The sequence below is a fragment of the Nannobrachium achirus genome (genome assembly GCF_963921795.1).
Source record: "Nannobrachium achirus genome assembly, chromosome: 9".
In the NCBI taxonomy this organism is placed as follows: domain Eukaryota; kingdom Metazoa; phylum Chordata; class Actinopteri; order Myctophiformes; family Myctophidae; genus Nannobrachium; species Nannobrachium achirus.
Genome location: NC_137818.1, coordinates 62,875,358 through 62,947,446, shown reverse-complemented (window position 1 = coordinate 62,947,446; position 72,089 = coordinate 62,875,358). Strand labels below are relative to the sequence as shown.

The following is a 72,089-nucleotide window of genomic DNA, read 5'->3' as shown; positions in this document are numbered from 1 at the left end:
TGTATTTCGTTGTTGTCAGGTGGAAACCTTGTATGTCCAAAACCGTTTATTTTGTATTTATCATTTTAAAAATGATTTAAACTAGTGAAAACAGCCGATCCACAAGCACACAACGCCTCGCACCGCGAGGCGTTGTGTGCTTGTAGATCTGCTGTTTTCACTACTTTTGTGCGACGGCCTTGTATGATGAAGCAGGGCTTTGCTTTGCGAAAAAAATATATACATTTGAAACTTGGAGATACAAGGTTTCTGCCCGACAGCGACGATTTACTTTGTTGGCCGCCCAGCCCCCAAAATGGAACGAAGGCCGTCATTTTATTTATTTATTTTTCCTAATGGCCGGCCTGGATCGGCCGGGAATGAACCCGCCGTTCGGGAGTTGTCCCGCTTTTCCCAATGGCCAGTACGACGCAGGGACGTGCAGGGATCTGTAGGCGGATGGTGCCCTTCTCTTTGTTTCAGCCACTTCACATCACCAGTACCACGCTCCTTCCACTCTGGAGGGTCATTCTCACAGGGTTCCCATGGTCCTCAAATTCCTGGAAATATTTTGAAATTAGAAAAATATTTTTCCAGTACTGGAAAAGTTTGGGAATTTATTAAGGGTCCTGGAAGGTCCTGGAAAAAAAGCTATGCATTGTCTTTGGTTATTGATTTTGTTAATACCTCTGAAATGACAAATTAAACATGGGCCAAACTGTCAAGGCAGAAATTGTGAAAATAGCCGATTTACAACGCGAGGCGTTGTGTTTTTGCTTTTGTATTTCTGGCTTGTTGGATACTTTTCGCCAGCCTCTGGCGACCTCTGCCCAGGAAGGGGGACCAGCAGCAGGCGTGGGAGCTGGTTTATTCTTTCAGCGGCGGCCCTTGGTGACTGTCTCCCAGGGTGGGGAGCCGGTGGCAGTCGGCGGACCAGTGTCGGGGACCGCAGCACCCGAAGCAGCGGAGGTGCTCGGAGTGCTTTCCTTGGCATCCTCGTTGGCAATGCAGGCACACACTGCTGCCTTCCTCTGGAGGAGTTCTTCGATGCTTCGCTCTATCGCCCGGAGCTCCTCTTGTAGCTCCGATTGTGGCGCCATTTGAGCTTCTGTTTGAGACGTTGTTCGTCTCCTGGGACGTCTAGCTGCAGCTGCGGTGGCGGGGGCGGTCTGGGGTTCCTGCTCCACCATAGCTGGGCTCCCACCCACACGCCGTCTGCTTCTCAGATTGTGACGTCTTGGCCTTCCATCTGAACAGCGTCGGTTTGCTCACAGAGAAAGACGCACAGCGACAATCGACAGACATCAACACACATCCTTCCTTGGTAGCCGTTTCTCAGGCCCCCTCTCCGAAATTGAACCCTGATTCCCCGTTACCCGTGGTCACCATGGTAAGCAGCACATAGCGTACCATCGAAAGTTGATAGGGCACTGATCGATCAAGCAGAATCCACAAACACTGTCAAATAATAGGCCTACTAAACTGTTGACAAACTGTTGTCCAGCAAACAAACACGGTTTTGAAGTGTTGTTGTGAAAGCGTGGAACAGCCCAACACGTCCCACCAAAAGACCAAGGGCGCCTGGTCCCCAGTCAAGGCTCTCAATCGGTATCCCACCTACAGTATGCCAACAAACCATGTAGTAGCCAATATTCCGCGCACCCTCTTCAAAGAGAACCCAACAAGGGTTTGCAAGTTCTGTTCCCGCTCGGGGCGCAAAAGGAGTGAAACAGTGTTTATGTGCACTGTGTGTTTAGTGCCATTACACAAGAAATGTTTTGCACGGTACCACACAGAGGTGGATTATGAAAAAGACACACACACACACACACACACACACACACACACACACACACACACACACACACACACACACACACACACACACACACACACACACACACACTCTTCTACTTTCTATTCTTCTCTTTCTCTTATTTGTTTTGAAAAGTATTGACTACTACTGAAAGTTTTGAAGAAAAATACTGTAAATACATCATAGAAGTCATTGAAGTCAAATAAAAAGATCAAGTAAGTTTTCAGCTTGATACAGTATCATTTACAAAACAGAGTTTTTCTCAGATTATTTCCTCAGAGGGCATATTTTGGTCAAAACATACTTTTCTATAAAGAACTGAACATGCCAAAAACATAATTTTGAAAACTAGACATTCTCTTCTTTCATTAAAGCTATTGTGTGATATTGTCGTCATAATACAGAATATTATGTGGGTTTTGAAAGATTGGTCAAAATGGCTAAAAAGCTTGGCAGGAAAGTAGCATAGCCAGAAATAAGTCGGGCAGTAAACTTGTTAAAAATGTACAGAAGACTTAAAGCACCAAAGTAAAAATACTATAGTCCCATTTTTCTGGTTGTATTTAGATTCATTGCAGGCCATGGTAGATCTTCTCCTTCAATGCCATCTGGTGTAGTGGTGGATACGTGTGGGTTTAGAACAGTGGTTCTCAACCTGTGGGTTGGGGGTCCCCAGACGATTACCTTAATGTGCAACATTGTTTTCTAACTTAACAATAAACAAACCAGCATAATGTTTAAGTGTATATAGGGTATCTGAACATTTCTAAGGTGACAATTTGAGGACTTTTTTATACCTCTAAAATGACAAATTGAATATTGGTCAAATATTAGAGGCAGAAATTGTGAAAATAGCCGATCTACATGCTCGTAGATCGGCTATTTTCACAATTGAATCATGCTATACAAAGCGTAATGCCTCAACTCCCAGTTAAAATATGATTATTTTGGGGGTCGCAGCCTCCCATTCCTGCTTCCAGGATGCAACCAGCCATTTATTTACATCCTGCTAACATTATTACACATAGTCTTCCCTGTACAAAGGCTCAATCCCATTATTCTCTCAGCTACGATGACATGCCTACATACACAGAAGTAAGCAGACACCGTATTTTTCTGCATATACTTCTCATAGAGGTATGGTTCTGGGGAGCTTGGTGGTTATGTGCTATGCATGAGCAACACGAGAGTATTTTATCCAAGGCATTTGCGCCCCAGATCCACCAGGTGGCCTCATAACACGTACAAAAACTATAGCCCTTCCTAGCCAGATACAATTGTATATCAACAGAGCCAAAGTAAGAGTCATTGCACCTAATCCACCTGATCTTAAAGTTTAGGTAAGATATCTGTGATGCATTGCATCATGTGATGTTTCATTTGAAAAAGGGTTATTGTCAGTAAACACCCAATCTGGGAACCCATCGTCAAAGAAGAAAGGGCGACACCTATCGGTCTGTCTCTTAGCATTCTCTGTAGCGTTCTCTGAGGCTGTCTCGAGAGATTAGTAAACACCAGACATCCTGTGGCCACTATTATGTATGAAAGGCACTTGCATCCACTGTTTCTCATCAAATGTCAGCCCTGTAACCCAGCTCTTCCATACTTTTGAATGACTGTTGGACTTCAAAAATGTAAAAAGAAAATAGCAGATCTGTAAGCTCATAGACTGTCACCTTGTGAGCTTTTATTGCTGCTACTTCTGTTTTTAGATATTTTTTCAATATTAAGAGGCACCAGGAAACCACTTCTGCTGCGACGCTCTATATTATAGTACCTCAGCTCTTAGTGATCTGGACCATGAGGTTCCATTTGGTTATGCAATATGTTGATGTTCACTCTGAGTTATGAATGGCTAAATTAATACTGTGGATGTAACAGTGTTGCACTGCACATAGCTCAATGGTGGAAATCTATTTATCATAGGCTACACTTTGTTTGTTTCGATCATTATTTTTCTTCTTTTCTATAGGCTAGTTGAGGTCACGAAGCAGATGATAGTTGATGAAAGCCCGGATCATAGTTGGGTCCGCGGTGGATAGCCTTCCACTGTAGTCTTTTTGAGTCTTGAAACTACAACGTTACATCATTCCTCGCGGTGGAGAGCTTTCCACCGTGAGTCCCAACACATCTCTCTGTTTTTACTATCAGACAGACAGGCTCTACACCCCGTTCACTGATTGGTCGACCTGAACCGGTCTAGACGGGGTAAAGGACTTCACCGTGGGCCGTGACTATGATGGCCTGCACTTATTTTCTGACTTGAGCACCTCAAATTTGCGGTGGATAGCTCTCCACCGTAGACTCTGATCCGGGCTTAAGAAGACTACGACTTGTGCACCGATATGATTGGTACACCTGAAGCTTGTCCAGTGAGAAGGGTTCTATGGTGCAAAAACTAAGCGTGATTAAGAAGCTTAATTTTTTTTATCACTTTAATTTTCTGTAATTATAATTAATTAATTAATAAAAAAATCAATCAGTTAAAGTCCCAGCCCTATTTATTGTTGCCTCAACTATTCAGCATAATAAACGCCATGGCAATGATGGCATCATTGGCATGGTGTATTATTCTTATTCTATTATGTATTTTGTACTGTATTTTGTTACTACTATGTACTAAACTGTACAATAGGCTTAGCACACACATTGCAGAGGCTCCTTGCTGCTAACAGAGGGTATTTAGAACATTGCATTTTTATTTTGTCTTCAGATCTCACTCTGCATACTAATACAATGTTAGAACTGAAATTGACAATATACTTTTTGTTATAGTAGCCTATGTAAGTACTAAAGTTAACAATTACGTCCTATTTATATAGGCTCTTTGAAAATAGCATATAGAGTACAATCTCATAACATGTCACATTATGTGCTATTAAAAAGATCTTGATATTCCTTTAGAATACTCAGATTGTGTTTACATTGAAGTTGAGTTTTGATTACAACCAATGTTATTCACACTGCTTAGGTTAGGAATGAACCATTAATACAAACCAATGAGCCTATAAAAATAAATTCCTATCCATTATACACAACATATGATATGACTAAATATGATATTGTGCAAATTGCAATAGAATAGGCTCTTCATTGCGTTGATAGGGTCGATTGAACACAGAATATGAATTGGATTACTGATTGCGACCGTAGGTCGCATTTACTATCAAACCCTGCACAAAGTGTAAGTCCGTCAGTCAGTCAGTCAGTCAGTCAGTCAGTCTGTCTGTCACACCTCACACGTCACACTCTTGCCCTGCTCATATCTCCGCAACCGTTGCCCCGATCCATGCCAAATTTTGCACACACGTTCCTTACCTGCCAAACTACAACCTCCAAGGACCCCCTGAGCTCCAGGGACCCCCAGGTCCCTGGGGGACCCCCAGATGTAAAAAATGACCAAATGTGCTAAACTGACCAAATGACCACCCCAACGGGGCTGCTCACGGGGAATTCCCGGGGACCACCCACTCCTGGTGCTCCAGAACGGATGCAAAAGTGGTGGCGCCCCCAGTGGAGGACCCCCTACACTGCAGCTCACATAAAATGCCGTAACTCCGGCTAGGAGCGACCGGGACAGCCGGGGCCGGTACCTATTCGTCCGCCTTGCCGGCGCGGAGACCCCACCCCTCATTTCTCACATGGCCCTCTTCTAGCGCCACCATGAGGCCGATTCTTGCAAAACACATTTTTGGACACTGCTCCTACAATTTTTGCCCTAAAATCACGCAAATCGGTACACAGTATGTCTACACTCATCCCATCAACATGAATCTCTCCCATATAGCGCCACCTCCAGGCCGATTTTTAAAAACACATTTTTGGACACTGCTCCTACAGATTTTGCCCTAAATCACGAAAATCACTACACAGTATGTCTACACTCATGTCATCAACATGGATCAGGAAGATTTTGGCAAAACACATTTTTGCCCTATTTGTGGAGATAAGTGACCTACGGTCGCTTATCTCCCGATTAGGGAGTCTTACTGGTAATACAGAATGAACACAGCACAATACAGAATGTTTATTATGGAGACTGCTGTGGGTGCCGTAGGACCTTTGCAGGAGCTAGTGTCTGTATTAGAGGTGGCTAGGTTTCATTACATGTTGATTTGACAATACAGAGATATTCAGAACATCTCTACAGCCCGCCAAGAATTTCCAGGAGCATGTATGCAAAATAAAAAGGTGCAGTACAGTATGTATCGCTCCTAAAGTAACAGAACACAGCTGCGGCTTGTGGTTTCCACATCTTTTGCCTCCACCCACACATTGGACATTGGTCCTCATTTATCAACGTGGTGCATATCAAATTTTTGGCGTACGCCGAAATGTAGGCAATTGTCAGCATTCACCATCGCATAGTGTCTTTGACGTTGGCCTTAGTAGGGTAGGATGAGATCTTACGCCAAGTTCTGAAGTGGTGCACCACTTTGTTCCATTGTAAACGTGCGGAGCAGCATTTTCTAACTCTCTGACAGGTAATGGACACATGTATCCACATGATTTCCCCACAGAATCAAATGTGTTATAGCCATGATTCAACAGGAGCCTGAATGGCTTCATTATAGGCTTATAATTATGTAAATATTTTTTTGGAAATGTCTATGGGAAAAATGCATGGGCTCTGGATCGGTGGAACCACAAAATGGCCTTGAAATGAAATGGAATTTAAGGAACGTTTTTAAAGATTTTCCACCTGTAATGAAGAAGAGTAGATAAGGCACCACTATTCCTCAGAGTTACTACAGGGGGTCCTCCAAATCTTTATGGTAGAAGCTTTGTTCCTCCTTTTTTATATTAATCACTTGAATTATTGAATTATTCCATATTCGGAGAACTTTAGCCAAAAATAGCAGATCGGCTATTTTTGGCAAAGAGCTTTGGTGTAGAGGGGAAAAAGAGCAGACTAAGTACAGAGTGAAAGGTCAAGTTTATTAAGTATAGACGGTTCAAGTGGTTAAATATCAGAAAACACAAATTGACATGAATCCAAAATACACTGACGATTGTGCTGTCAAACAATGAAACTATATGGAATCTATGAACAGGTTGTGGGGGTCCCTGCTTCATCTCTCTCTCAACTAAGGCGTCCTTGGCCTGAAAACGTTGAAGACCCCTGCTATAGAGACATTCAAGGACTTAACCTGAGAAGATGCATGACATTCAGGACCTTGATTGATATAATTGGTCTGTCTTAAATTTTCAAGGAATTACAAGAAACATTGTTATTGATGGATTGAATTCATTTGTGTAGCATCAGGGAGTGTATGCCTTCGAAAATGCACACATCTTGTTGTTTGTTTATTCGGTGCACTTGTTCGTTGCGTTGTCGTTCAAAAATCCAGTGCGCTGCGCCCGGGGTGTGCTCAGTGCGAGCACTGACCGACTCTACTCAGAAGTTGGGGTTTGACAGTGTGTGGTGTGTCAATGCGGTGTTTTGAACAATGGCGTAGGACATTTTAACAAAATGCACCATTTGCGGTTTGTTTTATTGTTACACACGCATCAACATGTAAACTAACAGCAGGCCAATGTTATGAATTAAATTACCTTTCAATAGCAGTGTTACAACGTCACGGCCAATGCACTCACTAAACTGAGCACACACACGGTGTGTGTGCTGTTCCTACTAAAGTGTTCTCTAACTTCAGCTCAACAGCGAGCTAAACTCCAATTTCCCATAGAAAGAACGACAGAATCGTGGAGTAAGATGAGTCCTTTTACTTTGGATTCTTCATCATTATACAGGTCATGGAGTAAAAACTGAAAATAAACAATACACAAAATACAACATCAGATGTTGTCCGGTTCGCTTTACAGTATCTTGTAAATACAATCATTTTAATACCAAATAACCATGAATTACCTTTTTAACATTAACTTATTCTCTTAATTATGCATACATGAATTATAAATGAAACATGAAATTATAGTGTCCACACTCCACATGAATTATAACTCACGGCATTGCCTCCTGGTGAGGGTATGTAGAAGGTAAGATGGAAAGCATCAACTGGACACAGAGGAGAAGAGATGCACTCTCTGTGCTGCTTCTGACAAGAATGCTGTTTGTGAGCCTACACAGCTGATTCCTGACTAGTGCAATCAACAAAACTCACACACCTGCCTTGCTAGTCACAGTGACCTTCACTCAATTAAGAGGGCCTTTCATCTATATAGGTACTTCTGTCTTTCAAAGTAAAGCCATATTAAGCAACATAACAGCATGCAAAATAAATCACATTTCAAGACAAGACACTCCCCGCCTGACCTTTATGAGGTCACCATCTATTTTTACAATGCAGGTTCTGAATACGAGTCCAAGACTAGTCTACAAAAAGTCTTTGCACAACCTTGGTCCATAGTCTTCATTTCCACATTGCACTACTTTTCCCTTTTCCCAGGGAAGGTAGCGATGATTGCTGCCATTGGCCTGTTGTTCTGAACAGCTTGATTGTCCTTTGGCAGGACAAGATCTCCTTGTTGAAGGTTTCTTTTGGACCCTGTCCACTTTTGACTGCATTGAGGTGATGGTAGGTATTCCCGTTACCAAAGGCTGTTGGCTAGGGCCTGAACATGCTTCCGCAGTATTCATGTAGACATCCTTCTCTGAGAAGTCTCCTTGAGGGGGTGAGAGTACAGCCTTCTTGCTGGACCTGAGGGGACTGTCCTGTGACTCCCCGCCATGGCAGGGTTTCTCTTTAACGTGCATGACACTTGTGCGTGGTTGGAGGATTGATGGGCAACCCGTTTCTTGCACATCAGTCTTGAATGCTGTGACTGTTGGCTTGTCGGTTTTGTCCAAACATACGTCTCCTACCAGCACCCAGCCCAAGTCAAGGCGTTGGGCGAAGGGGGTACCGTACGGCCCGAAGACATCATACGGCCCGGTGACCTGTTGCCTCACTTGGTGTAGCAGTGTGACATCTCTGCCAAGCAACAGTAGAATCTCTGCTTGCGGGTCTAGCTCTGGGATGTATTCCGCTATTTTCCTTAAGTGTGGGTGGTGCAGGGCTGCACTTGGTGTCGGGATCTCAGACCTGTTGTTGACAATGTCATTGCATTCGAGAAGTGGTGGTAGCGGAATGCCGAGGCTGCCATCCATCGACTCGATCCGAAACCCTTCAGCTTTCCTGCCTGATTTCTGAACCACTCCGGAACACGTTTTCAGGTTGTATGAAGATGGTTCAGCCTTTATGTTAAACCGATCAAAGAAAGCAGATCTTGCTAACGAGCGGTTGCTCTGGTCGTCTAATATCACGTAAGCGTTGATAGCTTCGTCCCTTGAGCCTTCTGGATATAGCTTTGCTAAGCAGATCTTAGAGCACGATCGACCTACTTGGCCCAGATCGCATACCTCTGTACAGCTGGAGCTGACGACGTCCTCGCTGGCGTGGTCTTCTTCCTCCTCCCCGCCATTCTCTGCTGAGGGTGAAGAGGCCCTGGGTGTTTGTGATGCAGGCTCAGGATGCATGGCTGTTTCATGAAAGCTGCTGTGGCACTCCTCACACTTTACTGCATTTTTGCAGTCCTTTGCCAGGTGAGAGGTCGAGCATACACATTTGAAACATATTCCTTTCTCCTTGAGAAAGGCCTTCCTGTCCGAGAGTGGTTTGTTTCTGAATGTCCTGCACTTCCTCAGTGGGTGAGGAAGGTTGTGAATTGGGCACATTTTACGTGGATCGTTGTCGCTTTTCACAAGGTTGTCTGCATCGGGTTCTGCTGGGGAGACATCCGTCTTGTGAACCGTGATTGGATAGCTGGAGCCTTGACCTTTGAAGGTAGGTCTGTCTGTTTTTGCAGGTGCGGTGCCACTGCTGGTAAGAAGAAAGCTTGGGTCGTTACGCCTTCGTGCTTCAAGGCAGACAAACGAAGCAAAATACTCGAATGGTGGGTAACGGCCGCCATTGTCCATCTTCCATTTGTGGCCGGTGGACATCCATTTTTCTTGGAGCCCGTAAGGTAGCTTCTCGACAATGGGGTTAATGCCCCGTGGAGTGTCCAAATAAGACAGCCCCGTGAGGTAGCCGTCCTCCTTTGCGCCCTGGAGTTCCATGAGCAGATCTCCAAGGTCCTGTAGCTTTTTGTGGTCTTTCGCCGTCACTCGTGGGAAGTCATCCAGACGCTTGAATAGAGAGTTCTCTAATATTTCTGGAGCTGCATAAGTTTCACAGAGTCTTTCCCATGCCTTCTGAAGAGCTGCTGCTGGATTATTTACATGCACGGAGCGCATGCGCTTGACATGTTCGCTGGATTCCTTGCCAAGCCACCTTGTCATTAAATCCAATTCCTCTGTTGCTGTGAGGCCTAACCCTCTGGTAGCGGTTGTGAAGGATGAGTACCAAGCACGGTAGTTTTCAGGTCTGTCATCGAACTGATATAGGCTGGAGCTCACCAAGTCTCGCCGAGCCAGGAGGGTTACAAGTGTATCAGTAGTAGGCGCATTGGCACTAGTTGCTGGTGTACCTTGGGGGGTGTACGGCGTACCTTGGGGGGTGTACGGTAGAGCTGAAGTATTCAACTTGGAGTAATCCCTGCTTGAATGTCCTTGATCATCATGATCTCCTTTATGAGACTTGTATTCCTTTTTAACAGGACGTGGTGTGCTTGTATCCCTGATTTGGTCTTTGACTGACACTTTTTTGTTGACCGGTTTAGCATGTTGAGGTGAGCTATCCCTCGCTGGGCTGCTGCTGTGCTGCTGCTGTGTCGGTGGAGAAACAACAGCTGTGGCTGGCCGCATTGGTGGAGAAACGATAGTTGTGCTTGGCTGTGTGGGATTGTTGTCGTCAACACAGTCTTGCGATGAAGAGGCGACATGTGGGGTTTGCTGATCGCCAGCAGAGTTGAATATTTGTTGAGAATTTACGAACTCACTTGTCCGCTCCATTTTATCCTCTTCTGAGATGGCGTCCAAGACTTGAAGGTTATGGAAGACTTCGGCTGTTTCCAAAACTATTGCTTCTGCGACAGCTGCATCTGCTTCACGCTTGAAAGTGAGCACTTCCATTTCAGTTTCGAGTTTAGCTGTAGCGTATTGTAACTTTGCTTCCATAGCAGCCTTTTCTTTCTGCATGTCTGCTTCCATAGCAGCCTTTTGTGCCTCCATAGCAGCTTTTTGCTGGTGCATATCTGCTTCCATAGCAGCCTTTTCCATTTTGAGTTGAGCTTCTTGGGCAGCATATTCTGCCCTTACTTTGGCAGCCTCTGCTCTTCCTCGGGCACGAGTAGCTGCGGTGGCTGATGAGCATGATGTCCGTGAGCTCTTCCCACTTTTTCCGCTTTTAAATGAAGTTGCATCGCTGTCCTTTGATGCCATCTTCCTCCCAAGCAGAACACCAGTTGAAGTATGCCTTTTTACTGTGCTGTTCCTACTAAAGTGTTCTCTAACTTCAGCTCAACAGCGAGCTAAACTCCAATTTCCCATAGAAAGAACGACAGAATCGTGGAGTAAGATGAGTCCTTTTACTTTGGATTCTTCATCATTATACAGGTCATGGAGTAAAAACTGAAAATAAACAATACACAAAATACAACATCAGATGTTGTCCGGTTCGCTTTACAGTATCTTGTAAATACAATCATTTTAATACCAAATAACCATGAATTACCTTTTTAACATTAACTTATTCTCTTAATTATGCATACATGAATTATAAATGAAACATGAAATTATAGTGTCCACACTCCACATGAATTATAACTCACGGCATTGCCTCCTGGTGAGGGTATGTAGAAGGTAAGATGGAAAGCATCAACTGGACACAGAGGAGAAGAGATGCACTCTCTGTGCTGCTTCTGACAAGAATGCTGTTTGTGAGCCTACACAGCTGATTCCTGACTAGTGCAATCAACAAAACTCACACACCTGCCTTGCTAGTCACAGTGACCTTCACTCAATTAAGAGGGCCTTTCATCTATATAGGTACTTCTGTCTTTCAAAGTAAAGCCATATTAAGCAACATAACAGCATGCAAAATAAATCACATTTCAAGACAAGACAGTGTGCATTTCCGAACTCACCCTATGTCTCTACATCAGTGTTTCTCAACCTTTTTTCTGCATGGGCACACTTTTCATGTCCCAAGAATCCATGGGCACACCAACATAATACAGGGGTGTAAATATCGTCACTGTCGGGAAGAAACCTTGTATCTCCAAGTTTTAAATTTGTACACTTCTTCGCAATGTAAATCCCTGCTTCATCATACAAGACTGTCGCACAACAGTAGTGAAAACAGCAGATCTACAAGCACACAACGCCTCGCACCGTGCTTGTAGATCGGCTGTTTTCACTATTTTAAATCATTTTTAAAATGATAAATACAATACTGGCTTTCAAGCAGTTTCAAGGGGCACACTTCTTTTTTTTTTTATATAATTGTATTTTATTGATTTTCATTGAACAATTAAGACCAGTTCATAGTGTATTATAGCAAGAATCCATTGCTGTTCACACTGAACAGAGACTAAAATCGGTCTATAATGACAAACACAGAACAAATCACACATCGGAATAAAACCAAACAAACAAAACAGATCAAAACAAACAAAACAAGATTATACAGAACAAAACTAAGCACAAAACAAAACAAAACGACACAAAAACAGAGCACACCAAGAACTGTAAGATGTCTCATGAGTCTTTACCTCGAGTCTCACTGTCTCAGACAGTTCTCACATATAGACATTGACACAGAAGTCCGATCCTGTAGGGCGCATACTTAGGGAGCGCCCAGGCCCAGAACTGGAGTACAATTTTTCTTTTTTTGTAAAAGCAGAGCCGTGGTCTCAATCCACGCTGACCTCAGCGGCCAGTATGTCGCCCACATCACTGTTCTCTATAGTTTATAAAAGGACCCCAAACCTCTTTAAAGGTACCATATTTACCCCTAACAGTGTAAGTAATCCTTTCCATTGATAGTGATAAAGACATTTCTCTCAGCCATTGGGCTATATTCGGTCTGATAGTGTTTTTCCAGTTAAGAGCTATCTGACGCTTTGCCTGTAATAAACACATGTCTATAAGTGGTTTGGCTTTGTTGTCTATATGGAGATTTGGTGGATATAAGCCCAGGATGAATATTTTTGGATGGAGTGGTAGTTGTACAGATACCATCTTAAATATCATATGGGATACTTCCTTCCAAAAATCATGAATTTTTCCACAGGCCCATAGACAGTGAAACAAAGTACCTTTTTCCTGGTTGCATTTATAACACATATCTGAATTATCACTATTAAATCGATTTAATTTAACGGGTGTTATATAGGTTCTCATTAGCCAATTGTATTGTAATAGTTTAAGCCGAGTATTCACTGTTTGGGTCTGGGCCTTATCACTCCATTCATCCAAAGAGATATCCTCCTGAATATCTTCCCTCCAGGAATTCAGTTTGTGCTCTGAGGATTCCTTTGAGCCACTCACCAGCAGATCATACAAAGCTGAGATTCTACCTTTTTTGGGGCACACTTGACCCTACTCAGGCACTCCAAAGGTCCCCAGTCACAGTGGTTGAGAAACACTGCTCTACATTGTGAGTTAAACTATGGCATAGTTTGAGGTGGGACTGTATGGAAGCTTTTCTCAATAGGTTCATGGTTTGTCCTGTTTAGTTGCACCGATGAGACTTATAGCAGCATTATTTTCCTCAAAGTACATAAAGGTATCAGCTCTGTTTCATACTGTATGTGCAGTAGGTCTAGATGTCAATCCATGGTTTGTATTCCTTAGGGTGGTTGTGTTTCTAGCCTACTTTTGTCGCAACAGTTCACAAATCTTGCTGCTGTGTTCGCGCATTGTTGTATTTCTCCCAGTAGGTATGGGAGTTTTTCATCATTGGTCGAGTTTTCAAAATCACTTCGGGTGTGTGTAATCTGTGGGAAGTATGCGTCTCTGATGTCTTGGTATAGTGGGCAGGTGGTTAGAAAGTGTAGCTCTGTTTCTACCACATTTTGTGTGCAGTGGGTACATAGCCTATCTTCCCTTGGGAGTGGGGTCTGTACAGGGGTGTAAATATCGTCACTGTCGGGGAGAAACCTTGTATCTCCAAGTTTCAAATTTCTACGCTTCTTCGCAATGTAAAGCCCTGCTTCATCATACAAGACTGTCGCACAACAGTAGTGAAAACAGCAGATCTACAAGCACACAAACCGCAAGGCGTTGTGTGCTTGTAGATCGGCTGTTTTCACTAGTTTAAATCATTTTTAAAATGATAAATACAATGCTGGCTTTCAAGCAGTTTCAAGGGGCACACTTGACCCTTCTCAGGGGCCCACCAAAGGTCCCCAGGCACAGTGGTTGAGAAACACTGCTCTACGTTGTGATAAAGTTACACTATGGCATAGTTTGAGGTGGGACTGCATGGAAGCCTTTCTCAATAGGTTCATGGTTTGTCCTGTTTAGTTGCACCGATGAGTCTTAACATTTTGTTTCCATCTAAACGTTTTTCCACATTGTTTGCATTCAAAAGGTTTCTCTCCAGTATGGTTACGCTGATGAAGATTTAATTCTGAACGAGTTCCAAAACTCTTTCCACACAGACAACCAAACGGCTTTGCTCCAGTGTGAGTTCGGCGGTGATGGTACAAGGAAGCATAAACAGTGAAACATTTTCCACATTGGTCACAGACGAAGGGCTTTTCTCCAGTGTGAATTCGCTTGTGATTCTCTAAGCTCCCAGCAGTTCTGAAACACTTCCCACATTGGTCACAGTTGTAGGGTTTCTCTCCTGTGTGAATTAGTAGGTGTGACTTCAAACCGCCTATTTGACAGAACCTTTTACCACATTCATCACACTGGTGGAGTCCCTCTGTATGAAGTTTCTGGTGGCATTTGAGATAAGAGTCTGTGACAAATCTTTTCCCACACTGGTCACATTGGTATGGCCTCCCCAATGTATGAATTCGCATCTTGTGTTTTTTTAGATTATCCTTTGTTCTGAACATTTTCCCACACTGGTCACAGTTGTAGGGTTTTTCTCCTGTATGAATCATCAGGTGATATTTGAGGTTATAGTTGCAACTGAATCTTTTTCCACACAGGTCACAACAGAAGGCATCTGTAATCGAGAATGAGGGGAAATTAAAAACAAAATGAGTTCATGAAAAATTATTTGTTTTGAAATAATATGCAAGCTAGGTTCCATAGGATGAACTCTGAACTCATATGGTTCATACGACCATAGCTGAATGGGTGGTGAGTCTTCTTCTGGGGACAGGCCCAGGATTGATCAACTACGTGCCACATACTGTCCAACTTAAAATACTTTTCTCTTGGAGTCTGTTTCATCCACCAGTTAAGGTTAGTCCATACTCTCAGAAACTTTCCGCTGTGCAGCTTTCTGAACTATAACTCAGGGTAATGCTATTCAGAAGTTCCGAGTGACGTCATTTTGTAGTTGAACCAGACCTTTTAGAAGGAAAGTTCAGAGAGAGTATGGACAGGCCTTTAGACGGTGTATATATATATTGTTATACATGGCATCAATAACAACTGCCAGGTCCAGTTTGGCCATCGATTCACTTTGTGATGATTACAATTCTCAAATAGCATTTTAGGGAATATTGCAGATGCTCTTATCCAGAGCATGAGAGCAGAGAGACGTTCAAGATCAGCATAAATGGCATGTCTACAGTAAATAGTAGGACTGCCCCCTGAAATTTGATGATTCAAATTAAGCCAGGTTGATCCAAGCCTTTTCTCTTTTGAGTTGAAAGTCAGGGCTAGAAATAAAAATACATTTATTTTATGAACAAATGCAAATGCAAATTTTTTGACAGTTATTTTCCAAAGAATAGTTTAGCTTTCTTTACAACAGCGCGTCACGTTGCGTTTCCTTGTGAGCTTGTACTTGTAGGCTGGCTATTTGTGTTGCATCAGGCAGCTGACATTAACGTTAAGTTAACGTTAACGTCAGCTATGTGACACCACACAGAGGCAGACAAACAGAGACGCACACGCAAACAGACGTAGCATTTACCATCAAGAGGTTGCTGGGGACGTGCCGCTTGCCTGCGCTTCTGCTGCTCCGCGTTCAGGCGGCGCCTGGCAGCGGCGGCCTCCTCCGTGAGATTTGCGCTGCGGCGCCGCTGGCGTTCCCTGGCCAGGCGGCGCTGCCGCTCGTTGGCAGTCTCTTCCGGCACATGGGTGTGTGCAGATATCCGCCTGGGTGACGGAAGACTGCTGGGATCAACTTTGAGCGCACGCACGCACGCACGCGCACACACACGCACACACGCACACACGCACACACACACACACACACACACACACACACACACACACACACACACACACAGGAGTCTGTTAACACTTTGCCGTCCGAAATAGAATGGTGGTTGGTAGATTAGCCGTGAAATTTCTATTATTGTATTGTGATCTGAAACATAATATTATGTTTATAAACATGAGCCCGCCGCCCCTCCTTCTTGGACAGCGCCGTTGTTTTTTCTTTTTTTTTCTTCCCCAGGTCATTAGCTCACCGTGATTTTCTCGATCTCCGTTGGGATAGAGTGGTGGTTTTGGCCGAGCATCGATCTCCCCGTGCGTTTCGCGTGCGCGATCCGCGCGCATAACGATCCATGCATATAGTCCAGGAGTGACTGAACAGTCGATGTGTCCACTTTGGATAGCCTAGCACCTAGCACTCCAGCTCTGCTAGTGCTAACGTCCAAACAACAAGTGGGTGGGAGGAAGGAAGGCTGAAGAAGGAAACGCCATGAGAGTCACTTCTGTTCATGTCAGACCAGCCATGAGCTATCAATGCACGAGTGGTGACTAGGGAAGGTTAGACGATCGCCGATTTTCGGATGAAAATCATTTATTTCGGTAAATACGGGAAAGTACGGGAAAAGACGATTGGCTGCCCCTCCCCCCCTAGGAAGTCCGACATAGTACGGTTTTAATATTAAGGGGCTCCCCGTGGCTTGGAAAGGGTTAAACAGCGTGTTAAAGGAGTAGTTCAACCCCCAAATGATTTTTTTCTATTGATTATTCACCCCATGCAGACTTCGGTTCATTAATATTTTTTGTATTTGTAGCATTCCTAAGACAAAAATGTTATAATAGTAAATGTACCCCCATTGATTCCGGATGGGGACCCAAATGCATTTGGCTCCCCATTCGGAATCAATGGGGGTACATTTATTGTAATAAATATTTTGTCTTAGGAATGCGACAAAAAACTGAAAATATTATTGAACTCATGTCTCCATGGGGTGAATAATCCATAGAAGAAACGTTATTTTGGGGGTGTGCACTACTCCTTTAAGGTGTCTCCACACCAAACAGCCTACTTCCAACGGCTTCAAACTGCAAGTCTGTTGTCGTCTGCTGGCATTAGTTGGCAAACTTGGCATTTAAAAGTCGGGCGACGGAACATTGCCTTCAGATGAGACCTCAGAGGTCTGCAGCGCTCTCTGGCAGTGTTGCCAGGTCTGCTCATTATATGCGACTTTGGTCTTGTTTTCCTGTAAAGTCACTAGTTGCGGGTTGCTTTGGTTTGGGCTTGTTTCTGAAGTGTAGTTGCTAATTTGGCCTTGCTTTCAACATTATGCGTTCATTTGAACGGGTCATTCATGACCGACACATCACTACAGTGTTTCTGCCTCCAGCCAACATCTTGTTTAGTTTGTTGTTGTTTCATGTGAAAGCATTACCTTCCGTTATATGCCTGCCTCTGAAACTGTATCCGTTTTACGGTAGACATGCTCTCACAGCTGTTTCTGTATCCTTTTATTCATAGTAGACCGGGTGTTTATTCTCTGTAGACTGATATCGGTATGCAACTTAACAAAGCAAATCTTTTCTTTGCAAGTGATAATACAGTACCCGCGATACAGTAATCGTTTCTATCGCGATACACAATAATATCGTATATCGTCCCATGCCTAGTTGTTTGTTTCACTCGCACATTCTGGCAACACACACAGAGACACACACACACACACACACACACACACACACACACACACACACACACACACACACACACACACACACACACACACACACACACACACACACACACACACACACACACACACACACACACACACACGGGTGGCGGACGTGGTTTGGTTGTTTCACTGTCAAAAATCAAATCTGGCACCGCACAGAGGCAGACAAACAGAGACGACGCACACAAAAACAGACGTAGCATTTACCATCAAGAGGTTGCTGGGGACGTGCCGCTCGGCTGCGCTTCTGCTGCTCCGCGTTCAGGCTGCGCTTGGCAGCGGCGGCCTCCTCCGTGAGATTTGCGCTGCGGCGCCGCTGGCGTTCCCTGGCCAGGCGGCGCTTGGCAGCGGCAGCCTCCTCCGTGAGATTTGCGCTGCGGCGCCGCTGGCGTTCCCTGGCCAGGCGGCGCTTGGCAACGGCAGCCTCCTCCGTGAGATTTGCGATGTGGCGCCGCTGGCGTTCCCTGGCCAGGCGGCGCTTGGCAGCGGCAGCCTCCTCCGTGAGATTTGCGCTGCGGCGCCGCTGGCGTTCCCTGGCCAGGCGGCGCTTGGCAGCGGCAGCCTCCTCCGTGAGATTTGCGATGTGGCGCCGCTGGCGTTCCCTGGCCAGACGGCGCCGCCGCTCATTGGCAGTCTCTTCCGGCACATGGGCGTATGCAGATATCTGCCTGGGTGACGGCAGACTGCTGGGCGACGGCGGACACTTTGGCATGGGATCAACTTTGAGCACACACACACACACAACACAACACAACACACAGAGTTACCGGAGTCCATTACGTTTTTTTTCTATTGATTACTCACCCCACTGCATTTGGGTCCCCATCTGGAATCAATGGGGGTAGTAATCATGGGGTGAGTAATCAATCGAAAAAAAGCCAATTTGGGGGTGAACTACCCCTTTAAGGTGTCTCCACACCAAAGAGTGTTAAAGGAGTAGTTCACCCCCAAAATAATTACTCACACCATGGAGACTTAATTCATTAATATTTTTTGTATTTGTCGCATTCCTAAGACAGAAATGCTATAATAGTAAATGTACCCCCATTGATTCCGGATGGGGACCCAAATGCAGCAGAATCCATTTGTACATTTTACTGTAACAAAATGTATTGTTCAAGAAAGAAAGAAAGACTTACTGAAGTCCAGGTGGTCTTCAACTTCAACCTCAACTTCAGCAGGTTCCTGTTTAATAGAAACGGTGATAGCTGCCACTGCAGAACTCATCTTCACATGCTGGCTGGACTCCACAGACCAATGGGCTGGAATAGAAAAAGGACTTTGATGTGACATATGGGCTGTAGATTAAGATTTAATGCACATAAATCAGGGGGAACAGTGGATGTGCTTTACAAAGACAAAGCAGTGACCCCAAATAGCATATCCAAGCTTGAAGAGATATTGCACTTCAGAAGAACCTTGGATTGTATAGCTACAGGAGTATGATATAAGTTGAATATTGTCTATCATCTTCATAATGATTCCTGATCATAATTGTGATACAACAGAGTTTATTATCCTTGTACCGTTAATTAGGGCAGTTCCCCCTCTCTCTTTATACTGGTAATGTCTAATAATATAGCATCAAGTCACAACTGAATTAAATTAAATTCACGTTTTTATTTTTTGCCATGGTTTAAGATGCGTTTTTGATACATTATTAATTATCTAACCTTTAACTAATTTAACCGGACAATTTTGATGAGTGTTTTGGGAAGAGATGGGTTTTGAGCATCTCTTGGCATTTCTGAGACGATTCCGTTCACGGTCCTCAGCTGCGAAGTTAGATGGCATGTATGTCAGAATTTGGGTATTAATATCACAACTAGTCCTGTGCCCGTTGGGCAGATCTTTATGCCCATATATGGTGTTCCATGTTGAAGTGCCCGTTGGGCAGATCTTTATGCCCATACATGGTGTTCTGGCATTAATAGTTGTAATAATACATGAAGATCTAGTCCATACCTGGGGATACGTATGAGCAGTCAAAGTATAATATGTTCAGAGTTGGGGTTATTTGTTGGGCGGTGTACAGTGTGCCAGGGATTGAAAGTAACTCTGTACCCATGAAAATATTTAAGCAGTAGAGGAAACGTTAACCTGACTCCGCCAGATGGTGGCGTATTGAGTTCCTCATAAGCCTCTATCTGGAACCGCTCAGTACCAACCCTGAACCCTTTTTTCAAGCTATTTGGCAGGTGATTGGATGGGACCGTCTGTCTATCACAGTCTGGGCGTGCTAACTCCAACCACTCATATTGACATGTCTGCAGGACGCACAGTATAGTAGCTGCGCCGGCAGGAAAGTAAACGCTAAACACAAGCCTCGTTTTTTAAACGCACTTCACGTCGCAGTCCCCCGATGGCGATTGAGGCCTGTGAAGTGCGTTTGAAAAAAAGAGGCTTGCCAGCAGCTCGTGGTAGCGGCAAAGATGACTAGTGAAAGAACTACAGTGCAACTGCAACAGGCGCTTCTCAATCGCGTCACACCCCGTCTCGCTCTGATCTCGCCCGTAGCTGCCGCTGATTGGTTTGAACCGGGCGCTGTTTGGTATAGCACCAATACGCCACCATCTGGTGGAGTCAGGTAAGGAAATGAAGGGAGCCTACCAAAATGTAAGGAGAACCAATATTCAATTATGTAATGAATGTCTTTGGTGAAAGTAGCTTTCCTGAATGTCTTTGGTGAAAGTAGCTTTCCTGTGTTGTTAGGTGTGTGGAATATTTGTATAGGGAAATGTAGACATGCAATTGTACAATACCTGAAGATTTCCTTTTTGGATGGAAAAACCTGCGTCGTCTCTTTGGCATTTTGCGTTTATATGGGGCAGGTGGAGGAGCCTCACCACTGGATGTTGATGGGTTAGGGTCACCTTCAAAAACAGCATGTTCTGGAAAGAAAGTAGAGAATATTGTAAGGCACTGTTGTGTAGTTGTAGGCACTGGTGTTGAGTGATTGGGTTGACTGATTGTTTGAATACTTTATTAGAAGCTTGCAGAGGAAAAAGTACATGACTGTACAGTTCACTGATAAAAGGATTTAAACCACAAGAAAGCTCAATGGCTTGTTTACATTGGGGTCCTTTTGTACTCAATTCATATAAATATAGTAGTATGCAAACTCCATTTATTGGGAGCGGGGTAAGGGAGAGAAAAGAGAAAGTCAGGCACGCTGAATGAAATGAAGGAATGTGTTGCTTAGCGACCAGTGTTGCCATGTCTGCTTATTATTTTGTTGTTTTGCTGTTATTTTATACATACCACTGCATTGTCTGAATGGAAGCCAAACAAAAATAAGTTTTACTCCTATGTACTTGTACAAAAGACTTAACAATAAAGTACATCCTTGAACCTTATTAAGCGATTTTGGGCTTTTTTTTTTGGTAAAAATGCCTGTAAATATTGGTAGTTGCGGATTGTTTATTATTTGTTGTGAGCTTGTAGATCTGCCCGATGCATAGGTTTAATAGTGCTCATGTAGCCTAATAGTCACTTCTTTTTGGGCTTATTTTCATAGACCTTGTTGATTATTTCTCTTGCAAAATATGGCAACACAGCTGTCCTGTATGAATTAATTCATAAATTTTGCGACGTAATCACGCAGGCACGCAAACACACACACACACACACACACACACACACACACACACACACACACACACAAATCTAAGCAGTAAAATGAGTACCTTTTTCTGCTGAAGCTGCGTGTAGGCTGGTGGTCATTGCGTGTGCGAAAGGGCAGTGATGTCCGTTTCAGGTGGAGGGATGTGTTTTAGGAGTAGTTCTAAAAGTTAAGTGAGTGCGATTGAAAGTGAAAACTATGTTGTCCTGTCCATGCCTGTAGTCCCTGCTTCGTGGCCAGCTCCAGATCTCATAGCTTGCGGGGGTGTAACCATGGCGACGAAGATCTCATAGCCCGGATCTCCGGCATTTACCTCAAAACGCTAATGAACAGATAACATTTTGGGAAAAGGAAAAACAGGCGTCGTCAATGCATGTTAATGCCAATGGCAAACCGGCCATAACAGCCAACTTTTTTTTCTCCATTGTAGTCACTACAGTGTGACACAAAAGTAGCGAAGAGACGATCTACAAGCTCAAAACACACTGTGATGCGATGCATTTTGAGCTTGTAGATCTTCGTTTGAATTTTAATCTTGAAAACCATGCAATGGTTTAAAGCAGTGGTTCTCAAAGTGGGGTCCTGGCCTGGGTCCCCAGCAAAATGATAGATTACATAAAATCACAATCAGCATTAGAATCAGTTTAACCAGTAACCACTCTAACACTATCAGATGAAGCAGATGATGCAGTTGATGAAGAAGATAACAATGTTGTGAATGCAATTCCCTCTCAACTATACAGCTATAGTTGCTGGTAGATCTGCATCTGATATTTTCAAAAAACGGGTAGGCTACTTATTACATACAAACAACACAAATCTTGTATCGGGGTCCCCGACACAAAATATTTTCAGATGGGTGTCCGCAGTCAAGTAGGCCTACATATTATTTTGAGGGTCCTTCTGACAAAGTTTGAGAACCTCTAGTTTAAAGAACCAAGAAGGCATTCTTTGTGAAAACATAATGTTAACATTGCCAAAGCAAAAGTGGAACTGCAAGTGCATTTTGCAGAAAGAAAGTTCTCTCTCACACACACATACACGCGCACGCACACGTGTGACGTCACGTGACATGTGCACCCAACATTGTGGTAAACAAGGAAAAGCGATGAGATTCCAAGACAATAATATAAATATGGACCGACACATCCCCAGGAGTTTCCGAATAGATAGAGAACAGTTTCAGCAATGCGGTGAGCACCTTATAGTCTATTGCATTTGTGCATGTTTGGAGCAGTAAAGGACCAAACGGCCTCAACCAGTGGTCCTCCCCCGTCCTCGCGTTAACTCTGCTAGAGAGGAAACGTCTTCAAAATAATTATCTAGAAGAGGTATAAAGTTATAACGTATGGCTAACAGTAACACACGGAGAGAGTGATTGAAAAGACAGTTAGCCCTGAATACAGGACGGTCATATACATGACCATCCTGGTGCCGCCTCAACTTGAGGAGTAGTGGGCAATCGAGCCCTTAAAGGAGTGATGACACCGGCCGAAATTTAACATTATGGTACAGTAGGTCACGAGATAATTAGCTGTTTTGGCCGTGTCATGCCCCCTTTAACGGTTTGAGCTAGGAACGCAGAGCTGCCAACCCTCACGCAATGAGCGTGAGACTCACGCAAATGACCCTCTTCTACGCTCTCACGCCACACATCGTATTTCTCACGCCGTCATATCACCAGCCGTCACAAAGTGGAAAACTCAAGTGACACTGAGACATCCACTTCGGCCGCGATTTGAGCAATTAAAGGGCTTAAAATACTGTATCTGATTCTGAAGTAATGATTAGATGCGTCGCTGTGTGTGCGTGAGCGTCGATCTGGTGTGAGGAACGCATCATTCTCTACTGTAAGATAGATGGCGACAGGAGGATCTACTACAACATTAATTCAACACGTCCAAAATGCCCTTTGCTTACTAGCAGGCAGTTTAAATGAGGAGGGACTTTTGGATGGATGCGTGTGCAAAAAGAACAGATCTTCAAGCAAAAGACGTGTTACTTGCAGCTTAATGTAAACATTTATCCATAATTTTCTCAGCCTAGTAAAGCCAGATAAAAGTATCAAACTCCCTGTAAAATGCAACAGAATACAGGAAATAACATCTACTCTTTTAATTTTTTTCTTGGGGAGGACCCCCAGACCCCCCACCAAAATGATCCACAGTATAGGCTATTAACTACGTTTCTGCCTCAAAATTACATATTCATTATTGAGGGTTAGATTTGGAGAATTAAATAACACCCACCCAGTGCAACATACTGTACCTGGTTGGTGTATGTAGGCTAATAGTGACTCCAAGGGTCGATACAATTATAATAATAACCTAAATTATTGTAATATTTGTTGAACATATAGGCCTATATATCATTTTTTTATATTTCTTTTGAGGCACCAAAGCCCCCCCCCCCCCCCCCCCCCCTCGCAAAAAAAAGAAAAATCTCACTCTTAGGTTTTCCTGAAAGTTGGCAGCCCTGGAACGTCAGATTTATTTCAAAAATAAAGTGCTTACCTAAGCCAACTTTGAATTGATAACAATTTGACGCCGCACAACGTTCATTACACGCAGCTTCCCGGATTGTTGAATAAAAATCAAACCTCGGTTCGAATTGAAGCGGTGGACAGATAAAACTTCTATTCTGAATGTATTTGGAGAGCTGGTATGACAGTTGGTATAATAGGTTTAAAAAATAAAATAGATTAAAACACATACATTAAAATAAGAATTTGTAATTAAATAAATACATAAATAAATATAAAGTGTTTAAATAAGACAGATAAACCCTGAAGGCCAAATTATCATGTGAAGCTTGACCAATCCTCAAAGTATCCATTCATCTGACGGGGAGGGACACCGCATATTCTAGATGTACAGGACTGAAATGACCATATATGGACATGGGACACACATTTTGCTTTTTGAAAAAGCCTATTCATTCTGGACTGATATTTTACACGTACGGGACAGGAAAAACCTGTTCATTCTGGCCTGGAGTGACCATATGGACATAAGGTAACGGACATTCTGTTTTTGAAAAACCCTGTTCATTCTGGACTGAGATCACCATATATGGTAATTAAACGGACATTCTGTTTTTGAAAAAGCCTGTTCATTCTGGACTGAAATGACCATATATGGGCGTGATACACACAAAGCCATTCATTGGAAGCGGTTTCCACCGCTTCAAAAAGCATTTTTGTCTGAAATTATTTAGCTTAACATAGGACTTCCGCCTCTAGTGGACAGTCGCGTCATCGCATCATCTCCGTTCACTACAATGATCAACCGGAGATTACGCGACTGTCCACTAGAGGCGGAAGTCCTATGTTAAGCAAAATCATTTCGGACAAAAATGCTTTTTATTCAACAATCCGGTAGCGGCGTGTAATGAACGTTGTGCGGCGTCAAATTGTTATCAAAGTTGGCTTAGGTAAGCACTTTATTTTTGAAATCTGACGTTCCTAGCTCAAACCGTTAAGGGCTCGATTGCCCATAGCTCTGGTCCATAGACCAGAGCTAGATTGCCCACTACTCCTCAAGTTGAGGCGGCAGACAGTGTGCTGCGCGGCACGCAGCAGATAGATATAGCCTACTTGTTATCTGAGATGACTGGATCAGCTCGATTGTCGATTCGTCAAGAGATGCTGTTGCTGAATGAATCCACAGAGATTCTGTTTGTTATCGAAATGAGGGGGAGGTGGGGCTATGTTCTGTGAACAAATTTAGTGTCATCAATTATAAGACTTCCGGTGTCGATCTATTCAGAATAAGAGTGCCTCTAACGCCATTGAAAAACGATTAATTTGTAGCTATATGATATACACATTAAAAATATAGATTATATAAGCATTTAATTGAAGCTATACAACGAAAATTATGTTTCTGTGTAAAAATAACGTTTTAATGACAAAAAAATATACATCTAAATGTATCTATTTATATAGGTCTACATTTTGTTATTAAAACTTTTTTTTTACACATAAGCATATTTTTTGTTATATGGCTTTGTTCAAATGCCTAATTTATATTTTTTAATGAGCATAAAATTTGCAAATTCAACGTTTTTCAATGGCATTAATTACGAGCATCTTATTTTGAAGGCCATTTAATCAAACCGGAAGTCTTATATTTGCTCAGTTCACGCAGCCCTTTGCTTTCAACCAGAGCCCTAGAATGGAGAGTTGCGTCACTCCCGTTCACTTCATGGGGCCAGGTCTTCTACGCACACATCTATTGGCGTATAGTGACAAACGGCCAACCGGAAGTTTACAAATGCATTGAAGTCTATGAGGTGTAAAGTGACAATGAACCACGTGACCAGCGCTGTTTCTGACCCCGCGGTGACGCGTTATTTGGAATTGCACACGCGTTCTGGGCGGAGGCGTTGATTATTGTCCACGACACTGCAAGCGGCGCGAAGGCCAGCGGACCTTGGTCCTGCTCTTCGCCCCCGAGCGCCGCAGGCGCGAGTGGCCGCGAAGAGCGGGCCAGGGCCGCGCGGCCGGCGGAGCGCCGCGCGAGTTACGAAGCCGTGGTGAATGCAATCGTTCTATTTATGCCCAGGCCGTAAGGCCTGGGCAAGCGCACGATAAACGCACCGCGCACCTCTGTGCGGTCCAAGCGGACAAAAAGGAGCGCTCCCTAGCGCCAGTTCAGCCAATCAAAAGCTTCCATGGGCGGGGTTTGCCCAGAACGCGTGTGCAATTCCAAATAACGCCGCGGTGACACCACTCTCTGATTATACTGCTCTGCCTACAGCGCATGAGCAGCGTGAAATTTGCGAATATAGGACTTCCGGTGTAAAAAACAAATGGCGAATATAAGACATCCGGTTACCTTCAAAATAAGATGTCTGTAATTAATGTTTGTAAAAAGCGTACATTTATTTTAAAGAATACATTTACGATGTCTCCCTGAACGCATGTGTGTGTCCAAAGTGCGGACACAAAAGAGTCACCTGCTGTCCAGTGCCCACTAGAGTCGGAAAATGGTGCCTTTTGAGGCCTTTTTGAGTGCCTGGCTGCACTGGACGGCCTGCAGCACTTAATTGCAATGCCGCCTCTCTCGCTTAGCGGAGTGTGGTGTGGCAGAGCAGAGGAGGTGTCCCCGAACGTGTGCATGGGTCAAAAGTGCCGACACGAAGAGTTGTCTCCTGTCCAGTTCAATTTGTTAAGGCTATGCACTCCATTGAACAGTATGTATCCATTTATATATAGACCTATATATTTTTTTTTTACGTTATTAAAACTTTTGTTTACCCAGAAACATAATTAGCATTGTGTATGTTCGTTCAAATGCTTAATCTATATTTGGAGTGTTTATATTATGGGAGAATTCATCGTTTTTCAAAAAAAATCAATTGCCTCAGGGGTACTCTTATTCTGAAGAGAGCGGCTTATATTCGCCAGCTTATATTCGCGAGTTTCACATAGACATCACATCAATAACAGCAGCATTCCAGATGTAGAAGGACCTTTGTTACGGCTCTATGTAGAACCGTAATAAAGGACATAGAGTTGATGTCCCCCTCCCCTCATTTCGATAACAAACACATAACTTCTGGTGGATAGTCATTCAGCAACAGCATCTCTCTTGACGACCGACGGTTGGCTAGTAGAACGAATCAAGTCATCTCAGGTAACAATTAAAGCCGCTATCAGAGTACAGGGTGAAGAGCTATTCACTTCACCGCGGTGTAGTTTTCTAGCTATCACCTAAAAATACATAACAAAGCCTAGGTGATAGCTAGGAAACTACAACGCGGTGAAGTGAATTAGCCTGGGGCCAGCCTAGATACTAATGCATCTAGCTAACTAACTGCAGTATTAACATGGCTGGGATGTCTAGCTCAGCTAGGCTAGAAGTGAATAGCCCTTCATAGAGCTTTATAGATCTATCAGCCATGCGCGTGCCGCGCAGCACAGTCTTTTCAACCACTGTGTGTGTGTGTGTGTGTGTGTGTGTGTGTGTGTGTGTGTGTGTGTGTGTGTGTGTGTGTGTGTGTGTGTGTGTGTGTGTGTGTGTGCGTGTGTGTGAAAGCTTGCATAGCCTATTCCTCCTCCTGACAATTGCACGTGCAGCAATGTATCAGATCTGAGAATACATCATTTCTATTCTCTTGTAGGCCACATACAGTATTTCGTTTTGATTGTATTGTTCCACTTTTGCTTTGGCAATATTAACATGTTTTCACATAGGATTCACATAGGATCTCAAACATGAGGTTCTCAAACTTTTCAATTTAGGACCCCCAAAATAATATGTACTTGACTGCGGACCCCCATTTTAAAATATTTTGTGCCAGGGACCCTGATACAAGATTTGTGTTGTTAATATTATGTTTAAAAAGTACTCTACGTTTTATTCAAGAGTTATTGAAAATATGCAGATCTACCTGCTCAACGTGTCGGGATGTGATGCATTGTGAGCTTGCAGAACTATCTTCAAATAGCTGAATAGTTGAGAGGGAATTGCATTTTCGACAACATCATCTGCTTCATCTATTAGTGTTAGAGTGGTTAAACTGATTCTAATGCTGATTTTATGTAATCTATCATTTTGCTGCATGGGACCCAGGACCCCACTTTGAGAACCACTGCTTTAAACCATTGCATGTTTTGAGCTTGTAGATCGGTTATTTTAGCTACTTTTGAGTCACACTGTAGTGACTGTACTGTAGTAGTGATGACAAAGTAGGGCATTTAATGATGGAAAAAACGTTTAGATCTGGAGATAAGGGGTTTCTGCCCGACATATATACTCTAAGGTCATCAAAACCTGTCTGTTCTGCCCGGTTGGCCATTGGCCATCAGCATTATGCACTGACGACGCCTGTTTTTCTCTTTCCCAAGCGTTTTGAGGTATACGCCGGCCATTCGGACTTCAGGCTATGGGATCTTCGCCGCCATGGTTACACCTCCACGAGCTATGGGATCTGACTGGAGCTGAGTTTACTGCTGCTGGCCACGAAGCAGGTACTACACCTAAGTAGACCACAACAACGCATGGACAGGACAACATAGTTTTCACTTTCAATCGCACTCACTTAACTTTTAGAACTACTCCTAAAACACATCCCTCCACCTGAAACGGACATCACTGCCCTTTCGCACACGCAATGACCAGCCTACACGCAGCTTCAGCAGAAAAAGGTACTCATTTAACTGCTTAAAGTTGGAATGACATGCAAAGACAAGGTAAATCAAATCTGTTTGGCTAATATTGTTGATGATGTCACGCAGCGCCTCTACTGTACTAACTGTACTGAGAACGAATTGTTATAACAACAATTAAAACTAGCAGTTGTAGCTGTAAAAATAGCGAATTTAAGCAACGCTACGGCGACGGCAGACGACAACGGCACCCGGAAATGATCAGCGCTTGATAGATCAACCTGCCACCGTAGCAGCCGTCTGTACTACGCCAGAAGGTCCCTTTCCACGTTGCGCCTAAAACTTCTGCTCCATAGACGCGTCGCCATGGGAACCAAAGCGTTAAGTGAAAGAGTTGGGACCCCTTCGCCGGCGGCTCTTCGCTTAATGATTTGGACCGCAACGGCAATTGCGGCATAGCAGCCGTAGTCCCGCCTCACGTCGCCGTAGTAGAAACGGGCTCCTTAAATTCCCCACTGATAAAGATTCCGCAACTTAATGGCATATTTACAGCTAAAAATGTACAAGTTTCCAACAAACAACCCGTCAAAGATTAGTATCCAGGGTCTCGTTTCTTCCTCCCATGTTCTGGACTTTTTTGCGTCTGTGTCCGACTGTCTGATCGATCTAAACTGGGGCGACCACGGAGCTGTTGTTCAGCAGTGAGCACTTCTCCTCCTCTCCCCCTTAACAATAACGTGTTGTGTGTGCGTGTGGTGACAGAAAATAACTGTGCTTCAAGCTCACAACGCCTCACGTCCTCGTAAATCGGCTATTTTCTGTGAGCGGCCCCGTACGACGGACATTCACTACTAACTACGCAGTCACTCTGTGCAGAGGCTTATACGGTTCCGCCCCCTTTTCAGACAGTTTGTAGAAAGACTACGTGACCTACTGTAACATAATGATATTTTTAGGGCCGTGTCAGGACATCTTTGTGTGTGTGTGTTACTTATTACATCGCAAAACGTCAATTAATTCATTAATTAATCATATAAGACAGCTGCTTTGCCAGATTTTGCAAGAGAAATGACCATTAGGGTAGCTGACAGAGTACCAGGCAGGCCTAGAATTTCGTCATTTTAGGGGCAAGGCCACTTTAGCCTTTAGTGTTGTAAATTTTTTTAGGGCACAAAGGCCAAGTGCCAGGGCAGGAAGGCCATCAATTAAAACAATGATTTTAAGTCCACGCCAGTCATAATTAATTTAGCTTAAACATTAAGGAAGATTACATTTTTAATTAGGCTAATGTAATACCTTTCAATTAAATAAATATCAAAAAAGCTGTTTACTTCTTTTTTTCCCATGTGCAGCGGTGTAAAGTAAGAAAGTACATTTACTTAAGTATTGTACTTAATTTGTTATTGTAATTTTGAATATTTCCATTACTCTTACTTCTACTCCACTACATCTCGGATCCAAATATTGTACTTTTACTCTACTACAATTATTTGAAACCTTTAAGTACATTTTGATACCAATACTTTTGTACTTTTACTCAAGTATATTTTGAATTTGAGGACTTTTACTTGCAACGGGACTATTTCTACATTGCAGTATTGATACTTTTTTTTTTTTACTTAAGTAAAACATTTGAGTACTTTTTCCGCCACTGGTCTTGTGCACGCACACACGCACCGAGCTCCTCCCTCCCGTTCGCGGAGTGAGTGATCCTTTCTCAACTTGTAATACAATGGAATAATGTACTTTCTGACAGCTCAGCCTCTTGGGGAAAGAATAGCTTTTGGTTCCCTTAGCGCTGCATTTCGGTTGTTGTCCTGAGCTCAGCAGAGCTCCGTTTGAAGGCATATCGTTCGCACATCCGGATTTATTCAACAGGCTGCGTTAGATATAAGCATGAAGCCCGGTGATGCTTTTGTGTTGTATAAACACTGTGTCGCGGGACTCCGCGTCCGCGGCTGGCGAGTATTCCTACCGTAGGAGACGGGGTTACATAAATTAGAAGGCGCGGCTTGTGATTGGCTGGAGCGGAGGTCTGGAGCGCTCGGCTGTGGTCACTTGGACTGCGCGAGGTGCACCAAAACCCAATTATCATTGCGTTTATCGTGCGCTTGCCCAGGCCGTATTCACCACGGCTTCGTAACTCGCGCGGCGCTCCGCGCTCGGGCGCGAAGAGCAGGATCAAGGTCCGCTGGCCTTCGCGCCGCTTGCAATGTCGTGGACGCTGGCGAAGAAAAGAAGCGCTCCATCAAACACCGTCTCCTACGTTTGGAATAATAGCCCGCGGCTGCTACTATGGGCTGCTACGAGCGTAAATCGAATCTACTACTGATCATGTGAGCAGTTCAACCAATCAGGCACTGCTGTCACCGTAATGACTGGAAAATCGCACAGATGGAAAATGGTGAAATGAAGTTAACGGACTGCTGTGGGCACCGGGGCACCACGGCCACTGTGGCCGTTTGGGCATGTCATTTTTCGAGGGGGAACACGGCCAAAGAGAGGGGCAACAACGGCCATGGCCGTCGTGGCCGCCGTGAAATTCCTCCCCTGGTACCAGGTGTACATACTGTACACTACACCACCTATTCATCAATCAGTGACAGTGTACAGTCCTGTAATTTTCCTATGCAAGCTTCTAATAAAGTATTCAGTCAATCAATCAATCAATCAATCAATCAATCAATCAATCAACTCAACACCAGTGCCTACAACTGTGACGGCCCTGCCCCTCTCTGCCTCACTGTTGGCTAGGCGCCTGCCTCGGTGTCATGGCAGGGAGGAGCAGGCCGTCAGCTCATTTGCGCACACCTTGGAGGGGTGTGGTCTGGGGAGTATAAAAGGAAGGCCTCCTCCCCAGCTCACTCTCTCTCTCTCTCTTCCCAGGAGCAGGTCATGCTCAGGGAGCCACATGGCCGGTTTGTGGCCTAAGCCTTTTGTTTAGTTCTCTTTTACACACCTTACTACAACACGCACACGGCACACTACACACACGCATACACTGCAGACACCACTGACTACTGACTTGCTCACACCTCACTTGCCTTTATGTTTGACCATTGCATTATTTCATTTAATTTAAGTAATAAATAATAATTTAAACGTTTTTGACTTGTGTGGACTCCCTCTTTTGTGGTGCATTATTCCTGGTGCATGACAAAATGGGGGCTCGTCAAACCATTTAGTTTTGTTTAGTTTTGTTGGAAAATTGAAATTTAGTTTGTCAGTTATGTAAGTTGTTTGGAATTTGTTTTTGGGAGTTTCACACAAGTGTCTGTTTTTGTTAGGCCGGAGAGAGGGAGCATTGCGCCCCAGAGCTGTTGTGCAGTTTTTCAGGTAAGTGTTGGGATTGTTAATACAGGGGGGTAGTAGGTTTTTTGTGGAGCAAATCCCTCAGTCACCAGTGCCAATAGGGTACTGGTTGTTTTGTTAAGTTTTTATTTCCCCTTAGTGGTGTTTTTGTTAGCGACGGATCTTGGGTTTCACAATAAGTGATGTAGGGGACCATTCCTCATACCCGGGTGTCGGCCGTAGGAAAAGGTAGGTAGATTAAGGTTATAAGTTAGTTAGGGTGGGATTTGTTTCAGTTTTGTTAAGTTAAGTTAAACTACACCCTTGTATGCAGCCCCAACACTTCCTTATTTTTTGGTCAGTTTTTTTCTGCACAATGTCTTCAGTGGTAGAAGACTTTGGTAAAGCTCCATCAGTGGAATTGCTTAATAAATGCACTGTTGATCAACTGTTGGTAATTGGGGAAAAATTTGGGATCACAGTGACTGGAACGCTTAAGGATGCAAAAAGGGCTTGTCTTCTTCAAAAATTGGTGGAAAATGGTGTTCTTCAGGCTGAGGAGGTTCAGGGTAAGAATGAAGTTGAGGAGGAAGATGATGAGGAAGATGAGGAGGAAGAAGAGGCTCAGACAAGCTCGATTGGCTTCCAGCAAAAAAGGGAACTCTTACTGTTAAAACAACAGCATGTAGTAGAGTTAGAAAGAGTCAAACAACAGGTTGAGATGGCAAAATTAGATGTAGAGTACAAAAAATTGGAGATGATCCAGCAAGGGGTGTTAACACCTGAGGCATTGTTCCCTGGCACTGTTGAAAGGGGTGGGGCCAAACATTTTGACTTGGGCAGTAACATGAGGCTTATACCCCGGTTCAATGAAAGGGATCCGGATACATTCTTTCTACTCTTTGAAAGAGTGGCTGAGGCAAGAAATTGGCCTGATGTGGAGCGCACTCTTATGTTACAGTCAGTTTTCACAGGCAAGGCACAAGAGGCGTTTGCCGCCTTAACGCCTGCTGATAGCAGAAGTTACGCAAAAGTCAAGGCAGCAGTCTTAAAGATATACGAGTTGGTGCCAGAAGCCTACAGGCAGCGCTTCCGTAACTGGAGAAAACAAGACAGACAGTCTCATGTTGAATTTGTCCGAGATTTGACCACACAATTCTCACGCTGGTGCTCATCATCAGAGGTTGAGAATTTTGAACAGTTGGTTAACCTTGTAGTCATGGAACAGTTCAAAAATACAGTACCGGTTAATGTTGCCACCTACATAACCGAGAGTAAAGTAAAAACCCCAGCTGAAGCTGCAGTGTTGGCCGATGAGTATGTGTTAATTCACAAGGCTAACTACAGTGGTCAGAACCCGGAGAAGAACAGGGATCGCTTTTCTCGTTCTAAGGTTGGTTCAGAGTTCCATGGCAGCAGGGTTGACAACCAGGTTAACAGGGTTGACAACCAGGTTGGCAGGGTTGACAGCCAGGTTGGCAGGGTTGACTACAAGATGTCACCAGGCACACATGGCAAAGCAGAGGCATGTCATTATTGTAAGGCTGTCGGGCACTGGAAAAAAGAGTGTCCAGTCCTTAGGTCTAAGGATAGGTTCACCGGCTCACAAGTTAAACCAGCTGCACTGGCTAACTCACTTAGCCCAGTGGCTTTAACTATAGGACAGGCTGCTGAGTTAAAGCCAAAAACTAGTGAGGCTTACTTGCCATTCATTTCTAATGGGTTGGTTTCTGTGATGGGAAATGACAAACAGGTGCCAGTGAAGGTCCTGAGGGACTGTGGGTCATTAAATTCTTTTGTGCGAGAGTCCATTTTGCCGTTTACAACGGAGACTGATACAGGCGAGAGTATTTTGATTCAGGGCATGGGCATGTTTGTGTTTGCTGTTCCGGTACATAAACTGTCTCTCTTTTCAGACTTGGTTAATGGAGAGGTTCACATTGGGGTGAGGCCGGAGTTACCTGTTGCAGGTGTTGACATCATTCTCGGTAACGACCTCTGTGGGGAACGCATCTGGGCAGATCAGGTACCAAATGTGGTTACTAGAAAGTGGCCAGGGGCTGTTCAGCAGGACAGTGTATCTGAGGGGGCAGTGGTATATCCAGCTTGCGCTGTTACACGGGCCATGGCCGCCTCAGATGGCAACCAAAGTGCTGATCAGGAGGTGGGTCCTTCTGATCTGTTTGATTTGACTCTACCTGAGCAGTTTAAATCTATGTCACATGCTGATTTGGCGGTTGAACAGAGAAATGATCCGAGTTTGCAAGAGTTGTTTGACAAAGCCATGTCTCTCGACAAAGCAAACAGCAGTGTATGTGGGTATTTTCTGCAAGATGGTTTGCTGTTTCGCAAGTTTAGTCCTCAAGCTGAAGCTCTGGGAGGGGATCCAATTTTTCAGTTTGTGGTTCCAAAGAAATTTCGGACATTGGTGTTACAAACGTGTCATAACAATATTGCTGGGCATCAGGGTGTAAGGAAAACTTACGATCGTGTCCTGCGATATTGTTTTTGGCTACGTTTGAAGCGTGACATTTCCGCTTACATCAAAGAGTGTCATACCTGTCAGTTAACGAGTAAGCCAAACCAGTCAATTAAGCCAGCTCCACTGAGTCCAATCCCTGCAGTGGAGAAACCTTTTGAGCATCTCATTATTGACTGTGTTGGGCCTTTGCCTCGTTCAAAGCAGGGCCACATATATTTGCTCACAGTTATGTGCCAAGTAACCCGTTACCCAGCAGCTTATCCACTTCGAACCATAACCACTAGGTCAGTTGTGAAAGCTCTAACACAGTTCATGTCAGTCTTTGGAATACCGAAAATTTGCCAAAGTGACCAGGGTTCAAATTTCACCTCCCGTATGTTTGCTGAAGTTCTCAAGCAGCTTAATGTTAAGCATAACATTGCTTCAGCGTATCATGCTCAATCCCAGGGTGCTCTTGAAAGATTCCATCAATTTCTTAAAGGCATGTTGCGCTCTTACTGTACAGAACTGGGGCGAGATTGGGAGGAGGGATTACCATGGCTTTTGTTGGCTTCTAGAGAAGTAGTCCAGGAGAGCACTGGTTTCAGTCCTAATGACTTGGTGTTTGGTCACAAGGTTCGAGGTCCTATGGCTATTTTAGAGGACAGCTGGAAAGTAGCTGAAACCCCAAAAAGTCTCCTGGATTATGTCAATGGTTTTAAACACCGATTGACTTTGGCAGTGGAAAGTGCAAAGGAGAATTTGGGAAAGTCTCAGAGAAAAATGAAGTCTCTTTATGACAGGCGTACAGAGCCTAGGCGGTTTAAGGCTGGAGATCAGGTTTTGCTCCTTCAGCCTGTTGTGAGTTCTCCTTTCCAGGCAAAATTCACTGGGCCTTACACCGTTGTGAAACAACAGACAGAGCAGAATTACATCATAGATACTCCAGACAATAGGAAGAAGACTAAACTTTGTCATGTGAATCTACTAAAGCCCTATTATTCGAACCAGTCTGTTAATGCCTGTCTTTGTACAACCAATGTAGATGGGTCTTCAACGGTGGTATCTGCTCCAGAGGAAGGTGAAACGCCTGAGGTCATTTTACAAGGTAGGTTGAACAATTCAGAGTCCTTGAGAAAGTTAGAGTCTAATTTGGCCTATTTGGATAATGAAAAACGATCTGAGTTGGTGGCTCTTATTAACGGATATCCCACTTTGTTTAATGATGTGCCCACACGTACACATCTGATTGAACATGATGTGGACGTTGATGATACAGTGCCCATAAGGCAGCGTTTCTATAGGGTATCCCCTGAGAAACGTAAGAGTTTGAACAAGGAGGTTGAGTACATGTTGGAAAACCATATTGCTGAACCATGCAACTCGAGCTGGGCATCACCTTGCCTATTGGTTGGTAAGCCTGACAAGACCTACAGACTGTGTACAGACTATCGAAAGGTCAATAACATCACAAAGTCAGACGCTTTTCCCCTTCCAAGAATGGAAGATTGCATTGATGAGGTGGGATCAGCGACTTATGTGAGCACGTACGACCTTTTAAAAGGATACTGGCAAGTCCCTCTGTCAAAGCGGGCACAGGACATCTGCGCATTCATTACACCATCTGGGCTATACAAATACACCGTTATGCCATTTGGTTTGCGCAATGCGCCCGCTACTTTTCAGCGCCTCATGAACATGGTGGTGGCTGGTTTGGAGGGATGCGCCGTATACCTTGATGACGTAGTCATCTACAGTGACACATGGTCTGAGCACGTGCAACGTACTAAGGCTCTCTTTGAGAGGTTGGTCTGGGCAAGATTGACAATTAATTTGGCTAAATGTGAGTTCGGAAGAGCCACTGTAAAGTATTTGGGCAAGGTGGTCGGGCAAGGAAGTGTTCGCATGGTTCAGGATAAGGTTAAGGCAATACTTGAATATCCTCCTCCCACTACAAAGAAAGAGTTACTTCGGTTTATGGGCTGTGTGGGATATTATAGAAGTTTCTGTCGAAACTTTTCGTCCGTGGCTGAGCCATTAACCAGGCTGTTTAAAAAGGATGCTAAATTTGTCTGGTCAACTAATTGCCAGTTGGCATTTAAAAATCTCAAGGCTCTGTTGTGTTCAACTCCTGTGTTGGCTGCTCCACGTTTGGGGGAGTCCTTTTCACTACAGGTGGACGCTTCCAATGTGGGGGCAGGAGCTGCTCTTTTGCAGGCAGATGAACAGGGGGTTGATAGAGTGGTGGCTTTCTTTTCTCGAAAGTTCAATAGCTATCAACTTAATTATTCAGTCATTGAAAAGGAAGCTTTAGCGCTCCTGATGGCATTGCAACACTTTGATGTGTATTTAGGTTCTGGGTTGACTCCACTGGTGGTCTACACAGACCACAACCCACTGACGTTTTTGAAGTCTCTGCAAAATCCAAATCAGAGGTTAATGCGGTGGGCATTATTTTTACAGCCCTACAATTTGGACATCCGTCACATTAAGGGTACGGCAAATGTGATGGCCGATGCACTGTCACGTGCACATTGAATTTGGTTGCTATGTATACTAACCTTTCTTGTATGCTCCATTATAGGCCGTCCTGTCTCTGGTTCTCTTAAATTGCTCCTGTGCACGAGGTTGCTGAGGCCGGAGGCAGGACGGCGTGGCGAAATGGAGGAACTGAGAGGTAGAGGTATACAGTAGCATAGGATACAGGTGAACATTTTGGATTGCTTGGGCTGTAGGGGCTTGGATTTTGCTAAACTAAAGACAGTGTCTATTTCAAAAGTGTTTGGAAAACCTTAGTTGTTTTTGTGGCTTTGTTGCTCATTTTTGTTTTGCTTTTTTCATAGATAAATGTGGTGGAACCCCATTCTTATGGGGGGGGGTGTGACGGCCCTGCCCCTCTCTGCCTCACTGTTGGCTAGGCGCCTGCCTCGGTGTCATGGCAGGGAGGAGCAGGCCGTCAGCTCATTTGCGCACACCTTGGAGGGGTGTGGTCTGGGGAGTATAAAAGGAAGGCCTCCTCCCCAGCTCACTCTCTCTCTCTCTTCCCAGGAGCAGGTCATGCTCAGGGAGCCACATGGCCGGTTTGTGGCCTAAGCCTTTTGTTTAGTTCTCTTTTACACACCTTACTACAACACGCACACGGCACACTACACACACGCATACACTGCAGACACCACTGACTACTGACTTGCTCACACCTCACTTGCCTTTATGTTTGACCATTGCATTATTTCATTTAATTTAAGTAATAAATAATAATTTAAACGTTTTTGACTTGTGTGGACTCCCTCTTTTGTGGTGCATTATTCCTGGTGCATGACAACAACTACACAGTAACATCCTCTGAAGTGCCTTACAATATTCTCTTCTTTCTTTCCAGAACATGCAGTTTTTGAAGGTGACCCTAACCCATCAACATCCAGTGGTGAGGCTCCTTCACCTGCCCCATATAAACGCAAAATGCCAAAGACAAGAACCAAGTTTACCAGTAACCGGCTCAGAAATGCCAAGAGGCACTCATTGGAGTCGCCCGAGGCCAGAGGTAAATACTGATACCCCCCCCCCCCCCCCGCCCCCCCAGCCTCCAAATATTTGTTGTGACATCCCCCCTCCCCCAAGTGACTTGAGGAAAATGCATGACCCCCCAACACCATAAACCATATGATTTACTGTATATTCACACCAACGGTAGGAGGAGAAAATGAAATGAATCCTTATCTTTTCCAACGTTAATTAATATAGGCAAATTATATAGCACCCTATTTGACGTTGGGGGTCCAATTGGTTCCATACATATGTGCCCTCTTGGGGTTACAAAAAACACTGCAAACGATGAAACGACGTAAGATTGAGTAACTGGGATTTTTTTTCCCATCTAGTAGACCTTGTATCTGAGCTACTGTCCTCTATTTTTCCTATGCTTCTAATAAAGTAATACATCAATCAATTAATCAATTCTCAGCTCAGCGCCTTGAGAAAGATCGACAGAGTAAGAGGCTGGTCCGGTCATTGAAGACACCCAGAGCCAGAGGTAACTACTACTACTCATTTTGTTTTAATACCTGAGGAAGATCTGTAACTCATCCAGCCTACTAGCAATGAGCCACCTCATAACGCAACCTTTCTCATGCAACAAAATTGCGTGAGAAACTGTCCTCACATGGACCTTCGGATATGGTGTGACATTGCCTGAACCAATCATATTAGAAAATTAATAAAACTGTGTGCACACACACAGTGCGATGCATATAGACAATTGGTCACTATTCAGAATAGCAAGCCAAGGACCACTTAGTTGAGAGAGAGATGAAGCAGGGACCCCCACAACCTGTTCATAGATTCCATATAGTTTCATCTTTTGACAGCACAATCATCAGTGTATTTTGTATTCATGTTAATTTGAGTTTTCAGACTTGAACCATCAATACTTATAAAACTTGACCTTTCACTCTATACTTGACCTTTCACGCTGTACTCAGTCTGCAAAGATTCCGCAACTTAATGGCATATTTACAGCTAAAAATGTACAAGTTTCCAACAAACAACCCGTCAAAGATTAGTATCCAGGGTCTCGTTTCTTCCTCCCATGTTCTGGACTTTTTTGCGTCTGTGTCCGACTGTCTGATCGATCTAAACTGGGGCGACCACGGAGCTGTTGTTCAGCAGTGAGCACTTCTCCTCCTCTCCCCCTTAACAATAACGTGTTGTGTGTGCGTGTGGTGACAGAAAATAACTGTGCTTCAAGCTCACAACGCCTCACGTCCTCGTAAATCGGCTATTTTCTGTGAGCGGCCCCGTACGACGGACATTCACTACTAACTACACAGTCACTCTGTGCAGCTTATACGGTCCCGCCCCCTTTTCAGACAGTTTGTAGAAAGACTACGTGACCTACTGTAACATAATGATATTTTTAGGGCCGTGTCAGAACATCTTTGTGTGTGTGTGTTACTTATTACATTACAATTAATCATACAAGACAGCTGCGTTGCCAGATTTTGCAAGAGAAATGACCATTAGGGTAGCCTATTATTACCTCCCCCCGACCCTTTTACAGTAAATACCAATTATTTTTTGTTCTGTTTTCCGATGATATTTTTGCATAGTACTGTGTTTTATTTGTCTGTCATTGAATATTTTTATGAATTTGAGTACAAAAGGACCCCAATGTAAACAAGCCATGGAGCTATCTTGTGGTTTAAATCCTTTTAGTTGACCTTTTATCAGTGACAGTGTACAGTGGCAGTCCTGTACTTTTTCCTATGCAAGCTTCTAATAAAGTATTCAATCAGTCAATCAATCAATCAATCAATCAATCAATCAATCAATCAATCAATCAATCAACTCAACACCAATGCCTACAACTACACAGTAACACCCTTTAAAGTGCCTTAAAATATTCTCTACTTTCTTTCAAGAACATGCTGTCTTTGAAGGTGACCCATCAACATCCAGTGCTGAGGCACCTTCACATGCCCCATATAAACGCAAAATGCCAAAGACGAGAACCAAGTTTACCAGACCAAAAAATAAATATTCAGGTAGGGTACAATTGCATGTCTACATTTCCCTAAGAATGTCCCACACACCTAACAACACAGGAAAGCTACTTTCATCAAATTTGATGTTATATAATTGTTTTTATTAAGAAAAACCTGCCAGACATCTGGCAGAGTCAGGTTAACATTTCCTCTACTGCTCCTACATTTTTTCATAGGTACAAAGTTACTTTCAATCCCTGACACACAACAAATAACCCAAACTCGGAACTTCATATCCCCAGGTATGGACTAGATCTTCATGTATTATTACATTGTGTTATTAATACCCACATTCTGATATACATGCCATCTAACTTCTCAGCTGAGGTTCGTGAACGTAACCGGCTCAGAAGTGCCAAGAAGCGGTCTTTGGAGTCGCCCGAGGCCAGAGGTAAATACTGATATTCCCCCTCCCCCCACCGAGTGACTTGAGGGAAAATGCATGAAATGAATGCTTATCTATTCCAACGTTTATTAATATAGGCAAATTATATATCACCCTATTTGGGTCTTGGGGGTCCATTTGGTTCCATACATATGTGCCCTCTTGGGGTTACAAAAAACACTCCAAACGAAAGAAAGATTGTACTGTTTGTCTTTCATTTAATGTTTTTATGACTTGAGTACAAAAGGACCACAATGTAAACAAGCCATTGTGCTTTCTTGTGGTTTAAATTGTTTTAGTAGACCTTGTATCTGAGCTGTACTGTCCTCTATTTTTCCTATGCTTCTAATGAAGTAATAAATCAATCAATACATTCTCAATTTTCAGCTCAGCGCCTTGAGAAAGATCGACAGAGTAAGAGGCTGGTCCGGTCATTGAAGAAACCCAGAGCCAGAGGTAACTACTAGGTATTTTTTGGTTGAGATAGTTAAACAAAGTAGTGTGTGTGTGGATCTAGTTGTGTGTGGTTCTTCTAAAGACCCACCCACAAAATAGCTGGAACAGGTGGAAAGTAGCGTGCATATCTCGACCAATGAAAATAGTTTGGGGGGGAGAAACAAGGCCACGAAACCTCACTCAAATAAAGACTGCGAGCAAATATTTTTTGAGGGCCGGACGACATTGCTGCGGTATGTCTAGACCAGGGGTGGGCAACTTTGATGATGGCGAGGGCCACTATATTTCCACCTTCACTCCAGAGGGCCACATCGCATATTGCTATGTCCTACTTTGTCATTCTAGTAGCTCATACATTGATTTTCGCATTTCTCGCTCCGCGCTCGCTCCACGCTCCACTCAGGGTCGTCAATCAGAGTCAGCAGCCAAAATAAAAAAAGTATTTTGCTACCATATGCGAAACACTTTCTCCTTTGCTTTGCACAACAAGTGTTCCCAACACAAATGCCTGCGGTAACGTGAGCCTCGGCTTGATGGAGACCTGCCTTCACTGTTACAAAAGACGCCATCTAATCTAAGGCATTGTATTTTTTAATAAGACGGGCAATATTAAATCCAGCTGGTTATTGATTAATCACCACAACCGAGAAAGGGAGGCGACTCGTGGCGTGTGTTTTTCATTCAGCCAAATCAGTCTCACTTGATTTTCAAATCGTATCCTTCTTTGACTGGCTGGTGATAGACCTATATAACTTAACTGACACAAGGTAGGCTATTTATTATAAACATAGCCTACGTGTGTGGATGATATAAATACATTTGACTTGAGTGAAATCGTGATAAAGGGAATTCTCTGTCTGTTCTCCTCTCCGCGGTGCCGACATGGCTTCACTGCCACTAGTACTGCACGGCTCTGTTTTGTTGAAAACATGCGGCGCGCGGCCCCAACAGGGTCGGCTTGGAGCGGAGGAGGTCGGCGCTCCACGGAGTGGAGGAAAATCCTCGCTCCAAAGCCGCTCAGACCCATTTGAAAAGTCGCTCGCTCACGCTCACGTCAAAAACGGCTCGCTCCGCTCGCGCTCCTCTCCGCTCACATGCTCTGATGAAAACTTGAGTTCAATGGGGTGAACTACTCCTTTAAAGGGATATTGCACTAGTCAAGTTTTTATGAGAACCCCAGACAGTTTTTAAAGCTATATTCCACTTTGAAATAAAATAAACATTAAAAACATACTGTATATACAGAAAATAAATTAGAAAGGTATCACGGCGCCCTCACACATTAGAATGTATTCTAATTAAGGCTGGGACTTTAACTGATTAATTGCGATTAATTAATTACAGAAAATTAACGTGATTAAAAAAAATTAACACATTTTAATCGCACTTAGTTTTTGCACCACAGAACCTTCAGATTCGGGCATACCGATCATAGCGATGCACCAACCAAGACGAGACAACAAACGCAAAGGGAGAAGTAGTCGATCAGAGCGCTTTGCTTGGCCCAGTGGATGCGAAATTTAGATTTAAAAAACACACTTGTTGATTCACTCGTACAACAAAATGTGTTTTACTTGAAAAAAATGCTTCTCAGGTCAAATATCGATGTGCGATTAAAATGTGATTAATTGCGATTAATTCATCACAAAGCCTGTAATGAATTAGATTACATTTTTTAATCGTATCACAGACCTAATTCTAATGTGTGAGGGCTGTGGGTGAACACAGTCAACACACACACACACTCACAGTTGGGTCACTGCTCTGTCTTTGTAATCTACAGCCCATGTCACATCAAAGTCCTTTTTCTATTCCAGTCCAATGGTCTGTGGAGTCCAGCCAGCAGGTGAAGATGAGTTCTGCAGTGGCAGCTATCACCGTTTCTATTAAACAGGAACCGGCTGAAGTTGAAGTTGAAGTTGAAGACCACCTGGACTTCAGTAAGGCCCCATATACACAAAGACGAATGCAAGTGTATAACTCTACATGAAACCACTGAGAACGGCAAGTCCATCTCCAGAACGCACCAAAACCACTGTAGTATATATGCCAAGCCTCTTGAGTGGCGCTGTAAAGCTGCCACAAAGCACCAAAAAGAGAGCAGAAGAGAGAGATGTTATTATTGTATTGCCTTTATTTTTTATCAGCGGAGGGGGGCTCTGCGCATGCGGATTAGGGAGAGGTTGTGCTGCAACCTCATATCTTCAGGAATGATGCGTGTTTAGGCTGTACACACAGAGACGCCACGGCGCCGTCTTCAGATTGATTATCTCTGGGAGCCGGTTCCAAAGATGTTTGTCTTCGGCACCCAAGACGCTGTCTCTGTGTGGCAGAAAGGTCTAAACGAACGAACTAGAGCGGAATCACCCAAATTTGTTTCCGTCTTACATTTTGTCACAGTAAAATTTACAAATACAATGAAATTTGTTTTATAGATTTTTGCAACCTTCTTGCCATGTTCATGAAACATATGACATGCCTGTGTGATCAACTTGGTCGTCTCTGAGATTACATTTGGTTTGAAGGCAGAGTCTTTTGTTTTTCTACAATTCGGGGAAGGGAGAATTTGCATATCGTCACTGCCGGGCAGAAACCTCGTATCTCCAAGTTTCAAAATGTGTACATTTTTTTGCAAAGTAAAGCACTGCTTCATCATAATGGCCATCGCACAAAAGTAGTGAAAACAGCTGATCTACAAGCACACAATGCCTCGCGGTGCGAGGCGTTGTGTGCTTGTAGATCTGCTGTTTTCACTAGTTTTAAATCATTTTAAAAATGATGAACACAAAACAACGCGGTTTTGGACATACAAGGTTTCCGCCAGACAACGACGATATTGTAGTTGACTTCAAGTATTTAGCTCGTAAACATTTTACGATAGATAATTAAGCAATTAAGTGTCTGTCTGTCAATCAATCAAGTGTATTTATACAGCACATTGCATACATCAAGTGCAGTTCAATGTCTCTCTAGGTCGTCCTCAGACGAGCCCTCCACTGTCGCTTACAGTCATCACGGTTCTCCTTGCTATGTGCTTCACAGAATAGGTCAAAATTAAAGGAGACGTGAGGATAACAGAAAATAAAATAAAGCATGAGAGAAAAAATAAAAATATTGAGAAAGGTAGAATAGAATATAGTCTAGTGCCTGCTGAGAAATGATCTGGCCACATACATAGCCTACACTATAAAGTAGTCCCAGAGCAAGCTTTTTGATATATCCAAGTGTGTAATTTGTTCACATATAGAGCTGTACTAACTCATACACTGAGTAAATACATGTAAATACACAGCCATTGTGAATATAGTTGCTTGCTCCATGTCCTTTCTTATTTCTTAAATCTGGCGGTGCAAAAAAAAATTGCCCTTGGCGGATTTGGGTCTGGCGCCGCTCAATTGTGAATCAATTTGAAGAGTTGGGTGACTAAACAGGGCCCAGCATTGATCTGGTCAAACCAATTGTGTCCAGAGCCTTTTTTTTAACCCGCCCCTTGAAAAAAAACCTTCCATATAGATAGTAAGTACCAGAACCATATCCACGCAGTGATACAGTAACACCCCTTAAAATGTGCCTTACAATGTTCACTACTCTCTTTCCAGAACATGCTGTCTTTGAAGGTGACTCTAACCCATCAACATCCAGTGCTTCAAAAACACCTGACGAGTGGAGGCGAGACCCAAATTGGAGACGTTCATTGGAGTCGCCCGAGGCTAGAGGTAAATACTGATATTATTCCCATTTACTCAGAGTAGATTATTGTGTCCATGACACTCGCATGGTATTTCTATTTAGTGAAGGAATACATCAACATTGTCACTGTGATCTATATATGACTGTTATATATCATTTGTTCTAATAACAAAACATACTACTTCTACTTCTTTTCAGCTCGGCGCCTTGAGAAAGACCGACAGAGAAAGCGGCTGGTCCGGTCATTGGAGACACCCAATGCCAGAGGTAACTAGTACTACTTGACATGTTTTAATTCCTGAAGAAGACCTGTAACACCTCATCCTGACTGCCAGCAATGAGCCATCTCGTAACGAAATAGCGCGAGAAACTGTCCTGATATGGAGCGTTGGCTTTAGTGTTGTGACATTTCCTGAACCAATCAAATTAACAAACAAATAACTCACTAATGAGAGAAATGGAAAGGAATGAAGCTACAACTTGTGCACTCTCAACACACACACACACACACACACACACACACACACACACACACACACACACACACACACACACACACACACAAACACACATCCCCACCCAGTCTCCTTCAAATATGTATACGCATGTATGCACAAACATGGTATGCAATGCATAGACAATTCACCCTTTGTTAGCCTTCTGGTTGGTCCCTGACTGACCAACCAGCAGGCTCTATCTGCCTTGTCCCGCCCTGGTTCCACCTTTTTTATGTTGAATTTGCTAAAACATAATTTTTGGAGATATAAAAACATGCCGAGTCACTATACTGCCACTGAGAAGCTCCATTTTACTGAAACCAAGTTTGAAATTAGAATTTGAACACACAGAATAACAATACGAAGCAACTGAATTAAAACGGTAGTGGATGGAGTTTCCCACCGAGTGTCACACCAAGACAAAGCAACCAATGGGTGTGAAGGGGAGCGGGACAACGGGCGGGACTTGACAAAGGGTGAATTGGTCACTATTCAGTATAGTGTATTCTGGGAGTTTATTTAGGTCTAGTTTTGATGTCCATCCTAACGAGGGCTACGGTATAGTAAGAAACAGACAGGAGGCTCTATCCAAAGTGATGGACTGAAGGTCTCTCTCTGGCTGAAATCAGTGCTCAAAGTCATGGCTATGTGAAAACGGGGATAATGTTCAAACGATAAAATGTGTGTTGCGTTAAAATACACATATTATCATACATATACATATTATCTACGTTGTTTGCACACTAATGGATCTGTGGCCTACTACTGTATATCTAAGTCACGGACCTTCACATGAAAATGTTTGTGCTTCTGTCCCCCAATCACTCAACACCAGTGACTACAACCACGCTTTAACACCCCTTAAAATGTGCCTTGCAATGTTCACTACTCTCTTTCCAGAACATGCTGTCTTTGAAGGCGACTCTAACCCATCAACATCCAGTGCTTCAAAAACACCTGTAGAGTGGAGGCGAGACCCAAATTGGAGACGCAAATTGGAGTCGCCCGAGGCTAGAGGTAAATAAATACTGATATTATTCCCATTTACTCAGAGTAGATTATTGTCCATGACACTTGCATGGTATTTCTATTTAGTGAAGGAATACATCAACATTGTCACTGTGATCTACATATGACTTATATATCATTGGTTGTAATAACAAAACATACTACTTCTACTTCTTTTCAGCTCTGCGCCTCGAGAAAGACCGACAGAGAAAGCGGCTGGTCCGGTCATTGGAGACACCCAATGCCAGAGGTAACTAGTACTGTTGTAGTAACTAGCTATGGTGTTGTGACATTGCCTGAACCAATCAAATTAACAAATAAATAACTGACTAATGAGAGAAATGGAAAGGAATGAAGCTACAACTTGGTGCACTCACACGCACACACGCACGCACGCACGCACGCACGCACACACTAACACACACACACACACACAGTCTCCTTCAAATATGTATACGCATGTATACATATTCCATCCTGTCCATCCTAACGAGGGCTACGGTATAGTCAACATCACTCAACACCAGTGACTACAACTACGCTGTAACACCCCTTAAAATGTGCCTTGCAATGTTCAATACTCTCTTTCCAGAACATGCTGTCTTTGAAGGTGACTCTAACCCATCAACATCCAGTGCTGCAAAAATACCTGACGAGTGGAGGCGTGCTAACAAAAATTGGAGACGCTCATTGGAGTCGCCCGAGGCCAGAGGTAAATACAGTCACTATGAAAAGCTCCACCGGCTGTCAGTCAGTCAGTCAGTCAGTCTGTCTGTCTGTCTGTCTGTCTGTCTGTCTGTCTGTCTGTCTGTCATGTCAGTCACATCACACTTTTGCCCTACTCATATCTCCGCCACCGTTGTCCCGATCCATGCCAAACTTTGCACACACACTCCTTTGCTGCCAAACCACAACCACCCCCCCCCCCCATTTCTCACATGGCCCTCTTCTAGCGCCACCATGAGGCCGATTCTTGCAAGACACATTTTTGGACACTGCTCTTACAGATTTTGCCCTAAAATCACGCAAAGCGGTACACAGTATCTCTACAGTCATGTCATCAAAATGCATCTGTTCCATCTAGCGCCACCATCTGGCCGATTTTTGAAAAACACATTTTTGGACACTGCTCCTACAGATTTTGCCATAAATCACGCAAAGCGGTACACAGTGTCTTTAAAGTCATGTCATCAACATGGATCTGTCCCATTTCCCATATTCCCTCCTGATTGGCTACTAAATTGGCCTTCTAAAGTTTGTGTATGCGACCTGAAGGTCGCTAATCTCCCGATTTAGGGAGTCTTACAGGTATTATTCCCATTTACTCAGAGTAGATTATTGTGTCCATGACACTCGCATGCTATTTCTATTTAGTGAATGAATACATCAACATTGTCACTGTGATCTACATACATGACATATGACTGTTATATATCATTGGTTGTAATAACCAAACACATACTACTTAATTTTCAGCTCAGCGCCTCGAGAAAGACCGACAGAGAAAGCGGCTGGTCCGGTCATTGGAGACACCCATTGCCAGAGGTAACTAGTACTACTTGATATGTTTTAATTCCTGAAGAAGACCTGTAACACCTCATCCTGACTGCTAGCAATGAGCCATCTCACAACTAAATTGCGCGAGAAACTGTCCTGATATGGAGAGTCGGTTATGGTGTTGTGACATTGCCTGAACCAATCAAATTAACAAATACATAACTCACTAATGAGAGAAATGGAAAGGAATGAAGCTACAACTTGGTGCACTCACACACACACACACACACACACACACACACACACACACACACACACACACACACACACACACACACAGTCTCCTTCAAATATGTACATGTATCCACAAGTTTCCAACATCCCATCGTGCATTGCGCAGAAGGTGTACGGCAGCCGCAGCCGAGTGTGATCTACAAGCTCACAACGGTTGCATCTGCGACGCGACGTGAGCTTGTATGTCTACTGTTAACCGGAAGTGTCCTGCAGATAATGCTACAGTAAATTCTCGCGGAAACAGGTGGATACGCATGTACCGTATGCACAAATATGGTATGGAATGCATAGACATTTGGTCACTATTCAGTATAGTATATTCTGGGAGTTTATTTAGGTCTAGTTTTGATGTCCATCCTAACGAGGGCTACGGTATAGTAAGAAACAGACAGGAGGCAGGAGTCAGTTTGACCATTTATAGTCTCAGGGTTTAGGTAGTTAAACACAGTAGGTCCTATTTTCACTTCTTATCGCCTCGCTGCCAGCGAGGATGGGGTGTAATGATGTAATGATCCACACTTTGGTAAACAAAATTATTAGAACAAGGAGCTTTATTTCAGTGGATGGATGCTATTCACTTTGCTTTTCACATTGCCATGTCAATCGGATGTGCATGCACTTTGTTTCTTAAAGGACAAGTTTGTTTTTTTACAACAACAAGGGTTCATATTTTAGATTATAATTAGTGAAAAGAAAAGATGAGTGTTAAAATGTTTTCATTTACTGCTTTCTATCGTTTTAGCAATTTTAATGACTTTGATTTCAGTGGTTGGGGCATGTGTGCAAGTGGCTAAATATGTCTTTTTAGGCATATTAAGCCCATTCCCAAGATGCACCGCAATCTTTCATGGGAAGATGTGACTCATGGGGGCTAGTAGTTACTATAAAGAAATCGCTAGCTTATTGCGTCTAAGTATTTAGCCACTTGAGCACGCATGCCCCCACCCACTGAAATCAAGGTAATTAAAATCGCTAAAACTATAGAAAGAAGTAAATGAAAACATTTTAACACCCATCTTTTCTTTTCTCTAATTACAATCTGAAATATGAACCCTTGTTGTAAAAAAAACAAAGTTGTCCGTTAACTGCTCATGTTTTTGACCCTGTAATATATTGTATGCACTACGCTGACACATTTCAATTTAGTACATCAATACAAAAATAGCATCAGAACCAACTTGTTTGATATTATTACATATCATCGCTGTCGGGCAGAAACGTACTTCCGCTTGGAACCTCACACTCCGCTTGGATTCCAGGCAGAGTGTGAGACCGGTGAAAGGTACAGATTATTATCATTTCCAAAAAGCAAAGGTAGTCCTCCACACCTATCAGATGATTGCAATTTTCACAGGAAAGGAAATTTAAGCGACTGGTTACTTGAAACAAGTATTAAATTGCTTATTTATGTTATGTTTTCCCATTGTTGGAAGTTGCAGCCGCATTGTGCTCAGTATTGACACCTGCGGACGGTGTTGAATGAGAAAACATGGCATGAAGCGAGCACACAACAAGAGTTTTGCCTACACAACGGTAATACCTACATTGGATCCATTGGAACACAGCTTGTTTCTTTATTTCCTGAAAAGTAACAGTTTTGGGCATACAAGCTTTCCACCTAATAGTGGTGATATAGGCTATAGTACTTATATCATTTCTATAAGTTTTAATTAAATAAAATGTAACCAACTATCTTCACTTCTCAGCTCAGCGCCGTGAGAAGGAGCGGCTGATACAGACCTCAGGTACTCATGTTTTGCCATTATTGTTATTTGCTTTGTGCCTTTCTTTACTTGTATTTACTTCCGTCCATGTAAATGTATTTACTCCTCAATGACCTCTGGGGCTCCCTGGTCCTCACATTGACAACCACTGCATTAAACAATCTGCATGTTTGTATGCATAACCGAATGATCAAACTCCAATTGTCTGATTTGTTTATGGGTTCTTTTTATATAGAGATACTGTGTATCTATAACAGGCCCATGTGGGCAGATACTCACCACCCTTTCAGCTATGGTCGAATGAACCAGATGAGTTCAGATTTCACCCAGAGAACCCAGCTTGCATATTATTTCAAAACAAATAATTTTTCATGAACTCATTTTGTTTTTAATCTCCCCTCATTCTCGATTACAGATGCCTTCTGTTGTGACCTGTGTGGAAAAAGATTCAGTTGCAACTATAACCTCAAATATCACCTGATGATTCATACAGGAGAAAAACCCTACAGCTGTGACCAGTGTGGGAAAATGTTCAGAACAAAGGATAATCTAAAAAAACACAAGATGCGAATTCATACATTGGGGAAGCCATACCAATGTGACCAGTGTGGGAAAAGATTTGTCACAGACTGTTATCTCAAATGCCACCAGAAACTTCATACAGAGGGACTCCACCAGTGTGATGAATGTGGTAAAAGGTTCTGTCAAATAGGCGGTTTGAAGTCACACCTACTAATTCACACAGGAGAGAAACCCTACAACTGTGACCAATGTGGGAAGTGTTTCAGAACTGCTGGGAGCTTAGAGAATCACAAGCGAATTCACACTGGAGAAAAGCCCTTCGTCTGTGACCAATGTGGAAAATGTTTCACTGTTTATTCTTCCTTGTACCATCACCGCCGAACTCACACTGGAGCGAAGCCGTTTGATTGTCTGTGTGGAAAGAGTTTTGGAACTCGTTCAGAATTAAATCTTCATCAGCGCAACCATACTGGAGAGAAACCTTTTGAATGTAAACAATGTGGAAAAACGTTTAGATGGAAACAGAATTTTAAGACTCATCGGTGCAACTAAACAGGACAAACCATGAACCTATTGAGAAAGGCTTCCATGCAGTCCCACCTCAAACTATGCCATAGTGTAACTTTATCACAACGTAGAGCAGTGTTTCTCAACCACTGTGCCTGGGGACCTTTGGTGGGCCCCTGAGAAGGGTCAAGTGTGCCCCTTGAAACTGCTTGAAAGCCAGTATTGTATTTATCATTTTAAAAATGATTTAAACTAGTGAAAACAGCCGATCTACAAGCACACACTTTTCACTACTGTTGTGCGACAGTCTTGTATGATGAAGCAGGGCTTTACATTGCGAAGAAGCGTACAAATTTGAAACTTGGAGATACAAGGTTTCTCCCCGACAGTGACGATATTTACACCCCTGTATTATGTTGGTGTGCTCATGGATTCTTGGGACATGAAAAGTATCCCATGCAGAAAAAGGTTGAGAAACTGTTACGTGTGTCAATATTGGAAGAGTGTCAGAGTGTGTGTGTGTGTGTGTGTGTGCCAGTGAGTGTGGTGATTTCCAGGTGCTGCCTATCCCTTGATTGCTGGGTGCCAATCGTCAGCCTTCCTCTGATTGGCTGGGCTTGTCTACAACAGTACTTGTAGTAGTACTGTCCCCTGCACGCCTGCCATGCTCTTGTGTTTTAATATAATATGCCATTTCACCTTTGTGGTCTGATAACTTTCATTAAGCTTGTAAGTGCATGTCTTTCTGAAGTTACTGAGGTTTAGGTCTACCTTTTGGTGTCACTACTGTGAAGAGTCCTTATAACAGATTTCAGCTGACTGTTTGGGTTAATAATGCTTAAGCAGTTTTGACACAACTTAGACCATGGTGTTTAGAAAAGGTAGTATTGTGGCGCCAGTTTATTGTAAACGCCAACTTTTCATTCAGGTTAAAATAGTGTAGTCAGGTTAGTTTAGATTCTCATCATGTCATGTTTATTTTATGTTAGCATAGGTAGTGTTTAAATGTAAAGTATAGGTTTAGGTTGTTTTATTCATTTCTTTGGTTTGCGCCAGGTGCTATTTACTAATGTTTAAAAACCCATGTCTAAAAATAACTGTCAAATCATGAAAACTAACAAGAAATATAGAACACAAGTGGTCAATAAAAACAGACTTCACTTTCCAACCCGCATGTGACAATCCTTTATTCCCCTAGCTTTTAGGATTGTAACAGAAACACTGATGTAGAGACATAGGGTGAGTTCGGAAATGCACACCGGGTGTGTGCTCAGTTTAGTAAGTGCAGTGGGCGGTGACGTTGTAGAGTGCAGCAATTGCTAACGTAACACTGCTATTGAAAGGTAATTTAATTCATAACATTGGCCTACCTGCTGTTACATGTTGATGCGTGTGTAACAATAAATCAAACCGCAAATGGTGCATTTTGTTATAATTTCCTATGCCATTGTTCAAAACACCGCATTTAGTCAGGGGCCTTAGGGAGATAGAATGGTAATTTCGTGCTAATCAGTCTAAAAGTGCCAAGTTTTGCACAGATGTAGCCCAGAGCATGCTCTAATGATTTAGCTAGGGCACCCGAGTCGGCGACCTTCGGGGTCGCCACAGTGGCCAAATCAAGTTGGGCTCCCATCGACGTTCTATACAGGAGGAAAATACACAGAAAAACAATTATTATTTTAGTAGGATGTGAGGGGTCTAACTAGAAAACGATGTTTTAGTGATGAAAAGTGATGGGTCATCACTTTTCTTGAGTTTCATCAGTTTTGTGGCCGTTTTCTGGGGCCATTTGTAGCTCAATGAATGTTATTTGTGCAAAACAAATGCTTGCAATGGATTCAGCATCATGACAAACCCCTAGTTAGACCCCTCACATCCTATTTAATAAATACCCAGAAAAAAACATGTTTTTCTGGGAATTTTCCTCCTGTATAGAAAGTCGATGGGAGCCCAACTTGATTTGGCCGCTGTGGCGACCCCGAATGTCGCCGACTCTGGCGCCCTAGCTAAATCATTAGAGCATGCCCTGGGCTACATCTGTGCAAAATGTGGCGCTTTTAGACTGATTAGCACAAAAAAAACCTAAGGCCTCCGACTAATTGACACACCACACTGTCAAACCCGAACTTCTGAGTAGAGTCGGTCAGTGCGTGGCGCGCACTGAGCACACCCCGGGCGCAGCGCACTGGATTTTTGAACGACAACGCACCGAGTGCACCGAATAAACAAACGACAAGATGCGTGCATTTTCGAATGCATCCATACACTCCCTGATGCTACACAGCTTGCAAATGCATTCAATCCATCAATAAAAATGTTTGTAATGTTGTAATTCCTTGAAAATTTAAGACAGACCAATTATATCAATCAAGGTACTGAATGTCATGCATCTTCTCAGGTTACATAAATATTTGTGTAAATCTCTATGGGAAGAAACAATGGGCTCTGGATCGGTGGAACCACAAAATGGCTGAGCCTTTGGGCTTCTAAACTTCTCCTGAAGAAATGTTTTTTTTTCTCTGTGTGAAATAATTTGGTACAAATACATCTCAATAAAAATTTAAAACATCAATGTTTAGAGTCATCTTTTCAACCATCATAGATATTTGGTTTTATTTTATACCTTATACTAGTAAGACGCCTCAGGGTGACATGCGCCAATTCTTGGCTATCTGGCCAGTGTATATCGGACCAGTTACCCAATCTCAACAGTGCCTGTTGAGATTGGCAGAACATGCCCATAAATGGGCATTACCAAATATGGGCATTCCCAGATATTAATATTGATGACATCGGGACAGGGATCTCCATATATGGGCATAGAACGGACAAAGACGTAATTAATTTGCGAGTGTGATCTGGGAATGCTCATACATGGGCATGTCAGAACATGCCCATATATGGGCATTCCCAGATATGCCCTTAATATTGACACTGGGACAGGGTTCTCCATACATGGGCATAAAACAGACAAGGATGTAATTAATTTGCAAGTGATCTGGGAATGCCCATATATGGGCATGTTCTGACATCACATTGTCAACTATATATGGATATAAAATATATAGGCTTCTTCTTTCGTGCATCATCATCCTTAATGATTGGTTGACAACATTTTATTTCACAAGATTTCTTGAACCACTCACCTTCCGTATGAAGGGCATATGCATTAACCACTACACCAACGTCGCGCCCAATATATAGACATAGAAGGGACATCAAGCCAGAGCGTGAGTGAGGTCATAGTGACATCAGAGCATGATGTCAGAGTGTTGTCACAGTGACAAGGGAACCAATAGACTGTAAAAATGTGTACTGAACAGACAGGCGGAGACGCTACGATATTTCTCATTTCTCGCTAGTATAGTATACTACCTGTAATCATGTTGTGTGACCAGTATGTTTTGTTTTGTTTTGTTTTGGCTTTACCCCTGTGTAGTTATGTTTTCACATGTTACAACACCCTGTACATCCATCAGCAGATCTACTGATGCCATTTGTTTTTAATTATTATTAAATGGACCCACAAACTACGTCCCATCTTTTCCAAGGCATGTAAACAATCTCAGTTGGTTCTTCGTACGCTTGCTTCTCTGTCTCGTCACTCTGGCACACGTCACCATGGATGCACACTTGATGACGTCATTGAGCGTGCTGAGAATCAATGGGACAAAGCACTATTTGTATCTTTTGTATTTGCCAGTGTAAACGCACCGTTATATTCAAATATTAAAGCCAAATCAGAAAATATACCCGTGGACTTGCCTCCAAATGACATACCTGTATATCGTCGTTGTCGGGTGGAAACCTCGTATCTCAAAGTTTCAAATGTGTACTTTCTTTCGCAAAGTAAAGCCCTGCTTCATCATACAAGGCCATCGCACAAAAGTAGTGAAAACAGCCGATCTACAAGCACACAACGTGCGAGGCGTTGTGTGCTTGTAGATCGGCTGTTTTCACTATGATAAATGCAAAACGAACGGTTTTGGACATACAAGGTTTTCACCCGACAATGACGATATGCAAAGAAAAACTAAAATAAATCGATTGCCTGGTCACTGGAGGTATTTTCTTCCTCAAAATGACTTGGTTTCATTCTTGGGAGATTTCAAACCTATCCCAATCAGATCAGAGGACATGCCTGTAAAAGTGATTAGTGGACACATACAGTATAGCCTACTGTATATACTATCATTGTAACTTGTAAATAAAATCGCTGTGCATGTCCGTGATGTATGCTTTCATAAAAAAAATCACAGGGATTATTTAGTGTGTTAGATATACATTTTGGAGTCGATACATGTGTCCATTACCTGTCAGAGAGTTAGAAAATGCTGCTCTGCACGTCTACAATGGAACAAAGTGGTGCACCACTTCAGAACTTGGCGTAAGATCTGATCCTACCCTACTAACACCAACGTCATAGTCACTATGCGATGGTGAATGCTGACAATTGCCTACATTTCGGTGTACGCCAAAAATTTGATATGCACCACGTTGATAGATGAGGACCAATGTGTGGGTGGAGGCAAGAGATGTGGAAACCACAAGCTGCAGCTGTGTTATGTTACTGTAGGTGTAGGAGCAATACATACTGTACTGCATCTTTTTATTTTGCATAAATGCTCCTGGAAATTCTTGGCGGGTTGTAGAGATGTTCTGAATATCTCAGTATTGTTAAATCAACATGTAATGAAACCTAGCCACCTCTAATACAGACACTAGCTCCTGCAAAGGTCCTACAGCACCCATAGCACAGTCTCCATAATAAACATTCTGTATTATCCATGCTGTGTTCATTCTGTATTATCAGTAATCCAATTCATATTCTGTGTTCAATGGCAACCCTATCAACGCAATGAAGAGCCTATTCTATTGCAATTTGCACAATATCATATTTAGTCATATGTTGTGTATAATGGATAGGAATTTATTTTTATAGGCTCATTGGTTTATTAATGGTTCATTCCTAATAACCTAAGCAGTGTGAATAACATTGGTTGATCAAAACTCAACTTCAATGTAAACATAATCTGAGTATTCTAAAGAAATATCAAGATCTTTTTAATAGCACACAATGTGACATGTTATGAGATTGTACTCTACATGCTATTTTCAAAGAGCCTATAAATTGGGTGTAATTTCCAACTTTAGTACTTACATACTATTACAAAAAGTGTATTTCAGTTCTAACATTGTATTAGTGTGCAGAGTACGTGAGAAGATCTGAACACAAAATAAAAATACAATGTTCTAAAGACCCTTTGTTAGCAGCAAGGGGCCTCTGCAATGTGTGTGCTAAGCCTTGTACAGTTTAGTACATAGGCCTACAGTTAACAAAATACATAATAGAATAAGAATAATAGGCCTAGACCATGCCAATGATGCCATCTTTGGCATGGCGTTTATTATGCTGAATAGTTGAGGCAACAATAAATAGGGCTGGGACTTTAACTGAATGATTTTTTATTAATTAATTAATTATAATTACAGAAAATTAAAGTGATAACAAAAATTAAGCTTCTTAATCACGCTTAGTTTTTGCACCATAGAACCCTTCTCACTGGACAAGCTTCAGGTGTACCAATCATATCGGTGCACAAGTCGTAGTCTTCTTCATCAACTATCATCTGCTTCGTGACCTCAACTAGCTAGCCTATAGAAAAGAAAAATAATGATCGAAACAAACAAGTGTAGCCTATGATAAATTGATTTCCACCATTGAGCTATGTGCAGTGCAACACTGTTACATCCACAGTATTAATTTAGCCATTCATAACTCGAGTGAACATCAACATATTGCATAACCAAATGGAACCTCATGGTCCAGATCACTTAGAGCTGAGGTACTATAATATAGAGCGTCGCAGCAGAAGTGGTTTCCTGGTGCCACTTAATGTTCCCCATTCATTTTCCCCATAGACTTTTACAAAAATAAAATAATTACAATTGTGTTAAGCCTCGAACCAAGCCATCCAGGATGGCAGTGAATCATGACCATACAACCTTTGATCCTATCTGTAAACATATTTTAATATTACATTATTTGATATACTACATTTAATAACTACCCATTTGTTTAGCGATTTTCTAAATCCCCCCCCCCCCATTTTTGAAGTCCAAAAGGCATTCAAAAGTATGGAAGAGCTGGGTTACAGGGCTGACATTTGATGAGAAACAGTGGATGCAAGTGCCTTTCATACATAATAGTGGCCACAGGATGTCTGGTGTTACTGACAATAACCCTTTTTCAAGTGAAAAATCACATGATGCAAAGCATCACAGATTTCTTACCTAAACTTTAAGGTCAGGTGGATTAGGTGCTATGACTCTTACTTTGGCTCTGTTGATATACAATTGTATCTGGCTAGGAAGGGCTATAGTTTTTGTATGTGTTATGAGGCCACCTGGTGGATCTGGGGCGCAACTGCCTTGGATAAAATACTCTTGTGTTGCTCATGCATAGCACATAACCACCAAGCTCCCCAGAACCATACCTCTATGAGAAATACATGCAGAAAAATACGTGTCTGCTTACTTCTGTGTATGTAGGCGTGTCATTGTAGCTGAGAGAATGATGATGCAGGGACCCCCACTACATATTGTATAGCTGAGAGAGATGATGCAGGGACCCCCACTACATATTGTATAGCTGAGAGATGAAGCAGGGACTCCGACTACACATCGTATAGCTGAGAGAGAGATGAAGCAGGGATCTCCACTACATATTGTATAGATGAGAGAGAGATTTAGCAGGGACCCCCCACAACATACAAACTGAACAGAACTCTGACCACAGGACTCTGGCGATCAATCGATCACTCTTGAAAACCCAGTTGCTGGTTTTGATGTACTCCTGCCTTGGCCTTGAGGTTTAAAAAAAGATAATGAAATTGGCACAACTTATGTTTTATATCTTCAGAATAATGGGATTGAGCCTTTGTACAGGGAAGACTGTGTAATAATGTTAGCAGGATGTAAATAAATGGCTGGTTGCATCCTGGAAGCAGGAAAGGGAGGCCGCGACCCCCAAAATAATCATATTTTAACTGGGAGTTGAGGCATTACATTTTGCACGATTCTATTGTGAAAATAGCCGATCTACAAGCATGTAGATCTGCTATTTTCACAATTTCTGCCTCTAATATTTGACCAATATTCAATTTGTCATTTTAGAGGTATTAAAGAGTCCTCAAATTGTCACCTTAGAAATGTTCAGATACCCTATACACCTAAACATTATGCTGGTTTGTTTATTGTTAAGTTAGAAAACAATGTTGCACATTAAGGTAATCGTCTGGGGACCGCCCAAAATATTTTGGGGACCCCCTGGGGGTCCCGACCCACAGGTTGAGAACCACTGTTCTAAACCCACACGTATCCACCACTACACCAGATGGGATTGAAGGAGAAGATCTACCATGGCCTGCAATGAATCTAAATACAACCAGAAAATTGGGACTACAGTATTTTTACTTTGGTGCTTTAAGTCTTCTGTACATTTTTAACAAGTTTACTGCCGACTTATTTCTGGCTATGCTACTCTCCTTTTTAGCCATTTTGACCAATCTTTCAAAACCCACATAATATTCTGTATTATGACAACAATATCACAATAGCTTTAATCAAAGAAGAGAATGTCTAGTTTTCAAAATTATGTTTTTGGCATGTTCAGTTCTTTATAGAAAAGTATGGCTTGACCAAAATATGCCCTCTGAGGATATAAATCTGAGAAAAACATTGTTTTGTAAATGATACTGTATCAAGCTGAAAAACGTACTTGATCTTAAACTTACTTGATCTTTTTATTTGACTTCAATGACTTCTATGATGTATTTACAGTATTTTTCTTCAAAACAATTACAAAAGAATAAGACGTGTTTCTTTCTTTCTTATTCAATCAAGTGCATTTTTGATCAGTTCACATTGTGTCAGTGGCTTTTTCACACAATGTTTCTTTTTCATAATCCACCTCTATGTGGTACCGTGCAAAACACTTCTTGTGTAATGGCACTAAACACACAGTGCACATAAACGCTGTTTCACTCCTTGAAAGAGAAAGTACGGTGTCGTGGTCACTTCCTCCAGACACCAGTAGTCCTCCAGCTCGGGTTTCCAAATGATGCCAGTCAGAAACAGGAGGCCAAGGAATGTTTTTAGTTCAACTGTGAGCTCCTGCCAGTCGTTGACCCTGAGTGTGGCATCTCTGGGGTCTGGGCAAGGCACTGTTCAGCATAAATGTTGTCCTGCTCACCAATTCCACTCAGCAAGTCTTCGGTCCAAAACGGGCTGAGGTTGGTCGGACTGGATGGTTGCGGCATCGTTGATGAGTCCAGGTGTAGCTGTAAAAGGGAAGTCTGCAGGCTGCCAAGCCACCTCTGCACTGAACCATTCACCGTCTGTCCTCTACCTAGAAGTAAAGAAAAACATATCCATTTACAACACACACACACACACACACACACACACACACACACACACACACACACACACACACACACACACACACACACACACACACACACACACACACACACACACACACACACACACACACACACACACACACACACACACACACACACACACACACACACACCCCCTAGAGATTGCAGATTGATCTGTGAGTGATCGCAATCGGCCGATAATGCCTCTATCGGCTTTGACCGGTATCAGATTTGCCGATCTACAAGCTATATCAGCCATTTTCACAATATGTATCTGTCGGACTGAATGTAACCTCAGCTTCAACTCCTATAAGTTGAATTGGATACTATTAAGGACCTCAGCTTGCAATCGCCTAATGTTTACACTTAATATACAATGTCAATGTTTTGTAAGAAGAATCATTAAATATATAAATGCTGCTACAGTAACAATAAATAGAAGAATTTATGGATTAGACGCTGTGATCGGGAATATCGTTATCGGCGGGTACTGATTCCAGTTGATCGGTATCAGTCCCAAAAATGGAGCATCTCTACACACAACTGTATAATAGAATACATTATCTCTCTCTCACACTACAATAAAACACATTTTGCCACACACACACACACACACACACACACACACACACACACAGTTTTTCTTACCTTGCTTGTCTCTCCTGGTCTTCCCAACAGGTGGAACAGATGCTGCAGGCTCCCTCTCCATATCTGAAAAAAAAAAACACACAAAATGATGTGCACAAAATAAAATCTTTTTTTTTTTCAAGTTTTCTAACTTGAATGCCGGTCTTAGTTGCCATGTGCCAGTGAAAAGCACTGAACAAAGACACAGTATACTAATGGAACCAAATGGACCTGTTTAAACAGGGGTTGACACTAAGGTCTCAGAGGCACTTGGCCATCGGGCAAGTACAGGTCATGTTCTACTTGCGCAAAGGTCATTCCCACTTGCCCGAAAGGTAAATTGTCCATTATAAAATGATAGGTACGATTTTAATTAACATTTAATATTTCTTTCTTTACTTTCTGGGGCTGTGCGATAAAAAAAGAAAAAATATATACCTCAATACCTCCAAATCCAAATACCTACACTACATAGCTATGATTGAATACTAAGTCTATGGTTTCACACTTGTTATTTTGTATATTGTTTAAAAACGGTAAAACAGCACATTATAGATAAACAGTGCCTTTATTTTACATTCCACAGACCAGAAGACCGAGCGCTCTGGCCACATTCAGGTGTTTAGACAGATATCTGGTGTTGTGTTTATAGACGGTTGCGTCCCCTCTCAAACTAGCATTTGCCCGGTCGGGCAACCTGAAAGCAAACTCCACCTGCCCCAAAGTTTTATTTACCTGCCAGGGGCAGGTGGGCAAACCTTAGTGTCAATCAATGCCTGTTATATAACAATAATCTTACCTCCCGAGCAATCACGTGACTCTTCATGATAGTCATCATCACCACCACCACCACCATCTGACTCCGAGCCTAAATAACAGATGAAGTACAAAAAAAGAACAAATTGATTTACACTTATAGGCATTTAGCAGACACATTTATCTAGAGCGACTTAGATTATAATATAAAATAATATATATATATATATAATCATTTATCTCACGATTATAAAATAAAGTCTTACAGGCAAATTTTGCATCTGGGATGTATGCCTCCGGTGCGTCTCACTCGGCTCTCACTGAGGTCACAACCATTCACCGGACCCGTCAAAACAGCAACGTCTGAGAGCTGTACGGACTCTCCACCATCTGTGAAAGATTGAATTGAAGAGACAGAGACGCACAGGTGTTGTTGTGGCTGGTGTCTCGTCCTCTGGAGCGCTTCACTGCTTTGGTTTCTTGTGATGATTTCTGTAACATGTTTGTTTTAAGGGACGAGGTTGCTAACCTCATTCCCAACCCCCAATATGGAGGACTAGGGATTGTCCTTAGTCTGACCCCTGCCCTTTGGGTCATTAAGCTTCTCCACCGCGACAAGGTGACAATCCATGGGAGAAGTCCGATTTAGTCGTTGCCAATTCCCAACTGATCCCCAAGTGTCCTGCAGTTCCTGTTGCTGCTACAGTATAAACTGCTACGTGCATCAGCAGCTTCTGCATAGCAGCAAAAAGAACACGATCACTTGATCCTCACCAGCTTCCCACCCCCTAACTGTTATATTATTTATAGCAATGTGCTAATAAACTAAACTAAACTAATCAAACACTGCCAAATGTGTTTGTTGGAGCGCCCGGCCAAGCTGGAGGCACCGCTGCTACTGGGTATTAAACCCAGCCGTCTGCAGTGGCGGGAGAGGGTGTGATTTTACCTCTACCACACCCAGACGCTCCATACTGTGTGTGTGTGTGTGTGTGTGTGTGTGTGTGTGTGTGTGTGTGTGTGTGTTAGTTAGTGTTAGATATAGAGTGAGTTAGTTAGTTAGTAGTTAGTTAGACAGAGTTATAGTGTTAGATATCGAGTTAGTAAGTAGTGTATATAGTGTATATAGAGTTAGTAGTGTTAGTTAGACAGACAGACATGTGTTAGTTAGTGTTAGATATAGAGTTAGTTAGTTAGTTAGACAGAGTTATAGTGTTAGATATCGAGTTAGTAAGTAGTGTATATAGAGTTAGTAGTGTTAGTTAGACAGACAGACATTTTTTCTTTGTATTTTAGTGTTAGACAGACAGACATTTTTTTTTTTTTTGTATTTTTAGTTTTTTTGTATTTTTTTTGTATTTAGTTTTTGTTTTTTGTATTTTTGTATTTATGTTTTTGGATTGTTTACATTAACAAGGGAATCAAGACAAACACATCAAAGTAACAGCCCAGTAGGAGGGGGCATTACAAAGTGCCTTCATTTGAAGAGCCAGGCTCACTGACAACTAGGTAATGCAGGTTCCTTCATGCTGCGGTCGTCCACATCCACCAGGAGCGGTTAGTAGGGCTCAACTAACCCAGCTCAACTGGAGGACCTCTGAGCGGTCAGAAGAGACTCCTCAATCACTGACAACTAGGTAATGCAGGTTCCTTCATGCTGCGGTCGTCCACGTCCATGTCCACCAGGAGCGGTTAGTAGGGCTCAACTAACCCAGCTCAACTGGAGGACCTCTGAAGAGACTCCTCAATCAATCCAGACAAATACAAATCAATGTGACATCTCAGTGGGGTGGCATCACAAAGTGAATTCACTTGAAGAGCCAGGCTCACTCACTGGCAAGGTAATGCAGCTTTCTTCATACTGCAGTCGTCCATGTCCATGTGTACATCCTTGTCCACCAGGAGAGGCTAGGAGTAGGGCTCAACTAACCCGGCTCAACTGGGGGGAGCTCAGTGACCAGTCAGACTCAATCAATCAAGACAAATACAGAGCAAAGTGACATCTCAGTGGGGGATTCAAACCTGGGACCCATCATTGCAATGTGCTTTTACCTGAAGAGTCAGGCTCACTGGCAAGTGGTAGTACAGCTGTCTTCAGTCGTCCATCCTTACTGGAAACACGTCCACACGCACCAGAAGTAGGGCTCAACTAACCCATTTCAACTGGGGGGGACCTCTGTGACCAATGAGAAGAGACTCCTCACTCATGTCGACTTCCACTTAACTGCTAGCTCTGAACTAAATAAGATCTGCACCTGGCTCAATGACAACTAACTATCATACACCTGGGTCAAACAGAATCCATCCTCTTTGGATCAAATCATAACCTTATCAAGGTCGATAACATCACAGTCAAAGTGGGTGACAATGTAATAATGCAAAAAAGAATTGGGTTGCATCTAGTGAAAAGATGACTACAAAGGTAATGAAACAAATCAACCAACAAACTTGTTTCTTAAAGAGGATGGTAATTAACAATACACAGAAGACACTAGCGGGTGCACTCATTCAGCCCCTATGACTATGGAGTCCACGTATAGTATCGCGATGCCTCAAAGGCCCCCAAAACAAGGCTCCAAACACCCCGGCTCACCTCACCGCTATTCACTTTTCAAGTGTAGGGTGGCTCAAAGTAGATGACCGAGTACAGCATCTTGCAATCGGCCTGGTGTACAAGATACACTACACCACTAAGATACCAATGCACCTGACAAAATACTTCCAAAACGTCAAGGATGTCCACAATTACAACACCAGGGGTAGCTCCACAGATCATCTTCAACCCAGTTCGGCTCTAACAAGGGTTAAATTTGTTCTCCTGCTATACCACTTAAGTGGAACGCCCTACCGAAGGCCTTGAAGTGTAAATCCCTAACTTCCATTAAAAAACCTATTACAGGCGGCTTCTACTCGAAACTGGTAACAGTAAACCTAGCCTAACCGTACCTCCCCCTGACCCTTCAATTGTAAATACCATTATTTTGCATTGTACTTTAAGACAGTTTTTTTAACAAGTTAAAAAAGGATCTCAATGTAAATAAGCAAGTGCTTTCCTGAGCTTATCCTTTTAGTTGACCTTATACCAGTGAACTGTACCGTCATGAAACTGTACCCTTTCCTATACAAACGTCTAATAAATAGTTACTACAAACTACAATCAATCAAAACCATTCAAAATTTACTTTCAGGGTTCAATCAATCAAAACCATTAAAAATTGACTTTCAGGGTTGCCTACAACTTACCTTTCAAAATTCATTCAATATTCCATATTGGTCCGATTTGCTCGTGGGATGGCTCAAAAGATGTGCACAGATGTCATCTCCTTGGAAAATAATTTGCCTCGATCCATTCCAAAGTTAGCGTGATCCGCGTGAACTTTTCGTTCTGGTGACGTCGTCATCCTTGGACCTTCATTCTACCTTGAAATTTATTGCTGATCCATAAGCTTGCTAACAGTGCCATCCAGTGTCACTTTCCACCACTCAGCCAATCCACTCCCATTATACAGATGTTTTCAACGTCTTCAACGCTTCTAGGTGACCTCCCCGTTACCCCAGAAGTACTTGGAGATCCATAAGTGTTGACAGAGTAAATAAGGAACTCCTCAAACTCGTCACCAGCAGGTTGGACAAACTTTAAATCTCGTCAAACTCGTCGCCCAATGAGGTAACAACCACCTACCACCGACGTGCTGTAACACCAGCCAAAGCGCTCCAAGGCAATCCTGACACAAGTGGGGGGATTCAATTCTGTTGCCCAGCTGATGGAAATGCAGCTGCCTTCATATGCTACAATCTTGCCAAGTCGGGCCAGGGTATCTATACTGTAAGGTCCTCCTCTTCGGGGGTTGAGACTCAGCAGCTCCTCATTTCCAGGCTGAAAGGAAGGCATTCCAGTCATCGTCTATGGGGCTGGTGCTGCTCAGCGGCTCGCTGCTGTCCACACTCGGCTCCCCGTTCAAGGTCGAAGCTGCCGAAGCAAGGAGCCGACTCAGCTGTTGGTCCAGACCGAGCTCCCTGCTCGAGGTTGAATCGTGGCTGCCCAGGTCCAAGTCCCAGTAAGTCAGGTCTTCCTCTATGGGGCTGGTGCTGCTCAGTGGCTCCCTGCTGTCCACACTCAGCTCTCCACTCAAGGCTGAATCCTGGAAGTCCAAGTCCGCCAGGTTGTCCTCTTTGTGGCTGGTGCTCAGTGACTGCCCGCTGCCCAGACTCGGGTCCCCACTCAAGGCTGAAGCCACAGAACCAAGGAGCTGACTCACCTGATGCTGAACAGAGCTAGGAGGGGATGGAGGCACACAGGGGACAGTGGAGGTAGCATCACCGCAGAGCTCTGGGCCCTGTGGCTGTTGGATAGGAGGGGGTGGATGGCTGTGTTTGGACTGTGGCTCCTCGCTGTCCAGACCGAGCTCCTTGCTCACGACCCAATCCAGGTAGCCGTCCAATTCCAAATCAAAGTCCTCTTCAACAGACCCCAGCTGTTTCTGTTCTTCTGCACGATGGGGGACTTTGGCCATGCAAGCTGTAGAGTCTGGGCCTCGCCTCTTCCTCTTGAGCCTGCCGCTCTCCAGGGGTGGAATCTCCAGGGGTGGACTCTCCAGGGGTGGGCTCTCCAGGGGTGGGCTCTCCAGGGGTGGACTCTGCAGTGCCGGGTCAATCTGGATGGAGGTCATCCGCTTGTTGAAAGCACGGAGAAGGATGCGCTCGGCATACTGCTGGTTGACTGTCCAGTAGCCTCCCTTACCGCTGTCATCTTCCATCCGAGAGAGAGTGGTGAATTCCTTGGCGGTGCACAGGTTGTGCCGGACGGAGCTCTTCCACGAGTTGGGATTGCGGTGCAGGCGGTAGTAGGCGAAGTTGTCCATCATCCACTGGTAGATGTAGGAGACGGTGGTCTGTCTCGTCCCACTGGCTTGCATGGCCATGCAGATCAGCATGGGGTAAGTGAACTTGGGTCTTCCATGGGCGTCGTGTGGCACGATGCCAGTGAGGCTCTGCTGCGTCCCGTTGCAGACCGCTGGCGTGGTGTTGGTGGGTGCCAGGTCGCCGGCCAGAGGGGACAAAGGCTTCTCAGAGGAACCCGGCTGGTGGCAGCGGAAGACAGGAGGTTGTTGGTGGTGGTGGCCGGACGGCTGGGATCCTCCGCCGTTGGCTCCAGGGATGGAGAAGTCACAGGGCAGTGGCCTTACCAGCAGCCACCGCAGGCTGGTCAGGCTGCCATCCACGTCCCTAGAGAAGGAGGCGCTGTCCAGTTCCTTGGGTGTCCAGGTGGTGGTCGCCATCATCTCAGGCCGCGGGTCTGCACGCCACACGGGCAGCATGGTACTACTACTCTACTCTGAAACCTCTGCTCTCTCTCAGATGTCCTTATTCCTCTGTGTGTGTGTGTGTGTGTGTGTGTGTGTGTGTGTGTGTGTGTGTGTGTGTGTGTGTGTGTGTGTGTGTGTGTGTTTACCTGTACTGGCTCTGACTCCGGATAAGCGGTTGAAGATGGATGGATAGATGGATGGTCTATTGGTGTCCTCTCCTCGTCCTCCTTATTCTCCTCCCTCTGCTTCCGGCTCACTGAGGAGAGAAAAAAAGAGAGACCTAAAAGATTAGTACATATAGCTCAAACAAAATTATAAAAACACAGTGAGGGTCACATTTGATAGCAGATAACATGGCCTTTCATTTTAATTATGTTTCTGTATTTGTAATCGATTACGACTTACAGTACTAAAGTAAAAAGTACTTTGGTACTAGTAATTATGAATGGCCTATTTCAGAAGAAATCCCTCAAACTTTGTCAAACCTTTTCAAAGTATGATATAGGGCTTAGTAGTTCATCATTTTGTTTTGTATTAATAATCTAAATCTGACAAGGGCCTCTGGTTGCACTTAACACAAGAATACTTCATACCACTCATTACAGCAGTGTCTATTGTCAAAAATGAACATATCTACAAGCTTGTTGGCAAGCAACCTTGTAGTAAGTTCATGTGACAGATAGAACCTGCTGCATTTTTTCCATGTTTCAAATGAACACAACATGTGACAAGTGATGGCCAAGTTAATTTAGCCAGAATGAGATTGATGTATATACTGTAAGGCCTTTAACTAATTTCACCATACAATCAAATTTGGCCCATTATAGCTAATCGATAAATATTAAATTACATATTACCCCCCTCTCCCCCCCCCCCCCCCCCCCTCCATGCTTAAAACTGAAAACTCCATAAAACACTTACTGTACATACTGACCAGCAAACACCACTAAAACGGGAGTCACTAAAGCACACATGGGCAACGTAGAGCCCAACCACAACCGGCCCTTTGACCATCTCAATCCAGCCATTTAGCCATCTCAATCCGACACGCACATTCCTCAAAAGGAAAAACTAAATGTACATCCCCCCATAAAATACATTTTACTTGATTACAATTAATAGTAATTAATATTTGTATTTACATCCATATTACATCCAAGTAAACCATACTGATGGTTAAAATGGATGACAAAGATCAAGGAGCAAGGAAAAGGACAACCAAACCAGCACTGCAGTTGAAATACCCAGGATGTACACCAATCGAAAAGATACAATTTAAATACAGTTTGTCAAATAAACAAACTCATATCTAACACTGCAACAGTCTATCAGTTTCCACTAGTACTTTGCTATGCTGCAACCTGTCATAAATTCCAAAGACAAGAAATACCAAAACCACAAATAGCAGCTGTGGACCTAAACAAAATACAATACTAGTACTGCATACTGCCTGCATACTTTTGACTCCAATACATTTCTAGAAAGGGATATTTCAAATAAAATAGCAATAGTGAAAATAGTAAATCTACAAGCTGTACCATAGCATAGGTGAAGCTAAAGATAACCAAGAAAAAGACTACAGTAAATACAAAGTACAGTGATGGGTCCTTCTGACCATAAATCCCAGTCCAGTGCAACACGGTAGATAGAGGGCATTCAATTGTTTAACCAGTACAGTGGGCTAGAGAGAGGGCGAGATCATTTAGCGACCTACAACTGGGCTAAGCAAATCTATAATCGATGTGTCACCATAATCCAGCAGAGCCATCCATAAACACACACACACACACACACACACACACACACACACACACACACACACACACACACACACACACACACACACACACACACACACACACACACACACACACACACACACACACACACACACACACACACACACACACACACACACACACACACACCAACAATCAAGAGGGGGAACTAATGTAATTCTATGAAGAAAAAACACATTACATTTCAGTTTAAAGCGTCAACGTGGTGTTTTGAAATTGAGCCTGTCATCTTAAACCAAATACCAAGCTACCAAAAGGCACTCAAGCAGTTCAAACTCAAAGATTAACGGATCTGTTTGACAAGCGAAAAGACAACTTGAGTGATTCCCAACGACAACATGCTGTGAGCCCACCTTATTAATGAAAACATTAGCTAACTGTCACAAAAACTCACCCAACATCACCATAATAGTTCAATATGACAAGCGACCAGGGCCGTGCTTAGCGATTTGGAGGCCCCAGGCAAACCCCAGTTTGAGGCCCCTGGGTCGGGAGCCATATGCGGGTCGCAGACCAATTTCTAGGGGTCGCGAATAAATACTCCCTTATGTTTTGTTTCCTATATTTTAGCTTTTAATTATTTGGAAAAAATATATATATATATTTTAATAACACAAGTTTAATAGCCTATAAACTCTAGCACTTTTTCAAAAGAATTCCAGAGAAAATAATAAGAGGAGGAGGGAGAAAACAGGGGTTGGGTGTTTTACTCAGGGACACTGCAACACATTGCTAACCTGGCCTGGAATCGTACCTGTGGCAACCAGGTATCTGGTTCCCTTGGCATGCTCACTAACCACTCAGCTATGGATGGCCACAATGTTTGACATATAGAAGATAAAGCATGAGCTTCAACTTCTCTCACCAGAAGCAACTAACACAGGACAGGTAAAGTAATAAGAATAAGAATACTGAGTTAAACATTACATTACATGACCATGTTAACAGCCTTTTGTTAAGGGCCCTTTTACTATTTATATATGAGGGTATTGAGAGCTTGAGTTTGAGAGCTGGTGGGGCACCAAATGAATTTGGGGGCCCTCAAAACGTTAAATATAAATATATACAGTATATTACCTTGTTTACCTTGTTTATATTTTTAAGGAGACTAAAGTAACTTGTGACATTCGAAGTTAAACACATACATTACATGACTATGTTAAGGGCCTTTTTACTGTTTATTTATATTTGACGATAACTCATGGAGCCCCCTGGGTGTTTCTGTTTGAGAGATTGAGAGGCCCCAAATGGATATATTTGGGCCCCTCAAAATGTTAAATATAAATAAACAGTATACAAACTATGCGTGCCATCTTTAAGAAGCCCCAGTAAACCCTGTGAAAGTATTTCAAGTTAAACATCACATTTCATGTTAAGGCCCTTTTTACCCTTCTTTTATATTGATCTCATCCCGGGCCCCACTTCAAACTATATGGGGCCCCCAAAATGAAATGGAATTGATACACATATATTATATGTATATATAAATATGGGGGCCCTAAATATAAATATATACACACACTTTAGAAATAATGTATCCATTCCCCGCATCGATCCTTCTTAAAGTTAAAGTAATGTACGTGACATCACAGAACAGACACAAAAGAACCGCTTGGGTAATCAGGACCATTGTTCTCTGGTCACACCTTTGAGAGCCACGCTCTTTTCAGATTCTAATGAGCTAATGTTAACCCTCACCCTCACTTCAACTGTTCTCTGTCTCACAGTTGAGAGCTCAACTGGGGCCCCCTGATGGCCATGTTGGTTAAAAAATAAAATAATAATAATAATCTCATGAGGCCCCCAGGCTGTGAGGGGGCCCCAGGCGGCTGCCTATTTTGCCTGTATGGTAAGCACGGCCCTGCAAGCGACACGACGATTTGAGTGATTCCCAACGACAACATGCTGTGAGCCCCCATTTTTAATGGAAACATTAGCTAACTGTCACAAAAACTCATCCAACATCACCATAACAGTTCAATATGACAAGCGACACGACGATTTCAGTGATTCCCAACGACAACATGCTGTGAGCCCCCCCTTTTTAAATCAAAACATTAGCCAACTGTCACAAAAACTTACCCAACATCACCATAACAGTACAAATATGACAAGCGACACGACGACACGAGTGATTTCCCGGCAAACGACAACATTCATGTAATTTTTTTGACATGACACTGGCTAACGGTCATCAAAACTCACCCCCAACATCACCATAAGCTCAAATATGACAAGCTCCAAGCGGCAGGAGACAGCGAGTGACTTCCAATGACAACATGGTGTTATATTTCAAAATGTAAACACACAATTCAGTTATAAGATAGTATTTCGAAGAAAAATGGTAACATGTCAACTTACCCTCTCGGTAGAACTGGCTGACGGTCGAGTCAACCGTCAACCAGTCGTCGACCGGGTCGACGAGGAACTTGACTTCGGACGCCCAAAAAAGGAAGAAAAGTCAAGTAGGCCTACTGTCCAAACGTCCAAACTGTAGATGAAGAAGAGTTGAAGGTGAAACACGCTCAAACGAGTTCGTTAGATGAGGTTGTAAACCAAGACAACGTCTCAAGTCGGAGCTGGTGATGCGTGACTGATCCGGTGAAGGTTCTGAAAGCATCTGACGGCTTCTGAACCGCTGGTGTCATTTAAACACCTGCGCCTGCCGCCTGGTGCACGCGCGGTTTCGCACAACGCCATTGGCCCGCAGATTGCTTGGCGTGTGGACACGTGACTGAGTCGACCAATCAGCGTGCTCCTTCAGCTCCTTCCCATCTCCGGTAAAATCAAAACATGCTCAGTATTTATTTAATTTCGGCTTTTTTATTCGTTTTAGGCCCAATTATTTACCAAATCCAGGTAAATAATTGATTATTAATTTATTTAATTATTATCTTTTAAATTAGTTTTAATGTAGGTGTAGGAATCAAAAATCTCAGATTGCTTTTTCGTTTCCTCCGCCCCTTTTTTAACCACGTGTGTGTGTGTGTGTGTGTGTGTGTGTGTGTGTGTGTGTGTGTGTGTGTGTGTGTGTGTGTGTGTGTGTGTGTGTGTGTGTGTGTGCGTTTGCGTGTGCGTGTGCGTGTGCGTGTGCGTGTGCGTGTGTGTGTGTGTGTGTGTGTGTGTGTGTGTGTGTGTGCGTGTGACGCTTCTGTGCGTGTGTCCTTACATCCACTGGGTGTCGCTGCAGGCTTGTGTTGTCTGTTGTGAACTGTCTGTTCTTTGGAGAGTTTTTGGCCATCGTGGCACAACCATAGATGTGGGCACAACAACAACAACAAGCAGCCATGCAAGCAGGCAGCAGAAATAAGTATTTGCAGCCAGGGAAACGCAAACGCCAGGATGTTTATGATTTTAATGGTCTGACTAGCTAGTAGTAAGCTAGCAGGTAGCAATGTGCTAGCTTATGTGAGTGTGGATGTCATTTGTTAATTAAAGTAGCATAATAATATAGTCTGTAGACTCTGTACACTATAACTGCCCGTTTATTGCAGACACACCTATTTAGTTATATAATTAAGTAAAATAATTATAATTTCTTTCTTTTGTTTTGTTTTTTCTTTTCTTTTGTTTACTCTAGTCTAAATGACAGGGTTGCCAAAGACATTTTCTGCAAACAGCACTCATCACCAGTCATTTATCTTTGCTTATCTTATGGAAACTAAATATGTTTCAAACTCACATTTTGAGTTTGATTCAAGTTTGATTCCAAAGATAGTGACATTGCTGTTATTACACAAGATACTGTGTCAACATAGAACGTTGTCAACATAGCAGACATTCTTCTAAAAAGGTATCAAAGTAAACATGATATATAAAAGTATAAAACATGTAAATTAAGCTCAATGAAGAACCTTGGATTCATATGGAGCAGGTCCATGTCATGTTAGAGTGGGGGTGTTCAGGACTGGAGTACTAGAACTAATTCATTCATTTCGATTGGTACTGGAAAAGTCCTTAAATGTTGCTCTATAAAGGTGGGATAGTGTCGTGCCGATGACATATATGTAGCCCCAGCCAGTAAACCGACCCGCAAACGCCCTGCCAATCGTGCTCAGCTCTATTGGCACAGTGGTTTGGGTGTCGGACTTGCAAGTGAGAGACTGGGGTTGGACTCCCGCTCCTGCGCATCACTACAAATATATACAGTCTGACTTTGAATCAATGGATATTTTATAAAGGATATCTTTGTACTGTATGTTGATAATAGAAAAGCATGGTCTTTTTTAACAAGCAATAGCATGATGCATAACATGGCATATTTTGGGCATAACATACACTATCCTGTGTGTGTGTGTGTGTGTGTGTGTGTGTGTGTGTGTGTGTGTGTGTGTGTGTGTGTGTGTGTGTGTGTGTGTGTGTTGTCCAACAGGCATCTGGAGATGATGGAGTCCAGGAAGATCTTGTGGGCAGCGCTGATGTGATCCAAGTCTCGAGCCTGCTGGACTTCCTTCAACAGCTCATCCCAGGAGCACTATCGTACCTACACGTGCACACACACACACACACACACACACACACACACACACACACACACACACATGTATGAGAAGACATACAATTAGTAGTGAAAATAGGCGATCTACAAGCTCACAATGTGCTGCGAAGCGACGCGTTGTGAGCTTGTAGATCTGCTGTTCTCACTAGTTTGGGTCCTGGGCAAACGTCTAATTTCTCTTTTGGGTCTTGAGCTAACAGACGTCATCATCACACACGTGTAACTCGGCTGTTTTCATGATAGTCGTTCTATGATGTCGGCCAGGAGAACACGTCATTCATTCATCT

At 43.1% G+C, this 72,089-nt stretch overlaps 1 protein-coding gene across 1 annotated transcript; it reads left to right on the top strand.

The window, feature by feature from the left end:
- The first annotated feature begins 28,347 nt into the window (after nt 1-28,347).
- On the top strand, nt 28,348-51,514 carry LOC308291057 (uncharacterized protein). Its single transcript, XM_080732973.1, has 15 exons — nt 28,348-28,536; nt 37,629-37,790; nt 38,211-38,279; nt 39,667-39,789; nt 39,966-40,031; nt 40,112-40,180; nt 40,562-40,630; nt 42,448-42,570; nt 44,519-44,587; nt 45,718-45,834; nt 46,007-46,075; nt 46,418-46,537; nt 47,302-47,370; nt 49,323-49,361; nt 49,756-51,514. The coding sequence occupies exons 1-15, from the start codon at nt 28,503-28,505 to the stop codon at nt 50,412-50,414; spliced, it is 1,857 nt and encodes a 618-aa protein (XP_080589099.1). The 5' UTR covers nt 28,348-28,502; the 3' UTR covers nt 50,415-51,514.
- The last annotated feature ends 20,575 nt before the right edge of the window (nt 51,515-72,089 follow it).

Bases quoted from the DNA above. Each gene is read 5' to 3' on its own strand.
- LOC308291057 (XM_080732973.1), top strand. From the start codon at position 28,503: ATGACCAGCCTACACGCAGCTTCAGCAGAAAAAG. The intron at 42,571-44,518 runs GTAAGGCCCCAT...ACTTCTTTTCAG, and splicing joins TGAAGACCACCTGGACTTCA to CTCGGCGCCTTGAGAAAGAC. The intron at 46,076-46,417 runs GTAACTAGTACT...CTCTCTTTCCAG, and splicing joins GGAGACACCCAATGCCAGAG to AACATGCTGTCTTTGAAGGT.